The following is a 60948-nucleotide window of genomic DNA, read 5'->3' as shown; positions in this document are numbered from 1 at the left end:
TAGCAACTGATGCAGCCATAGATGTTTGGGTTTGCCTTTTGATTTAATATTGATTATATTTATATTTATTATATTTTAGTCCAAAGTTATCTGGATTTCTAGCTGTACACTATTAACTCTAAACCTGTACCCATGCACTGAATTAATGAGAACATCATCTGTAAGAGTTTTACAGATACTCAGCTGTGGAAACAGAGTCAGACTCAAGATCCCACAGGGACTGTCGACAGACAACACAGGGCTAAATTACAAATTTCAGTCATGCCCAAGGAATTTAAGACAGATTATACTGTGCTATCCCTGCTAAAACAATAAAACAAGGAACATATAATCAGTTTGTCATGAGATCAGTTTGTGTGATTAGGGAAAGGTAATTGTAGTTGAAGAGGGTGTTTGTCCACCACTTTTCATTAGGTTTAATTCAAATCAGATTTTACTCCATTTTAATTTTACATTGGATGTTTAACTCAAAGGTTGTGTGTGTTTATACTATAAACTGTAGGTGCTCCTCTGGACTATGATAGGCATCTGTAAATTCACATTTTGTGTACACTACACAACTGCATGTGTACTCAGCTGTTTGAACAGAATTCATGTTTTTCAGTGGGACAGATTGTTGTCTGTGTAGATAAACTGCTTCCATTTTGAACTCATAATATCTGTTTTATCTGAGCATTTTCAAAAACAAAAACAGAGATATAAATGAAATGAGCCCTGATAGGCCTGACAAGAGGCTGGGGACTACACTCGGTGCAGAAATTTCCAAGTATTTATTATTTACAGAAGGATGTCTGCTGTCTGGGGACTCTGGGGCTGCTGTTTATTTACAAACTGGACATGCCTAAGGAGTGTTTCACTGTGAGGACATCCTCATGCACTGCCAGGTCTTGTCACTGCTTGATGTTCCTGTTGGGAGGATCTGGGCAGACTGGAGTTGTTGGCTTTTGCCTAAACTATGTTGTTCTCTTTAATTTCCTGTTGATGGGGCTCACAGATTTGATTTCCTGCCTACGCAGGAAAGATAATCTCGCTGCCAGTCCGACTGACTTTGATGGGAGAATAATTTCACTTCAGCGAGCCACAATGACTTTATCTAAGATCTATTAAACCCAACCCCCTCCACCACCACCACCATCTTCACTGTTGGAAGACAGGCCTCACTGGATTTTCACATCTGTTGTTTGTAATTTCATAATTTAGTTTTGAGAGGGCTCAGCGGGAGAGTGAAAATGAGAAACAGAGTCAGTGTAGATAGAAGTATACGAATCACTTAAATGAGATAATGATATAAACCAATTTTTTACAACTACAACAGCTTAATAAAAGTCGTAGTGAGGTTGCAGTGCAGGAGAAGTGGCTCGGCCTGGTTGCAGGGTAGAAGAGGATTAAAGAAAAAGAGGTTGGATAATGAAGATGGAGGACGGGGATGGAGAGAGTTGTCCTTAGGGAAGAAAATATGTTTTCAAAGGAGAGGAATATTTTGGTCTGGGACCAATCTGAAGCATCTGTCACTCCTTTCCTGTGTAACATCCTCTGATAATGCTTTAGACTGAGCAACAAGGACCCCTCATAGGATCTCACTTCTTCAGACACACATTGTTTAAATTTACATGTGTCTTATTTCCATGTGTGTCAGCGGCTGTAAACTATCATTTGCGTTAATAGTATTCAGCGGGCAACATCCGATCTACAACAATGTCAGCATTAGCAGGGCTAAGAAATGGAAAGTCATGACTCAACTGCTAACTGCACACAGCAGCTCACCCACAGCGACAGATATGAGAGCGCACTCCAGGCCGTGCAGTAGTAACACATCCCTGACATCTTTCTATTTGCCAGAGGATGGATGAGCTTGACCCTTGAGTACTTGACCTTGTTCACCCTGAAGCAAGAGCAACACATTCCCCGCTGGATCAACATCACTCCGCTCAGAGTTGGAAAACTTTTCCTCTGCTGAATGTTGAAAGAGGGACCACCTCTGAGGTGCTGTTTCATACAGATTAGAGTCAGACTTTTATGTTGCTGCTGAGATATTCCTTTAAAAATTAGAGTAAGAGTAAAACAACATGTGTCTGAGATAATGTGGGTGTAAGCCTTAAGACTGCAATGACTTCATGTTTTTGGTGTAGCTTGCACAACACTGTTAGGAGGAACTTATGTTGGCAAATGTCCAACACGATCTGTTATTAAGGGCCCTTTTTTCCTCACTTCACTGAGTTCATAAATATTTTCATGCTGAGGGTTATCACAACATGACCTCATGCAAAGCTAAACAAAGCATTCCTTTTCCTTCTGCACAGAATAAAAATCATCTATGCCTCCCAGTTCTCCCCATGTATTCTCATTTTCTCCCTCTTATTCACAGCTTTTATTGACATCATTACTTTCTGCTCCTTTTCTTCATTTCTTTGATTATCTTTCCATTTGACCATCCCTCCTTTTTCTCTCCTCCTGGTTAACCCGGCCCCTAATTAGAGGGGAGTAAAAATAAGAGTGGAGCTGGTAGGCTTGTGAGTTTGGCAGACCAGGAGGGCTGAGCGAACCAGGTCCGCTGCCAGACGAGAAAACCTTTTGGGCACATTTGCCAGCACATAGCCTTTAAGTAGGTCACGAAACTGAAACCCAGGCACAACTTTTTAGTGCTTAAAACGGCCCTTTGGAGGCAGAGAACTCCAGAGACCAAGCAGAAGGTCAAACATCCCCTCAATCAGGACCCCCAAATACCAGACACCTCAGGGACTGTGGTGCTGAATTTATTAACGAGCTCTTACACTGGCTCGATCACCTGTGGGCTGGAACAGGAGAAGGTGGTTTTCTTTGAGTCAGCCTGAACAGGAACTTGGTACCGCTAGCTATTTATTTTCTCATTTTCTTATTCAGCACTGTAACTGGATAGGCCCAGATGGCTGCTGCTGGCTCGATTGGCAGGCATGTATTTCAAGCTGTTTATATTTGGGTGTGTCTCCAGGGATACTCTCATAACTTACATGGCTGTTACATCAATACCTGATGAGTTTACAGATAAAACTGGACTGCCAAAGATGTAACTTGAGGTCATTTTGTCACACATTTTTGCTGTTACACGATTGTTTATTCTGTGCTTGGAAAATCTTTCATATTTTTTTTTAGACTTTACACACCACTGATGTTTCTTTTCCACCACGGATGTTTTCTACACTGCATTAAAATATCCTGGCATTAGTCCCTGTCTGGTGAGAAAGGAAATACTGTATTATGTTCAGCTACAGTTTCTTGTGTTGTGATAATATGATTTTAGTTTTGCAGTCAAATAACCTGAGCTGAACTCGTTCCTTCTCGGAATTTGTTCTTCGACCTCTGCAACATATGGGTGTGCAGTTTCTGCAAAAAGAGGTATTTGTCACATACTCATTCTCCACTTGTTTTAATGACTTCTGTGGTGTTGCCTTTCATTACTAAAGGTTTATGAGGGGAAATATGGTAGAACCCAAACTGTCAGTTAACCCGAGCTGCAGCCAGTAATTAGACTTACCATTGGAAAGCACACACGATCGTTACTGACTCAGATTTAGGAAGTAGAATGCTGGTTTGGATTAGATCCCAGAAGAAATGGTCCAATCCGGCCTTTGATTCTACAGACAATATTAACATTGTTGTGTTGCAATGGTGTGGGTTTGCAGTCTTTTATCAATTTGACACTGCCTGCATTTAGTTTTTCACTGCTTGTTTTTTTCTGTCTTCTTTTGTTTTGGTCACCTATGATGCTCCTTGTATGAAGGAATAGCTGAAGTCTTTTAAAGGAATAGTTCAACATTTTGGGAGGTTTTGTCAACAAGAGTTAGATGAGATGATCGATACCACTCCTATATCACCCAGTTAGCTTAGCATAGACGAGGGAAACAGCTAGCCTAGCTCCATCTGAAGGCAACAATGTCCACTTTCAACTGACTCTAAAGCTCACTGATAAACACTTTATATCGTCTTTGTTTAACCTGTAGAAATAACAAAAGATTAAAAATAACAGATTGTGGAGTCATTGCACCCAGCCAAGAAATAGTTGGTGGAAGTTAACATCCACAAATTGACAACAATTTACAATTTGGTTTTTGAAGGGGTTAAATGAACAGAGCAGGTTAATCAGTGAGCTCTAGAGGTGCTGGTTGGTGGATTTTGTTATCGTTAGACAAAGCTGGGCTAGCTGATTCCAGTCTAAGTTAAGCTAGCCAGCTACTTGATCGCATCACACTGAATGGACAAATATGAGAGTGGAATCAATCTTCTCATCTAACCCTCAGCAAGAAAGTGAATTATGCTTATGTCCCAAGATATCTTTTCCTTTAACAGCAAGGACATTGACAGTTACTGTTTCTTTCAGCACGCAGATGGGTTTTTTTTTTATTGGCTCCTGAACTTCTGATAAACTTCTATTCCTCTTTAAGTGACTTCCTCAATATTCATTCCCCAACTATTTATGGTCTGCATGAAATATTAGGGTTATGAGACACGCTGGACCCAGCCGAAAGTCTGAAAATACAGCCCACACATCATTCAAACCTTGTTCCATTTCTCAGGAAATGTTTGGCAGAATGACTAGTGTGGGTTACTGTTTTCCTCAAATGGAGTCTGACCTAGTTGGTGCTAGGCTGCTCTAAGCAGAGGGGAGGAGGAGGTGGAGGAAAGGAGGAAGAGGAGGGGGAGGAAAGGGGGTTGCAGGGGATGCTAAGAAGCACAGTACCTTCCTATTCGTGCTAACTGGCAAACAGGTGGTCAGGAAATGACACAAGGAAAGTGCTGCTATCACACCTAACACACACCTATTTTATTGTGCCAACTATCACATCCTCATGGACTCCATCTCTTCACACACACACACACACCCACAATCTATCATCCTGGTTTTTCTACACACCCTATGTCTATCCTGTCCAATTCAAATTAGGGTGTCATACATTAATCCATCACCTCAACTCACCCCTGAACATATCACTAGCCCCTCTATTCCAGTAGGACTGTGTCTTGGCTCATGCATGTAGCTTTTAGTAAAACAATTATTTTTGCTACTCTAGTTCATGTATCTCTGCTTGTACTGTAGTACAGTAGAGGATGCCGTTTTCATTCCTTCACCCTTTAATAGGTTCATGATGTGCCGTGACTCTCCAAGTTTGCATTGGGCCTTGATCAGAGCAAAGCAAAAATTGATTCAAAGAGTAGCTGGATGTGGATTTCACCATGGCAGTTCCCCCCTAACTCATTTTCTTGACTGGAAAAGGAAACAAAGGGGCATTCACATGGCACCGCATACTACTGACATATGTTTCTGCATCGTGTCAACTAAATCTTTTTTGTATTCAGCTGCCATGACATAATCTAGATGTACTGCCCATCATCAAAGCCAGCTTCTCCTGTCTGCTTTGATGTCCTCCATATCGTTTTTGGCGTAATGACTTGTCTGATCGGAGAGATGTTACATTTTTCCAGATTTACCAGTGGTTTACTTGAAGGCAAAAGCGTGACAATCGCTCATGAGTGATCTTAGGAGGAAAGCTGAGTCAAAAGAAATTACATTCCTCATCAGACCCTCCTACTTCTGAATAGCATCAGGGCAGAAACCAAGAAAGACAACATCAGGGCTGATAAGGCGCTTGGCTGCCTGCCCTGTACACAACAAAATAGCATGAGGCTCTGATATGCTCACATCCAAATTCCGCCATGTCAGTTTTGGAAACATTGACTAGGCCACAGCTGTCTGAGTTTACTGTGTGTGTTGGTTTGCTCCAAACTTGCTTTGCAGAGAGACAGGAAGCAAACGCAAAGGATTCATCAGGCTGTTGCTGAAAGGCAGATTTAGCACCCTTCGTCCAGTTAGTCAGCCAACCCGGGCCTGGGTCTGCTCCGTGCCCACTTTCTCCACACATCTGTAAAAGCTTAAAACTCAGTGGGCTGGATCACAGAGACAGAGCTGGGCTTTGTCAGACCTCAGATTCTCTGCCAGGACTCGACCTAAATGGATTAGAGACTCTGTCAGAGAGCACCAGGAGAGGACAGAGTTCAGTGTCCCCAACCAGCAGCCCCAGTCCCCTCAGTTCATCAGAGCACTGGTCTGCACAGCAGCAACGACAGACGACTGCTCTCCATCCCACTGAAAGGGTTTTCTTTGAGAGCACTGGAGAGTAGAGGCAATGCAGTTAGCAGAGTTATGGGCATGAGAACACTACAAAAGACTAAACAAAGGCAGAGAGGGTGGTGGAAATAGACTACACAAATACCTCTCTTCATTCGATGACTTTGGCTTTTCAGCGGTGACAGCTTACTCTGGTAGTTCTGTCTTTAAACCTTCTCCTCCTCCTCCTCTTCCCTTTCTTTTTCTGTCACCTTCCCTCTCCTTTCTCCTTGTTTTTCGTCTCCAGGCCTCTCACCCGGGTGCCATATAATGGCATGTGTTTTGATTGGTGCAGCAGGGGGAAGCAGGGTATTGTCTGGACAGGATCTAGGCTGAGATCAGCAGATAGATTGGATGGTGGTTTAGGGCAGTACTCAAGCTACCAACGTCATCTTTGTTTTAGTTGGACATTGCAAACACTTTTCTAATCCTAGAAAAGAGCCAGACATGCAGGAAATAGGGACTTATGAAAACAAGCAACCAGTCTGACATTATTATTATGTCAAACTCATTCATTAGAAATATGTTACTATTGATTGTGCATCTAGATGTTATCAGACATCTTGTTTTCATTTTAAGTTTACTAAAATGAAATATAATGAGCAAAAAGGATTGATACCTGAGAAATATAATATCAGATCTGAATATGTGTGATTTGTTTTCATTGCCTCTTATGTGCTCAATCATTTTCCATGATATTTCCACATCTGTGCAAATATTTTATTGCTCTGAACAGTCATGGATTTGAACTTCACCTTTACCTCCCTAGTATCTGTTCTCTGAGCATACTGAATTGTAGATTTCATGGTTGGTTATGGCCCACCCCAGCATTATAATTGTCAGGAGTGCAAAGGCCTGGCTGCCTCTCACTGTGCAAAGGGGGGCTGACACTGAAAGGATGCAGACAACTGATTTATGTTTTCTGGCAAAAAAGCAGACAATTAATTCCTGGCGACAGGCTCAAATTACAACATGCTTGGGTTGTTGTGGCAGGAGTGCATGACCTGAAATAGCTGGTCTGTCAGTGCCATGAATCTGCTATGATATAGAGGGGTAGGAAGCCAATATGAAATAGGGCGTGAATGGTAATACATCCCATATGGTGTTCCACACTTTGATCAGTCCGGAAAGAAGTGTAAATGTTTCTGATTTCTGTCCAAATTTATTAAATAAACTGTAAGAACAAAAATATTAAGAACAAACCCAAATTAATTTCAGACTGATGCATGCACATGTATTCATACACTGAGTATATGAAGCCCACACATTGTGAGTTCAAGTCTCCCATTAAAATCCCATTCAAGTTTGAAGAAGTATTTGAATTTTTCAAACAGTATTTTTCAGTTATTATTCATTGTAAGAAATAATGTTCATGTTGATGTTTTGTAGGAACAATGTTTACCATGTTCACCATCATAGTTTAGCATGTTAGCATGCTGACATTTGCCAGTTTGAACAAAATACAAAGTAATACAGACTAATGGGAATGTCATTAGTACTGTAATATTTATAGTAATAATATAGTAATATTCAGTCATAAGCTTAAGTATTGGACAAACTGATTTTTTTCACCTGTTGATGGCACTAGCTGAAAAGTCAGGGGATCACCAAAGGCAGTGGGATCATTTGGGAACCATGACTATCTGGATACATTTTAATGTCAGTCCATTCAATAGTTGTTGAAATAGCCTGGATGAAAGTGGTGGAACAACCAGCCAACAAACAGACACTGTCAGCCCCAGAGCCATGATAGGGGTGAACCCACTCATACTGTGCAGGGAGGCACAGAGCTGAGCTGATGTTGTGTCATCTTTATCTCTTCCAGTCCATCAGAATTCATCTCTTGTTTTACACACTGTACTATTGTCAGAGTGACAAGCTGACCATAGGGATAGTTACACAGGAATGGGAATATGTGCCCAGTTTGTGAAATAACTTCCTCTCCTTCAGGGGTGGACTCCACATCAACATGATGTTCTGTGGGATTCAAGGCCTCTGAGGCTTTCCACAGTGTGTCATTTCCTCTCTGGAAGCTGCGGATTAGTCATATCACTTCCTATTGTCCTTGCCAAGCAGTGACCCACTTGGCCGAAGCTTGCCTTTGTCCATGGCTGCTTTCATGGCCTTATGGTTGTGCCATGGTCAGCACTACTGTCCACTACTGTCAAAAACATTATTTTTATTTTTTCTCCTTTTCTTTTTACATTCGCATTTAACTGCTGGAAAATTAAATTGTGAAATTCGATTGCAATGCAACTGTCATCCATTTTAACATAATTCCCAGGCTCTGAATGGCATTTGGCGGAGAACTTTATTGTGTGGCCAAAGACAGATAGCACTTATCCAACAGCCCATAGCCATGTATGGTGTTGGTTAAACCATTAAAACATTTGGTTGTTCATTTGATGATAAGTTAAGCTTTGAGTGATAAAATCCTGGTGTGTTTCTCTGAAATTGGAATGTGTTAATAAGAAAACACATGTTTTGACACTTTATTCCAAGCACCCAAAACTCTCACTGTGAGAAAGATAATGTCCTCTTTCCTGAACTCTCAGTTTGGCCTCTGGTTGGATGAAAAAAAAAAAAGAGAAAAGAAAAAAGAAAAGGGGTAGAAGAGAAAAAAAACAAAAACTTTTCCATCCAGCTCCAAAGCAGCCCCTGGATCTGCATGTGGAAGTTTTAATAGGAGTCAGATGTGCTCCTAATCAAAGGAATATGGCGGGAAATGTTAGTGAGCCCGAGTAAGGAGAAACAAGACTACAGGAACTGTGATAAGACTCAAACGACAGTAACAAATTACACTTTTCGACTTCAGAGCCAACTAACAAATTCACTGTAGGACTAGAGTTGATTTTACCTCCACTGGGAACATGGTCACAGGGTGGTGTTAAATGCCATTTATGAGGTGGTGTACATTGTGGGAGTAAAGACAAAATAGCTTGTAAACAGGGACATGCTGTAGATCTTTTTTTAGTGGTTGCAATATTAATGTTCTTACATATAAGCAACGCAAATAAATTGTGCTGATGTAACTTGGAATTTAAAGTGGCTGTGATGAGTGTTTTTATGCTAACAATAGATCAAATGAATAGTTTCCCACAGCTTTACGTAGTGTTTTAGTGTCTTTGAGCTAATTATTTGTTTTTCACCCCATAACTTTACTGTTAAGGTTCACTCTCATGCTCTCATTGTTTTCAATGAAAGAGCTGTAAAACTCATTATATCCTACCTGTACAGCACCAAACAGCAGACAGACAAAGGTAGTTTTTCCCCTCCAGAGTTGGTGGAGACCAAAAACAGAGCTAAACGGAGAGTAAATATTGGACTTACATTCACCACGTGGCCAGAAATGCAACTTCATAGAATACTAAGGAGCAACTATTCACTAACAAGTTTACCATATTAATATAAAAGGAACATCTCAGTGCTGTGTTAGCATTTTGTTTATGCTGCCTCATGTGGCCAAAAAATGTTATTGCAAGTTTAAGTGACTTTAAAAAACATTCCTCTACCAATAAAAGAAGAAAATCCACCAAAATAATTAAGCACATGACAATTTTTTGCTGTACTCTAACAAATATTGCTGGCAACTGGCAGTTTTAAGTTTCTTTGGGTTTTGGCTGATATTAATCGACCAGTTCCATCTGCATTTTGTTAGACATAGATTTTGTTTACTGTTGTCTGCCACCTCCAAGTGTGTGCTGTAATTTCAATATAATGATTTTCCCTCCACAAAAGAAATAGTTACTGCTGCTCAGCATATTGTTGCACTGCTGTTGCACACACACTTAACACTCTAATACCACAAAGTAGCTTGCTCTGCCCTGTGACAATGGCATACCGCCTATCTAATCACCCACTGCAGCCGACCTCGCTCTGTCTTTTTCCCACTATCTCTCTGGTTTTCAATCATCCTACTTATTATGCAGTTTGTCTGGAGTGCCTGAGCATGCCCAGAGCACACTGACCACCAGCCAGTCGACTGCATGAAAATGGAAGTGATGAGATCTTGTGCTGATACACGTTCACAGAGGAGGAACAAACTCGGCTATTCGTCTTTGTCAAACCACAAGCTCCTTTCCTCTGGCTGTAGACTAAACACAGTTAGGTGCGCATTGTATTCATGCATGCTTGTGAGTGCGTACAAACAAATTACTACCACACACAGAGACATGAAAAACACAATATGAGACTTACACATGTGAACAAACAGACACGCAGACCGACAGACATGCACAAATTATGCAGCATCCACAAGAAAGCACAGTACAGCTAATTTGTCACCCCTCTGACAGTCTGTGGGGTCACTCTCTTCTGTGGTGACCTTTACTGTTTCTGAGGCTTTGTTTGCATCTCTCTGGCTCTCACAGACAGACAAACCGCAGAGCTCTGACTTAACTCCCATTAACATAAAATAACCCTAGGTCATGCACAAAGAACTCATGGGAAAGTAGCGCTGAGTCTTCAACCTCTAACTGCTCAGACCTTGGCTCGATCATAAAAGGACATTTTCATTGCACTCCCATTTTCTGAACCAAACTGGCTTGCTTCATAGAGAATATCTGTGGTCATAACAGTACTAATAAAGTGGGTGGAGGAGGAAAAACCAGGAAAGAAGTCAAAATAGACAGAGAAGTAAGAGAAAGAAACTGTCACAAAAATAGGAGAACATGTAGGAAGCCTGTTGAAGCATGTTTTGTCTATTTACAACACAGTCACTGCTGCTGTCTGGAATGCTGGCATTTGACTGGAAGAGCAATAATCAAGGGCGCTGCAGGCTTCCACACAAGAGAGGTTATGGGGATTCAACAGTTTGCACCAACTATAATTCTCCCTCAGTCGTGCTAGTGGGGCAAAAGCATGAAAACAAGCTTGTGAGAGATGGTTAAAAAAGGATCCTCTGGTGTCTGTTTTCATTTAGCATGCTGCATTTCTAAACACGAAACTGCCACAGTGGTAACATCCAGGTGGGTGGCTGGTAACAGTAGTGGATGAAGGGTTTTCTCGAGGCGTAGATAGGTTTTCCATTACAAATTGTATCAGGTGAAAAAACATGTTTTTCTTAATTGGTCATTGTAAAGAGTAAGGAGCCTCTTTCTTCTTAAAAAACATATGCTGAGCAGATGGGATTAAACCCATGTAGCATTCACAGGCCGTTATAGATAAACAAGTTGGATGGCCCAAGGTGTAACCTCCTCTTTACAATAACAAATGAACTCACTTTGAATTGGAAAGGACACTTCCTCTGCACGCTGTGTGAATAATTTGGGTATTGATTCCACATTGCCCTGCTTCGCTAAGTGCCTGTCAGGGGTCAGGTGCAGGAGCGGACATGATGGAGGACCTGGTATTTATGGGAAGAGACAATGATGTCAGAGCAGCAGTGTCTTTGCCAGACATCCGGCTGAGGCCATGTCTGCTGTCTGTAAGGTGCAGCAGGCTGAATACACCCGGGGATGATTTAACAGTTCTGGTAAAGGTGTGTGTGTGCATGCATGGACAAGCAAGTACATGTGTATTCACACACGCACAACACATATAGTGTAGAGTGAAGCTCCAGTCGTCTGAATCACCTGGCCAGAGCTAGGTAACAAAACAGCTCACAAGAGCCTAGTGAAAGGAGGTGTACCAACTTCAAAGAGTTAAAGTTCCTCCACATTGTGTTTTCATAGACTGAATCACCCACCTGCGGTATTAAAGAATGTTTTTGGTCCTGTCTGGTATTTAGTTTCCCAAGTGAGCAATTTAAAGAGTTATGTGTCATTAACAGTCACAGTTGCTGGAGTAAAACCAAGGAGGAGCTTCACTGGCTTCTTTACTCTTTCTGTAGTTGAAAAAGAAAAGAAGTAAAGATCTGTCACCATGAGAGTGGTCCTATGAGGCTATAATTCTCACTACACACCAGAAAACAGAACAGTTGGAAGGATGAAATATGGAGACTTTGCTGTTCTTACATATTTCTCACCAGTGAGGCAAAAAATGACATTTTGTTAGGTATTTAGACAAAAGGGCAGGGTATTTGCTCCTGCCATAGGTTCTATCAATATTGATAACACTGGAAAGACTGGATCTTAAAACTCCACTGCAGTAATGATGGACAATGTTAAATGCCAATCCAGCACATGCAACAACCGTTGAAACAGAACTATACTGAGTGCTTTAGAATAATACAGACTGACAATGTACTGTATAAAAACAGTCATGAGCACAATATTGAAACAGAATTGTCTTTTGACCAAGAAATTTCTTTGTCAAAAAGTCTTTGACAAGTAAACCTTTTTTGAGAATATACTTGTGCAGAGTGAAATAAATAACCAACTGTATCTTTAAGAAACAATCACCATGCCATCAGTGCTTACATGACCACTGAGCTGTGACTGGCACTAACAGAAGTTCAGAGAGGACACTGAACACCACAGAAGCTAATTCCTTTCAGCATGAGACGACAGTAATATCGCCTCCCAAAACACTAAGGCATACAAAGCTGATTAGCCACCTAATAAATCAGATTAGCCAGATAGAGATTCTGTGATGTAATAATAGACTGTGAGCCAACAGTTACAAAGACAGATAATCACTGACATTTCAATATGTCCCCCCTCTGCTGGGTATGTAAAACTCTGTCCTGCTTTGTGAGAAAAAGCAGGCTCAGTGTAACTGGTAGCAAGCAGTAGTTTTAGAGTTAACTTCAGTAAATTCATTACAACAGTACTTAGTCATGATTGGCTCCCATCACTGACTAATGACTAAAATCTGTTCAGCCAGACCAGTTCTCAGAGTTGAGGCTGGAAACCACCATGAACAACACTATTCTCATCCTGAACTATTGAAATCAAAGAAATGAAAGAGGTTAATATGTGACCACACATCCTCTCTACATCCAAACACACACACAGCACTCTGCAAACCCCAAACTGATGGCCAATGCTTTGACAATGTGGCTGCCCACCACTTCCACAATATGCTCCAGTATTCCTTTATTTTGCCGGCGCCCCATAAAACCTGGGGATCTCACTCTGTTTTTGAAACTGATGTTCTCACAGATTCACTTTGCATGTGACCTCTCATGAATGTGTCAGAACTTTCCCTTACATACAAGTGTGATCAAGTTGCCTGTTACTTTTACAGAGGAAATTCTTTCCTAGGACTTTCTGGGGTTTGACTTGGGGATTTTTGAATCTCTTTTACTGGTACAGACCATTATTGGATAAATCATTGTGGTGAAACGGACCAATTGCTGAGAGCCATAAAAAGGAGTTACCAAGCTCCAACCGCTTGTGGGTAAGAGCCATGACACTTCATCCTCTCCATCATAAATACTTCTCTACATGTGCAACTTTTCATGCATGAAAAGTATGATGTTCACACCCATTACACATGAGCTGGTTTCCTGCATCTTCTTGTGTCAATGTGAGTGCATTCACCTCTTCCTGTGGGGCAGAGCTAAAGAGAGGAAACTCATCCCAACATTTTTTTTATATGTCATTGTTCATAAAGGAAGTGGGAAGCTAGTGAGAGTGAGATGTGAGATGTTACTGCTCATTATCAGGTCCTGGGTATGTCTTTTCCAGGATGCCGGGAGAAGCCGTCTACGTTTCTGTTAATCCCATCTGTCAGGCGGCCGGTGGACAGCTCAGGGGGGTCCTCTTCAGAAACCACCTGTCTCCTGTGGTCTCCTAAGCCTCAGCCAAAGAGGATAAATAACCATCTTTCAACCTCTGGTGGAGCTGCTTTACCATGACCCATCCATCGGCCTCTGCGGGCTCTTTTAGCACTCTCTCCTCAGCGGAAAAGTCGTGTCCTTGCCAGTATCTTCACTCTGCTCAGGGTAATGGGATCCACTGCAGGCCAGTGAGAGACCATTAAACCCATGGAGTGACAGTGATGAGCAGAGCATACTGTGGAGACTCTGCTTAAATGTGAGCAGCAGGAACACCCATTAGGGCCTGACTCACTGGTTTGGCTAACCTTCAGGCACTACCTGGCAAGTAAAGCGACACTGAGCTTCAGTTGTTGCTCTTTGATCACATTTCTTCTCTGAATAAGCCCTGTGAACAGATTTTGCATCATGAATGAAATCATTCTCCACTACGGCTCACTATTAACAACATCATTTGACATGAGTGTTTTTGCAGCTGCGTTATTCGTACATTAACACAGCAAATCTTGTTACAGTAAGTCACTCCCAGGTGAGAGATTGGAACCTTCTCCAGTGGCTTATTTTCGCTGAGAAATGTAGAGTGAGGCTAAAAAAAAAAAAAAAAGACAAAGCCAACAAAGCCTCTAGTGTCCTGAGAATAAATATGAGCCCACAGAATGGAAAAATTATTCAACATATTCTCTTCATTCAGAGAGTCGAAAAAGTGAGAAGAGAATGCAGAGCCCAGATGGCAGGAGGTATGAAAGTATGAATTTAATTGCTTCCAGACACGATGTAAGCAGAGAGAGGAGGGGGGCACACGTTACTGTAACAGCACAAATACACATTGAGAGACTTCTGATGAGGATGAATATTTGTACAAGTCACTACAGTATGTTTGGACTGAAATTAATTAAATACTTTCTTGCATGGTGCAACCCATTTTAATTTAGTGATATGTATGTTCCACTTGGAAAATACTTAGGTTATAATTAGGCTAAGTATGAACTTCCAAAGAGCTGGAGCTGCAAATAAGAACATGAAAAAACAGTGAATGTCTGTCACTTGCTCTTTCTCTTCTTTCTTTCTCTCACATGGTCACACACTCACTCACACACACACACACACACTCTGTGGCCTCTGATTTCCTGACATTTCACTACATTACACATTCACAATGACTGCAGCAGTTATTTTGGGCTCACGCACTAATGTAATTTGCAGGAGGGAAGATGAATAAATATTTTGTCAGGACCTTGCATTGTGTGACACAGATTAAGTCCTCAGCTTTGCGTGGCAGTGAACCACATGAGTGTTTGGCATTTTGTTTTTGTTTTGTTTTTTTGTCTCTCCTGGTAAATTTTGATTACATTGTGCAGCGCGTTGATCCAAACAAAGAGCGCGCCTCTTGTTTGAAGAATAATTCCCGCCTTGTTCCTATCCCATCTGCAGAGAGGCCCAGCTACAAAGCTGAGAGGCATTTAGATGGAAATGGGCTGAAACAAACAGAACCAGACGGGAATGTCACATCATTTGATCCATAAGCTTGTGCATGCTGCTATGAAATGCTCAGTTCTAATTATTTTGGTGCTCAAATGTAATTGGCTGGGAAGATACAGCAAGGAAAAAGAAAGCAGCAGAGTAACGGGTTACAGTGTGTGAGTGTGTGTGTGTGTGTGTGTGTATGTATGTGTCTCCCACCCATTTCCCCTGATTCTTTAACACTTAACGTGACAACAGAGTAAATCAGGAGGTAAAAGTTTTGCATGACATTCCATTGAATCAAGTAATATCCTGTACAGATTACAACCTGGACTACACGTGAACGACCTGTGCCTCTTGTTATGTTGTCTTCTCAGTAGATACTCAGATACATGGAATCAAAAGGCCTGTTTGTTCTTCCACTAATAAACTCAGACTAAATCAAACTGACCAAACTTCTTTTTGCAACATCCGGTGTTTGTTTGTTTTGGCTGCTGCAGCCATGTGAACACTGATGAGTGTGATTTTAAAACTGGATAAGTCCAGAAATTTATTACATTAAAACATTTACAAATCAAAACCAGACGAGCTGGCAGCTCGTCTGGACACAGTGATTGTATCCAGGGCGAGCCCCCGAGATTCATTTGCAATTATTTCTGATTCCCTCATGTCTGAGAGGCATTGTTGCCAAGAACATATTAACAGAGGCAACGGTGCTATAGCTGATTGTGTTTCTTTTCTTTTTTTTTTTGTTATGTGTAAATAGCAGCGTTGGCTCTGTGTGCATTTCGACATTACCCAGACAGACTGACTGAGCCAGCTGATTGTGGTTTGGGCTCAGCCTCAGTCTGTGTATTAATGCACTGGGGCTCCCACCGTATGCTTACAGTGGTATGGGTCCAAGTCTGGCACACGCGTACACTCCATAAATGAATGCACACATACACATATGGACGCGCACAAACAACAAAAAAGGACTCTGGGGTCCACTACCAAGTCAGATGCCCTGCCCAGTCTGTGGAAACAATTTAGACCACAAAACTATGTCGTAGTAGGATTTGCGCCACGGAGTATATTTAGCGTATATACTGGGTTTAGAAACCGTGTGTGAGTTCTAGCAGGCGCCAGGCTGACATTCAAAACTGCTTGTATTTAAAATGTGCAATTAGTTGTCTATTAGGCAATGCCATGGACTGATACAGTAAAGGAATTAGGCTCTTGGACTGTGTCTTTCAAATGTGGCCTTACAGTAGTACACATCATCAAACCACAAGCAGACACACCCTGATTCTACCAGGCTTTATTCATCACTGCTTCAGACCACAACACCCTCTGAGGTAGTTTATGTGAAATACAGATGTCGGGATGACTGAAAATAAACAGAGGCAGCACTGAAACACGAGTGTGCCTTAACTAAATTAGTCCTACATACATTGCCAGAAGATCTGTAATCAACACAATTGTTATGGAGCTGTACTCTAAAGCATACCATGAGATGTGAGCTTTCCTGAGCTGCACCTCATAATCACTGAGGGACATCTACCCATCAGAACGTACACAAGCATGGTGAATAATCTCGCCTTCGCTCTCTCTGTCTCTTTCTGTGTTTATACTGAGGCTGTGCCTTTGAACAGCCCCATGGCTGTATCCCATTACATCCAGAGGGATATACTGAGAGATGGTATGGTGAGCAAGAAAGCAGAGACGGGCCTGTGTATGATTCTAATCAATTCAGGCCTCTGCCGTAGCAAACACTCTTTAATAACTTCTGGAGATGGCTCCGACTTGAGAGGGAATGCAAACCAGATCACTTAGGAAATTCCACGACGCTCTCTTTGCAGAAAAAGCCCCTTCTTCTGCAGGAATGTGCACTAACATTTCCCCTCAGCTCCCTGGTCTCCCACACACACACAGCTGCCCTTCAGAGAGTCACGCCAAAAGTAGCAGAGCCAAGCAGGCCGCTGGAGAGGCAGAGAGGGAGAAGAAAGAAAGATAGACACAGCGGCTAATGGCTGCTCTCCCAGCTGCATGGGGTCTTACACATATAAACATGTCAGGAGAGACTGGATCAGCAGAGAGAGCACACAGGAATAGTGATGGAGAGTGGGAGAATGAAGGGGGAAAATAGGAATAAGTAGCCTAAAGTGAGACTATAAAGAAAGGAAACACGGAGATGGGGGAAAGGAAAATCAATCTGATCTGACAGACGTGAGAGGAAAGAGAGGAAAATGATGGAGGAATACAGCGAGGGAGAGAGAGAGCAGGAGGAAAGGGGTGTTGGAGGAGGAGGAGGAGGAGGAGGAAAGGCAGGGCCGAGACTTTACTTAAAGCAGCCTCAAGGTGATGGATTGTCTGAGCAGCTTGGCAGGACCATCCATCAGGTGAGGAAAGGTGGTGAAAATTAAAGTCACACCAAAATCCCAACCAGCAACACCTTGAGGATTAAAAAAGATGCAGAAATGATTTCTTTATATGCTTTTCAGCATGTTCGTTGTCCAAATTGATTTTCCAAGTAGTGGTTTGCATTTTGCTAAACTTTGTGTGACCTGCTGGAATAAAGAGTGGTGAACCACAAGCAGAATAATTGCACCGTTATGTAAAGTGAACTTATCCTATGGCTGAAGGGTGATCAGGATGTTACTCCTAAAGGCTGGCAGTCATTCAAGATACAGATTCTCAACTTAATGACTCAGCCAATCCAGTGCTCGTAGCCAGTCTTCATCTCACTGAGGGACTCCAGGTTTCAGGACAAAACATTGAAAAGTTCAGTGAAATGTTTCCAAGCAAGACTGTAGATCTGTAAATCTAAAGATATAATAATGTCTAAGCCTCACACACCATACAGTGAGCCAGATGTTACATTTGAGACATTTTACAGCACTTGTGGGATCTTTTGAGTAAGTCAACATTTGAAGATATGGAGTTATATTAGTGAATTTTAGGATTAACATCCCTGAAGAGAGGCCAAAAAATTGTGTAAGGTACATCAAATACTTTATGAATGTCCATGAGTTACTGTCTCAAGCAATCCACACAGATGGTAAAAAGCTCTACAGGTTGTACATGTCTGATGTTTCTTTTCTCAATTTTTGGGAGGAAATGATTTTCTGTGTATATCTGCGTTTTATTATTCAAAAACAGTCAGGGACAGCATCAACACATATCTGTGGGGTTAGCAGGAACTTAGTCTTACATTTTTCTCGCATAGTTTTCATTCTTTGTTTGGATTTCTCTGCCTGGTGTGTATGGCGGGAAAAGTAGTCAAGAAGGGAAGAAAAAGGGGAGGTGGGGGGGAGAACAGCGTGGGGCCCACTGGTCCCCCAACATCCCTGTGTTGAATATGAAAATATATTATAGCATAATGTGTTCAGTATGCAAGCTTGAAGGAAACCATATGAAAAGATCCCAGACAAAGAGCCTTCTGTGTTCCAACTGACCCCCCTCCCACCCCCATCCTTCGTCTGCCTAAATTGAGAGAGAGAGAGAGAGAGAGAGAGAGAGCAAGAGGAGAGGTAAAAAGGGGGAGGTGTGTGTGCAGAGTTGTAGGGAACTGAAAAGGGGCAGTACGCGCTCCTGCTGCCTCACACAGCCAGACCCACCAGCGTACAGGTGAGCAGCATGACTAAACCAGCACACACCAAACAGGAAGGAGCACCAAATCCTGGAATTTTATCTGTCGCTGTGCAACTGTGATCGCTGCAGACTTTGTCATCTGCAGCAAATTATGTTTATCTTTACGGGGTAAGACACTATCTTTGTTTGGAGAAAGAGAGGGTGAGAGAGAGAGAGGGAGAGAGAGAGCAGGGGGAATGTAGTGAACTGAAACAGAGGAGGAGGGAAACTTTGAAAGTCTTTGTCTGAGTAGATGACAAACATCTGTGGCTGCTGGGTTTTTTTTTTTTCCTCCCCTTGGTGCAGGCTGCAGGCTTGCAGAGGGTTTTTGGCTGGCTACATTAGCACTGTGGTCACTGATATCCGAGCCTATTGTCCTGACCGTGTGGAGCCTGCTGCGTAGCCAGGTTATAGACTTGAACTGCACTGTGTAACATTAGAGGGTGTATCCAATTAAAAACCTGGCTGGAGACCGTATTGACTTACTTATATAAGTAATTGCTTCCTGTTAACACAACAGGTGAGGCCCATTAACTGCTTTACAGGGGGGCAGTGGTAGGTTTTGTTCAGCTATATGTCACCATATACATTTTAGCAAATGACATCCCTTAAGTTTAGCTGTAACTGAAGATGCTTTGAAACTGCAGAAAACTGTTTTGTCAAATGTCTTAATGTGAAAAGAACATTCTGCAAATAATTCCTGCAGTATTGATATTTCTTGCACACGCTCTAAGTTCTTAAAATGTGCTTGTACTCCCTTCCTTTCATGTCTAACAGTTTTCAGATTATGACTCTGATTGTTTTGGAAGGTTCATCCCTCTTGGCACCCGATCATACACACCTTCCTCAAGTATTTATCTTTGCCTCTTGAAGTTCTCCACCTGTGCCTGTGAGAGTAGAGATGAGCTGCACCAGAAGCAGACACTTCATTACAAGGTTTTCCCCCTGCATGATTTATGAATGCACTCGCAGGATTCCTAAAAGAGCAAAGAGAAACAGAGAGAGAAAGAGACGTTTTTGACTTTTGTTGGCGTCTGTGCCTCGCAATGCTTTAGATGTCAGTCATCAGCCAGCACAAGCTGGGGCATGTTGACTATCACAGCCTCCTGAGGAATTATGAGGCAGGAATGCCAGTTTTGGAGCACTACCCAAAATTATTTCGTAGTTCTGCAAGGGCCCTTGAATGGCTCTTTGTCTGAGCAAAATAGAGAGAGAGAGAGAGAGAGAGAGAGAGAAGAGAAAAGGGCCCTGCTAAAGCCTTTACCATTTACTGATGAATGATTTTTGCACACCAAACTGTAGAGGAGCCAGGCAAAGACATGATATAGCAGACACATTGCAGCTCTGCCCCTAAGGGATTCGATCATAAAGGCTTGCCATTCAACATCCTGACCAGATGCCTCATTATAAGCTTGGTAACTGATACTCTTTAAAGTCTTGCAGTGGGTGGAATGCACGCTCACCTGACATCCACACATCTCACCTACCTCACTACATATGCGCCCAGAGCAACTGATGATGTACAGATGCCATATCTGAGGTGGAAATGTACGCAGTTTATGAGTTATTAGGTGACTGACATCCTTTCTACAAGTTGGCCATTGATGCAGACATGTAATAAATGTACAAGACAACGGCCATGAGGGACAAATGAATGATTACAGTCTGCACGGCTGCCAAAGCAATTTCTTTCGTGTGTCATCACTATGCAAGATATGCTGCAGAGGACTGTGGGATAGATTTGCTGTCCGTGTATGAATCTGTCATATGTTGACAATGTACAGGAACTCTGTGATTACACACTAAAGTGGCATACGGGCCAGACTGTAAATGATATCCTTGGCTCTAATCACGGAGGTCAATGGGTGGCACAGGAAAAGTGTGCGGGGGTGGGAGCTGAGCAGGACAGGTGGGCACTGTAAAATACCTTTTGAACTTCAAAGTAATTGAAGGGTGGGGGAATGACATCAGATCTTAGGTATGATGAAAAGATTGGGGTAGTATCACAAGTTAGTTTGGACGAAACCCAGCGCCCAAGCTGGAAATTAAGTAACTAGGACGAACAAAAAGAAAACAATAACAGATTGTGGCAGATGAGGATTTCAACCGTCCATATGTTGGTGTTTTGCTTTCTAAGCCAGAGTGATCTCAGCATCTCTGCTGATGTCAGTTTTTAGTTTCCTACATCCGTTCTTTGTCCGGCCTTTAATAAATATCTTCAGTCCGGATCAAAGACATTAATCTGGTGTACAGCGGTGTACCAGAGCACACCCCTGACAGGTGTTCACCTCTGTTCTCGTTGATTACAGTAAACACGAAATCTTGGAACAACAAAGACAACTGTGAATAAAGAAAAATACCGCAAAACCGTCGAGGTGCCTGGTGAAAAGTAATCTAAAAAGACAATGTCAGGTTTCCAGATGAGATCCAGATTGATCCTAACATGGATTACACATCTGGGGGTATCAAAGGGCTGTTGTCAGTGTGTCTAAACAATACCGGCCTTCATCTCTTCTCACTTGACACGATCACGCCAGTAAGCTAAACTGTGGAGGATTTTTGTTTCTTTTCTGCAGGGAGGTGGGGCAGTGTTTTGTTTGGGCTGATTGTGTTCAGGGGCCAATGAGCAGTCCTCCTACAGACTGCCATGACTCAGCTGTCATGTCGGAGAGAGCGCCGCTGCAAAAACACAGCACCTTCACAAAACATGAATGCGAGCACAGTTGCTATGCCTCTGAGGAATCTCTAAAAAGATGTTCAATAATAATGATTATGTTGCGTAGCTCTCCGCACAGGCCCCCCACCCCTGAGTGTTACAGTGGTGACTCACGAGCAAAAACAAATGCAACCCTGATCAGCTTCAAGGAGAGACAAGTCTGATCAAGGACAAGGACGTGCAAACACTGGTTTATCATTACAAACTTTGCCAGTGGGTCTTATTAGCTTTGAAGGGGGAATATGACACTGCTGATCTAATGAAATGCTTTATCGGATAAGAGGGAGGAATGCGTCAGATGTCACTGTAGGACATTCGTATCCGCGTTTGTCTCCTCACTTCATGCTGCATAGAAATATCTAATCCACACTCACGTTCTCAGTGCACTGTATCACATCACGGACACAGACACAGAGATAAAGCTCATTTTTGGCAGGTTGAATACAGATTTTTGACATTCAAGCCTTAATGAATTGTGACCTTCCTTCCTTCTTTGGCGACACCATGAGTTTTTATCAGGTTCAGACTTTTATAAAGGCATCTCTTCATTTCCTTCTCCACCCTCTTAGTCTGACTAAAGTTCAAAGTGAGGAGGCTGAGCTTCATCTATAAAGAATTCCACTCTCATTATCTCAAAAGTGGACTTGAGTTGAGTTTTGAACCTTTTGGAAGTAAACCAGTGTCCATTACAAGTATTAGTATGGGCCAAGCCCAGTATATTAAACTGTTCTTCAGACCACTTTCTCAAGAAACAGTCACCCATTCCTCTGTAAATGCTGCAGACTCTCTGTCGACACCGAGGTCTCGTTTTTTGGACTGCTTTCTTGAAATCATCACAATAATACTTTAAGTCCTGTACAAAGCAATGTGGGCTGAAACTCATGACATTACACAAAGGGTGATGATGGAAAATCGAGTAAGATTCTTGTACCAACTGTTTGCCAAAGCTGCGGTTTTCCAAAGTTGTGGGTAGATGTAACTTCCAGCTTTTGTCTGTGTAAATGTCACATTTAAATAACATACCTGAAGAATATTGATGGTTCTTACATCTGCATAACTGAATTAAACCTGCTTATTTCTCTCTTTTTTCCTTTTTTTTTTTGTAGGTGACCCTGGACAGGAAGTGGGCATGCAGAACAACAAATGAACCAAAAAATGCGGTTTTGTAAATAAACAAGAGAAAGAGATTGATCATCCTGAATTCAGAGGTTGTATCTGGCTTTAATGTCTAAGAAATAACACAGGACACTTGAATAAAGGAACTTGAACTCAATGCTTTGAAGCTTTGAATACACACCAGTCTTGGGAATGACCTTTCCAGAGTGAAATGTTATTCCTTACATGCACATAACAGCAGGAAGCCGACATATACACAGTTCCCCTTCACGTCACCGTAGAGTTATGATCTCCAAGATAAAGGGCAGATCCTTTTCTCCAATAGAAAAATAATCTGCGGGCTGGAGATTGGGATGCAGACGAAAAGCATGTTTTGGTGACCAAAATAGCAGAGGAGGAAGAGTAAAGTCTGGGAAAGACAAAAAAGGAGTAACAGGGAGATGCAAGCAGAGAAGACTGGATGGTTTCTCACCCCTCTTTGCCAGAGTTTTAGCAGAGCACAACAAACTTGTGCAATTTTTTGTGGCAGTTGTCCATGGGAACTCATCCAAGGCACACTGGAGTTGACCCTCCTGGGAGGTCCTGTTAGATAGAGAATAATACTTCATGAAGACCAAAGTAAGAGCGCACTTCTACCATCAAATTTCAGCTGACTACACAACAATATTTGGAAGGATTATTGCTGCTTTATTGCAGCTTGGAAACCATGACAGGAAGCAGCAGCTTGGAAAGCTGAGCTATTCCTTTCCTTGTCCTTTTTTTGTGTGTTTTCTTGTATTTCCAAACTTATTCACTGCCTGTCAGTAAGGAGTAAAACTTCCATCCTCCGATTGGACTGGCGGTCACATCTTATCAGGAGGGAAGATTGAGCTGACTGGAACGAAACAGACACATTTCCCTCCTGCTGGGGGCTTTTGTTTCTGCTGCAGCAGAAGCATTTAACCGTGGGTGTAGCGATGGAGATGGAGAAGGGACATACGTCTATCAGGAGAGGGGTGAGCTGGAGTCCAGGAGGATTGAGAAAACCTCTCCAGGCAACGCAAGACATGGACACTCCTGGGACAGGGTGCAATGCATCATGGGAGAAGACAGGAAACAACAAAGAACAGATGAGCCGGAAAACAAGTAAGTGTTTGTTTATCTGGCATTTTCTGTCATTCTTTGGGGAATCCAAGCAGCAACATGAAAGTTTTTTGTTGCTGTTACTTCCTAATGCAGAAATGTAGCTGTAATTACATTTACAAAGGCTTGTTTGTAGTGTAGCCTTGATGCTACTGTATGATTTAAACTGTATTAGAAACCCTACAACTGAGGGGAACAGAGAGCAAATAGAGAAAACAGGCAACCCTGCCTCATCAGTGCAACTTGACACAGTGAAATGCTCTATGAAACATCTGTTTCCATGCCGTATAAATACAGGCTGTCCTAACAGCAATGGAAATGTAATCAAGCATCACTGCTAAAGGGCAGTCTTAATATATAACACAGCCACTGACAATAATGGGCTAACTTGTGGGAAAAGCTATTTGGAAACTTCTTCAGACCTTTCTTTTGACTTTCACAGCTGAGTTAAGACTCCATAATAGCACCAAAACATTAAGTTGTTAGATAGCAATATTTAAAAAAACATCAAAACAATGGTCATCTGGAGAGATAATTACTTCTACTGCTGTGACAAGTTTGTCAGATGCAGTATTCAAAGAGAGTAAAAGGACAATGTGCTGTGGGGAAGCAAAACAGAAAGGTCATGGCCGTCCAATAACTGTTATGTAGTCAAGGCCCTGATAAACATCTGTAACCTCTGTACTTCCAACACTGTTCCCATCACTCATTACTCACTAATTAGTTTCCTCAAATGGAGCACAAATCACCAAAAACAACACAAAGGCACTGATAAAAGTCGACTACACCTCTGCAGAGACCTTTCTTAATGCACAAAAGTAACAATACGAGCAGCAGAGCTTGGTTTCAACCTCTGGGCTTGTCTTGTATTTCCCCCATGGGATCCACCAGGAGTTCAGGTCACATTCAGTCTGGTAAGATCCCAGGACCTCTGCTAATCCTTGTCTTTCCATACCGCTTCACACATCACCCACGGGGGCTGGCGCTGTCATCCCACTCACCCCACAGCCATCGCCCGGAGAAAGATAACATCCGACAGGGTAATCTGACCTTTGATACACAAATGCGGGGTTGGCCCCCTGACTTAAATCCTCCCGCTGTGGGGGAGTTTCCCCGTCTGCTCTCGCCCACGCAGGGATGAAGGGATGGCAGAAGGATGAGGTAGAAAAAGTTAGAGGTAGAGGGGGGTGGACAATGTGATGTGGGAGGCTCTTGCATCATTGTTGACTGGGCTGAGTTTTGCCTCTTTTGGTGAACAGGAAATTCCTATCCTGCCCTTGCAGGTTGGAGCTCAGGGCCCAGAGGGTTCAAAGAGGGCAGACATTTGGTTGGGGAAAGTGTGCAGTAAACACACATGGTGCTATCCAGACAGACAGGGAGGGGAGCAGAGGTCAGGCGCTGGAGCTCTGGTGTCCTCGAGGTCTAATCCATACACACATAAGCTGGAATATCTCTGAGTTACCTTTCCACTTCAAAGACTCCAACAAGGGTCAGAGACTTCCCTGCCATCACAAGACATTAGACAAAGATAAGCCGCTCGATACTTGCCATTGATTGGATACCTCTCCAGAACTGTCAAAACAAAGTGTTGTCTGCTGCAACATCCAGCACTGAGCTCTCTTCTCAGAAGCATGTCTCAGTTTTTTTAAATAATAATTGGAAACCCTGTGGAGGTGGTGGTAGCACAGATTTGAAAAAAAGTGAAACAGAGCTGGAGGCTGAATGACAGACAGCACAGCCTCCAGCTACATACATCCCTCCCTCCCTCCCTTCTTCCCTCCCTGCCTGCCTCCCTGCCTGTCTGCCTGTCTGTGTGCTGGACTAGCAGAGAAAAAGAAATCCGATCCCGTGTCTCGCTACAGAAAGGGGGGTGTGAAGCTATCAGACGCAGTTAAATTGAAAACTCCTCTGGAAGTACAACAAAACAGCGGAGCTCTGAGTTTTTGACATGAAAAAGGTAAGAGATTAGACACAAGTAGACCCAGTGAGATAAATTAAACTTTCACTTTTACTCATGAATGATTAAGTTATTTTACAGCCTGGAATGAAAGCTCAAGAGCAAGTTGTGCTTGCCTGTTTTATGAAAAAAATCTGACTTGTTAGTAGCAGCATGTTATTTCTGTAAAAGAAGACATCGACTACTGTCTGTAAAGTTTGAGGGTTTTTTTTCCCCTCATAACTGACTGTGTAGTTGTAGTTGTAACTGACTACAGTGTAGGTGTTTTTTAAACCCTGCTATGATCTGTAATTTGTAATCTGGACTATACTAACTTAAAAATCACATGAATTATTATTATTTTTCAATCAGATGTATTTCCATATATTGGTTGTTGATTAACATCTCCATGCAATGGATACCAGCTGCTGTCATTAATCAGATTATAACCAAAGTTTCATAAAAATGTAATCAAAATTAACTCCCCAGTTATTGGGGGAAAAAAAATAAAAATTCACATTTCATAAAGAGTATCACTTGTACTTTGGTCATGGTATCAATCACTGATGGGATTTACACCTGCATGTTACTTGATAACCAGTCTGGCTCCCACTAGAGGTAGAAGTTTATAGTGAGGGCATTTCATTTCAAGCTTCACTGCCCTTATATATTTAGGTAGCATGAATTATAAACAGTAAATGGCAAATAAAAGTCGTTATTGGGACCTTTGCAGGTATTACTGCCCACACTGACAACCTTGATAAAAGGGCTCTGGGTATACAGTGAGTACCTGAGTGGTTCGGTTCATTTCTCTGCTGCAGTCTATAAAAGAAAGATTTATGTTCATGCCAATAGCACTGGGAGGAGTATGTGTGATAATGATTTTATCCTTGTTATATTGTTGTCACAAATATGTAATGTGGTTGATATATATCCCTCTTAAAGTGTCACACTGTCATTCCTCTGTCAGTGTCAGGTTGATTGATTTAATATAGCTGATACTGACACTGATGTTTCCCTTTGCAGACATAACCAGTCATCATCAAAGGGTTTAATTTTGTGCTTGTGAATGCAATGCAAATGTTTATAATCCAAATGGGCCCTATAGTCTATCTTTGTTTACTATAACAGTGGGATAAAAATTAGATAATAAACATATGCTCTTGAACTTTAGATGGGTTTATGTAAAATGAACTCAATGGCACCCTACAAAGAGTTAATTTAATTACTGTGAGGGCAGACTTAAAGTCTGTCAAATCAATGACAGATGCATATTATTCCTCTTACTGGGGGAATGATCATGTTAGCTTTATACTCTGTGCCAGGAAAAAGTGCATGAAGAGTGAGTTATATAGGATGGCTTTGAAAGTGATTGATTTACGCATAATTATTGTGATTGGCACATGATTACATCAAATAATGTAGCTGTCTGGATCCATCACTTTATCAAATGAAGAAAGAGCCATGGCTGTGCCAGCTGTCTGAGAAACCTCCTGGAGGGATTGTTTAATATCTTCCACCAGTCAAAGTTACATGAATTAGATGAATAATCTACCAGATGTGTCACCGCAATGAGTTTTTCTCTTTTGAAATGTCCATCAGAGTCTATGAGACTTCAGGTTTTTATTCTGTTTAAAAAAAAAAAAAAAAGAAGAGGCAAAGATGCAGCTTTGATTTTCCTCTCATGAACTTTGAAGCATGATGCAGTCACTATTTTTAAGTTGGGAACACTTGATTGTATAGTATGTTTATAGACAGCAGTCTATGTCATTTTTGGAAGCTGTAGATTGTAAAAAATGGCCTATTAAGGGTTTGAGCTGCAGTATTGCACAAATTAACTACAGAGAGAAACCAAAGGCATGTTGGAAGCTCAGGCGGGGAGTTTTCTCAGCGGTGGAGGAATGCTCTGGGAGGGACTACTGCAGATGGCAGAGGAAATAGCTCCACTGCCTGGAATGGAGCTCTTAAGCTCAAAAAACAAACCGTCAAATTTTAACATAGACCCATTTTAGCTCTAAATTTCAAAGCAGTCAGCAAAACTGCAGAATCAGAATAATTTCTTGTGGTATTAGAACAGACAGTGACCTAGATCTTTTTTATTAACTTTCCTCAATGAGTTTTATGTCTTTCCTATTAAAAATAGTTTATTTGGAATGTTTCCCCGCCTACGTCTGTTAGTTCTTTGTCCACGGCTCCGGTCTGCTGAATCAAGTGTCTTCAAACCGTTATTTTTCTCGCTGGAGCTGGTTGGAATCAAAAGTACTGCAAAGAACAATCAAAACCATATGGTGCAGAAACAATTATGTGGGTTTTAAAGAGAATATTCAATCCCAGACTTGTTAAAAATTTGTCCTTGCCAGTTCTCTCTATTTGTACATAAAAGCGGTGCGGTGAGCTTTAATTAGATGTTGAGGGAGTGGTATTTATCTGAACAGGGGATGTAAGTCTCCCGAAGTTTTGGTCCTTTTGATCATTAATCACACTGTTCTCTGTTATGCAACAAAAAAAATTAAATCTCTCATTGATCAGGCTGTCCACTTTCTCTCCCTGTCTCCTTCACTCCAGACCTGACCCGGAGTGCCAGTTTATCAGAGAAGGAGCTCAAAGAGGCTCGAGTCAGGAGTCAGATCATCGCTGCTCAGCTCACCATCCCTTCCAACTCCAGCTCCAGAGGCGTGCAGCTCTTCAACCGCCGCAAGCAGAGAGTCAGCGCCTTCACGCTTGAAAGCTGCGGAGAGGGGTCAGAGGAGGACAGAGCGGAGAATGTGAAAACCAGCCCCTTGTCTAACAAACTGACATGGGCAGAGAGGAGCAGTGAGGAGAAAGACAGAGATCTCAACTTAAAGAATATCTCTACCAAACCACTTTTCTCACCACCTGTAAGGGTACCTACAGTGGGTGATATCATGGAGGAACCAGGGAAAGATTTCCACAAAGAACAGGACATGGAGGACAGTGTTATTCAAGAGAGACACTTCCTCCCTGTCAAGGAAGAGCAGGAGGAGGAGGAGGAGGAGGAGGCAAGAGATAAAATCCATGAGGACAGAGTCAAGGATGAGATTCCCCCTGGAAGTAATAATACTGATCCAGTCATGATGGGACATGTTGACGGGGAAACAGAGATAAATGGGGGCCACACAGGACCAGCTCCTCGTGGAAAGCTTCCTAATGGCTGCCACAGTACCTCTGGACCTGAGAGGGTGTCTGTGTCAACTTCCAAGCAGACAAGCACCATCATCAACAGAACTGCCAGGCCCTTTTTCTCCCCGCCGACAGTGCAGTCTCCAGAGGCCGCCAGCCCCGTCATGGACATCCCCCCTCCTCCTTCTTACACCACTCCTGCTCTCCCCACTTTCACTGCTCCCCAACCTGCAGTGTTCTCACCTCCGCCTCCGTCATATCCCACGCCTCCACTACCGGCCTTCACAAACCAACCCCCACAGGCCTACTACTCCAGTCCACCTCCGATGTCTCCCGTGATGTCGCCTTCCTCTCCTCCACCATCCCAGTTCCCTGTTTCTTCTGTATCTCGCTACCCGCCCATGCCTCATTATGGCCCTCCCACGGCCCCAAAACCCTCCGCCTTTGTTCCTCAGCCCTCTGGAGAGAGGAGGCCGATAACACAGATCAAAACAGGAATACTTGAGGAGGGGGCTGCCAGGAGGGCAAGTAGGAAGTCGATGTTCACATTCAAAGAGAAGCCAGTGGTAGCTCCTAACCCTGAGCTGCTCTCTCTGGTGCAAGGGGCGGATGAAAGGAAGAAACATGGACTTAGATCTGTGCCTGAGCCAACATCCGAGGAAGAGTTACTGGCTCTGGGCGCAGAGGCCTCCAACTTCCTTGCCAAGGAAGAGGACAGGGCAGAGGAGGCTAGAGCTCCAGAGTGGGCCTCCTGCCTCAAGAGCTCCAGGACCCGACCGAGGGCAGAGCACAGGCCAGAACAGAACCTTACCAATGTTTCAGGGAAAGGGGCTGAGCTGTTTGCCAAGCGTCAATCCAGGATGGAGAAATATGTTGTGGAGAATCAGAATCCAGGACAAGTGAGGTCTCCTTCTCCCACGATGTCTCTGCCACCGTCGTGGGTTTACCCATCCAACATGCCCGGCAGGGTCAAGGCCATCGCTAAAAACTCTGACATGAGCGCTCAGCTTTCACAAAACCTAAAAGCCCAACAAGCAGTCAAGCAAAAGCCGAGGCAAAAAGCTCCACCGCCGCCTCCAGCTCCAGAGCCACCTCTTTTAGAGAACGGATGCTCCAAGATAGAGATGGACCTGTCAAGGCACCGGCCCTACCAGCTCAACTCATCCCTCTTCACCTTTAATCCAGTCAAGGACCCCATTAGTACGCTACCAAGAGGAGCACCACAGGCCAAGAACATGATCTCTACCCTGCCTTTCTCCAGACAGACTTCTGCACCCAGCAACCCACCCTCTCACTTCAGTACCCAGTGCATGTCTCCTCAGCTGCCTCTCAGCCCCACAGGGAGGTGCAGAATATCTGTCAAATCCAGCGTCTGGGCAGCCAAGGATCAGTTCTCCCATGCCTGCCTTTTCTCCAGAGCGAGTGTCCTCTCCCCGGTCAGGAGCCCAGGCACCAAGGCCCACATTTTCTGCCAAGAGGGCAGGGATTGCACCACAGGTGTGGAGACCCTCTCTGTATCATTTTTAGAACATTTGTTCACATCACAGGAGATCTTTTGCAGAAACTACACACATGGTTGCAAAACTAAAACTAATCTTACATGGCTTAAACTTTACTGCACTTTTTTCTTAAACTTGTGCATCTTTCTTGTGCCTCTTCTTTCTTTGTACGCTCTCCTGCATTGTAGATATATAACAGAGTGGAATATTTTTATGTGTGAAATGTTTGATTCCTCAAATATATCATAAAATAATACATACAACAAAATGCATATGCTACAGTTATTGTCACTGGGCTCAGGCACTGTTAATTGTCAAGTAATCACGCAGAATAATCTATATCTTCTAAGATTGTGCAAGTGAATGTATCATAATTGTGCAATGAACCTCAACTTGTTTATCTTTCACATGAAGAAACACCCAAAAAGTAAAAATTATCATTAGCTAAAATAAAATGTGCCTTGATATAATCAGATAAACGGCTATACCCACAGCCACTAAGCATGTCAACACTCCAAAACTTTTCATTTTCAGTGCAGTTTAAAATCTGATGAGAGAAAAACTAACACTTTTTCCACTTTGTCTCCCAATTCTGTGGGCACCAGGGTGATGCTGCTTCACAAAGCACTTTAACAGATGGTCTAGCATCTGCTTTATGATCTATGATTTGCAATTTAATGCTGCTCAGTGACATGAGAGTTACAGCAAGAGAGCTCCTTTTATGTCTTTATGTCGTCAGGGTAACACACTCTGCTTTCCAGCATTTTACTTGGATTCTTTGATGTTTCAAATCTGCAGGCTGCATACTAATTTGCATCATGGACCTACATACAGTATATATATTGTTTTTGTGACTTCAAGCAGTAATTCCAGAGGTATTTTTTCATAGGATGTCATCAGTCACTGTTGTTTTAGACTACACGGTTTATGCATGCTTCATTTCATAAATCTTGATTCACTGTTCTCTTCTGCTGTTATCCTGTCTGTTATGATTGATTTCTTTTTGTGTTAAAGTGACTCTTTCCTTCTCTGATTAAAGCTTTATGCTAACACTCTGCCATGACCTCTTTCTCCTTTTTCTCATTTCCTGACTTCACTGACATCTTTCAACCATTAATTTCACTGCTGTGTGTTTGTTATTTCACTTTCCTCCCTTCCACTTCACTGCAGAATACACTATTAAATAAAATGCCTCCTTTAAGTACACTGATCATTTGCAAAAGGAGGCAGGACCAATTTGAAACACAGTATGTTACATTTAAAGTACAAAAATAATTATTTCGGCTTGCCATTGGAGGTGGCTAGATGCCTTACACTTTCATAAGAATCTGGGTTATGTGTGTTTGTGTTAAGACCTGACCCTTGGTCTTGTTTCATCTTCAGGGGCTCAGACATTCAGACAAATGGTATCACCCTTAACCTGGGCCTTGTTTCTTTTAAAGATGCCCTAAACTTTTGAAACATGATGACAAACATTCATCTTAAAACCTCTCAGGATACTGATCCCAGCAGTTCAGTCTATAATTCTACAGACTTTCTTCATATTATTATCCCTAGTAGAGATAGTTTGTTCTTAATTAGTATGTGCATAACATTGGAATGCCACCCTTGCTTCAGTTGAGTAACCTCATACGCCTGTAAAGGTTAACTACCTCGGGAAGACCAGATGACAGTAACCTGAGAGAGACACTAAAGACTGGGCCTATGTATACTGGTGGCCAGGCTTATTGAAGGAACACGTACAGAAGGAAGGAACACGCTCAGATGACCTGACACTGGGGCTCATACTGCACACATAAATCCTATTTTATCAGAGCAAATTCACTCGGAAGCTATAATTAAAACTGGTCTCATAGAACAGGTTTGTCAAGTTTCACAGCAAAACATTTTTTTTTTTTTGTGAGGTTGTGCACGGCATAAACATTAACACCTTGTCATGGTGAAATCAAAACCTTATAAATAATAGGGACATTTAATTATGCCAAAGTTGTACAAACATTACAGTCTCTTATTTTGCGTATTTTGCATGTTTGTATGTTATAATTGTATATGTATGTTCTCAAGAGTCTAAAAAATATTATATGTCATTGCCAACAGACACCAAAGGACTCCACCCCAGTTGAAACTGGTGAGACTCCCACGCCAACTAGGACGCCCAGTTTCACCAGACGTTTCAGCAGCCCAGAGGGTCGCACCACAGGAACTTGGACTCCCAGCCTCCAAACTAATCGCTCCTCCGCCACCACCTCCAGCTCCAACCGCTCAGTCACTTCCCCTGTCTCCTCTCCCAGGGGTAGAAGATGCCAATCCCCTATGGCCAGTCAGAATATCCAATTTTCCAATGTTACCTCCACTACAACATCCAGACCCTCCCAACCATCTACAACCACCTCTCCACGCTCACCTCCTTGGGGTTCAAGATGTCAGTCCCCATTGGTAAGCCAGAATACTTCCACTGCCGTCTCCATTTCTACATCCAGACCCAACCAAATACCCACAGCCACAACTCCAGTCTCTCCTCCTTGGGGTTCAAGATGTCAGTCCCCATTGGTAAGCCAGAATGCTTCCACATCAAGACCCTCCCAAAGCACCACAGCCACATCCCCACACCCTTCTCCTTGGGGTTCAAGATGCCAGTCCCCAATGGTGAGCCAAAATACCCAGTCTTCCAATATTTCTTCTGTTCCTACATTCAGACCCTCCCAAACTTCTTCAACTACTGCTCCTCCTTGGGGATCGAGATGCCAATCCCCAATAGTAAGCCAGAATATTTCCACTGTCTCCATTTCTACATCCAGACCCTCTCAAACACCTTCAGCCACATCTCCTGTCTCCCCTCCTTGGGGTTCACGTTCCCAGTCTCCTGCACTCTCTCAGACCAGTTTATCATTCCCCGCCACTAAACCTTTGTACACATCCTCTGCCACCTCTCCCATTTCCCCAACCAAAGACAGTCGCTGCATGTCCCCAATTGTTAATAACTTAGACTCTAAGGCCAACCATCGCCTCTTGGCAAAGAACATCATCAATGCAGCCAAACGTAAAAACAGCCCCTCTCCTGGTGCACTGAGTGGTCACAGCCTCCCCATCTCACCTCTGGGAAATTCCCACCATGGCTATGACTGTCACAAACCACCCATCAGCCCCTTCCAGTCACGTGCACTGGGGGCCCAGTCCCCTATCTTCACCAGCCCTCCTCCCACTCCAACACAGAGGATCTGCTCCCCTGTGAGACTTTACAACACTCGCTCCCTCACCGACTCTGATGCCTCTGTTGAGTCTGAGGACTCGGGCCTCCGATCACCTGGCCTACACTCCTACAACACCTGTCCTCGCGGCTGGGGAGGCAGCCTGAGAGTGAAAAGAAGCACTGTCTCCACTGATCTGTGAGGGTGTCAGTAAAGCATAATTTCCATTTTCATAGACTTTTGTGCCATTGGAACAACCAGTAAAAGATATTCCGATGAAGTTTCATCAAACTAATGTTAGACAAGTTGCTTTTCTGCAACTTTGATTGCAGATCCTGGACAATGGTAAATGTATCAAGGTAGTATTAGTATTTCATATGATTCACAGTCATAGTATGAACTGACAAGAACAAGCTTTTTACATAACAAAGTTGCTGTGGCTTGTACGCTTCTTAAATACCAAAAAGTGCAAAGATTCAAGATAACCAAAGATATTTGAATTCACTCTAAATGAATGTTATACTTTTTGCATCTTCACAACAAATATACCTTTACAGTCACTATTGCAGTTTAATAGTGTTACAGTAAAGGAGTATCGGTTTTGAATGTTATTAATGAATTATATATTGCTGGTCTTACACAAGGAAAACTGGGAAGAGACTTCTAGGCAGAGAAGGGACACACAAAATGAAAATTATGTACATACATATTTTGTTGGACTATGCAGTACTTTGGTTGAGGCATTCTCCTTGGTCTGTATTAATAAAGGATCAAATTTAACCATACAGTGAATTCATAATTAATATTAATTTAGACAATACTAGGGTAAATTAGTTTCCATAATTTTTCCATGACAAAAACATAGTGGTAGGTAGGACACAAGGTAATCACATTATCATACCATGGTCAAAGTATTCATCACAGTTTATTATCCATCTTAATCAACGGGAAATAAATAATATGCATAATCATCACAGTGCAATAATCAATTTAACACATGTATATATGTTGCTTTACGTACTGCATTTGCTAAAATGAATGTAAGGTTTACAGACAGACTGACAAAGAATGACAGAAAAAAGCCAGTGCTGAGTAGGAAGAGTTATGTGGGGTCAGATGGGGCATAGATGCACTTGTTCAATCAAACACTGTTTCCATGTTTCAGGAAGAAAAATGATTTTAAAGGGCTTTTTTTTGCTAATGTCTAAACATTGATGATGAGCAGTTTAATGAACAAATGTAATCTGAACATATAGTACAAAATTAATGGCATATTGATTGTAATAATCATTTTGGAGAGTATGTATGCCTGATTTTGTTCCTTGTTCTGGTCACAAACAGTCATTCTTTTTCATATTGCTAATGTCCTTCAGGAGGAACAGATTAACCTATTTTGTGCCTGTCTTGGGTGTACAAAGAACCTGTTTTGGTGATGTTTAGAAGCAAAAGCGTATGTTACAACAGTGGAGAAGGTACAACAACATGTTATTGTTATACTTTCATGGGGAAAAAAGGTTAGAGGAATGTTGTATGTTGTGAAATACTAATTTGAGCGTTTGCAAGAAAAGGATCAAAGGAAAGATATGTATTTTAAATACATATGAAACTCTAATGTACATTATCTTTAACTTCCGAGGTTTCTTTTTATACTTGATTGCACTTCTATTCATTCCATCTCAGCAGCTACATTTGCATTGTTTAAAACTTGATTTGCTCAAACCAGTGTCATTCACAATAAAACAAGCAAACAAATAAATATCCTACTGTAAAAACCAGAACATTCCTGCACAATGCGACATGCTGTTATGATGGTGGCAATTAGCTGTAAACCTGACTGCTGCTCTCAAATCACAGCTAGCTTTCAAGTTTCAAGTGAGTCATAACTAAAAGCCATTTTACACCGTTCCCATCTTTTCCATTCCTGTACCAGCACACACAACAGATCATCCCTTCGTCCCCTGACATGCAGGCTAAAAGCATCAGCACATTTCTAAATATTCAGTGTGTCTTTGGAGTGACAGGAACACCTGCTGCATGGTGACCTGGCTCCTTCAGCAGGATTAAGCCTATATCACTGTCATGGATTGGTTTCAACCTGGTTCACCTCTGGACAGACCAAACACTGCTGACATCCAAACACAGAGAAGAATCATTACATTTTTGAGTTCTGTGAGTTTATTTTGGCTCTTGGTTGCATTCCTGCATTTTATTATTACAGCACATGTTGTATTTCAAAACTGTATGATTTCTGCAAAATAAAAAGTGATGACACTCCAATTGAAATCATCTATAGTTTGTCAATTGTTTCATTATTTTACTTCATAATACCATGAACTGAAAATAGTAATATAACTGAAATTAAAATCTTGAGTTGTAATTTCCCCTTTCTTTAATATACCAAAATGAAACATTGGATGCACAACAATTCATATGCAAGAGGATCCACACATTTATACTGTTAAATTAGTCTTTTTATTATTTAAGGAATTTGTTGTGTGTTTATTGTGCACTCGGAGTATCAAAGGTAAAACTTTTGAATTTAGAACTACAGTAATCCTGTACAGTGCCACCTAAAGGTGGATTCATATTTCATTTCGCCCTTACATAACCCCTTACGGCACTTCAACAGCCCCTCAACAGCCCCCCCTTTACAGCTGTCTGACAATCTAGTTAGTATAGTTTGATGCAGTTTAATAGTTGGAGTGAGCTGTCATGAAATGCCAAATTTAAGTCTTACTAACAAAAAACTAACATATGTTCACAAGCTGCCCAAAGCAATGACATATGGACAGGCTCAACCACAGCATTTGCAGACTTGTTTCTTTGGTTTAGTTGTCTAGTGTTTAGCTTTATTGTCAGTGCAACATACTACATATTTGTGGTGACAGTTATTAGACTGAAATGTTCTGAACAGCAACTCCTCAGGGTAAAAAAGAAACCAAGGCCACATTTATCACAGGTTCATAGACTGCCATCTGTAGGACCCCAGACAGAAGTTCAAATGAAGAAACGCTGTTTGAACTGGCTCTGTTCATGCAACTGTTTCTCAAAGTAAACATTTCGTATATTTCACTATTGTCTCTATTTCCTTTTTCAGTAATTTATCATACTATTAAAATGAGGTAATTTCACTTGCAAGAAAATACTCTGGGTAAAATATATAAAAATGAAAGATACAATTTCAATTTAGTATCCACTGTTTATCAATGTATGAATGGATGTCATTCCTAATAGACCCTTTTCAGTGCAGACATTTTAACATGGCATAGCAGGAGAGGCACAGGTGTAATTAATTATCATAATGAATGTTAGTTGCATTGCATTCAGTTGTTCCAGTGCCAGGGCTCTGCTATTATACAAGCTCGTATAATAGCAGAGCCATCATTAATGATGCTATTCACACCTGTGCGTTTGCTGCAATGACAATTCACAATGGTGTGTTGTGAAAAAAGCCTTTCCTCTTCCAGTGTCAGTGCTTAGTATTAATCACACTTGCAGTGATCTTCATTTGCAGTCACAGTGTGGTGAGCACTGTACAGATTGCTACTAACCTGGATGCTCACTTATCATATCCTATGATTACAACCTCTGAGATTCTAGCCAGCTCCTGTGTTGGGAAAAAAGGCAATATCCATGTGTTAGATATCACACAGATCATTCAACTAAAAAAGTGAGAGTCTTGCAAGAGAACTGCAAATAAGGTGAGTCAGCAGCCGGCACAATTGCAGACACACAAACACAAACTGAGCAGTTTCTCCTCCTCCACTACGCTTCTCGTTTTATGTTTGCAGATTTGAGTTGCTATTTATAAATTAGACCATAAGACAAAGAATAGGCCTTACTCTGATGTTCAATTGTAACTAATTTACTGTGGACGGTGAGACTACCAAAATTGTAGCCTGTGAACCATGTAATTAAAATATTTTTTTTCCTCAATTTTGCAGGAATTAAAATGTGAACCTTGGCCGTTCCTGCAGCACCTGGGCATCTATTAACCTAAATATAGCACTTATCCTCTCTGTGCTGATTTAGGGGAGTTAGATATAGCTCATACTCTGCCATAGACCCAGTAATGTGAAGGCCCTCACTAAGACACAAGATGCCGCTCTTGAGGTGAAAAGGGCGAAAGCTAGCGCAGTGGTTTCCTCGTTTGACAGCAGGGGCTTGTTTTACAGCACAAAACAACAAGGATGAAGATTTCAAGCGACGATGCAGCAACAGAGATAATGGAGGAGACGTTTAACTGAAAGCCCCTCAGCTTTATCTCGATGTCCCGGTGTGCGCTACGAAATTAAAGCCAGGCAGCTTGAATATCGACTGAACTGCAGATGAATGTCTGTGCCTTAAGTGTCCCTGGATTTGTTGTTGTTAGCTGCTAATGCTAACCAGAGAAGTTACGAGCTAGCTGGCCTAGCGAGCTAATGGTTAAAGCGAGGAAAAGATAATTAGCCACATATGTTTGGTAAACTTAATGCCGTCCGGCGAGTAAGCTCGGCGTTGTTTAGCTGATGGAGCCAGCTAACCTTGGCTTCAGTAGTTCAAGAACTGCAGCTTTGGCTAAGCTTTTTAAGTACCAGCCGTAGTAGTTAGTTACCTAGCTTATCCCGTTAGCCTCCACTATCACTGGAAGAATGAGTAGAAAACACCATCATATAAAAGGAGCTGAAGTCAGCTGCTGTGTGAAGTACTTCTTATTTGGATTCAACATTATATTCTGGGTAAGTAAACACAGTTTTTGTACGGTTTGCCTGTGGGTATCAAAAGAAGAATAACGCTAATGTGGCTAATTTAAAGTATCATTAAATATTCTGGTAGAGTTAGCTTAACGTTAGCACCGTTTCAATTTAAACGATCCCTGAGGTCTCACTGTTATTCTTTCTTTTTTAACTTAGTTAATTTGAAAAGTACTAAAATAGTTTTCGTCCTGCCATGTGTTGTTGTGTTGTTGTTGGTGGTGGTGGTTGTTTGTTTGGGTTATTGTTTACGTGTGAAAACTTGCATAACAGATTAGCTTGATTGACCCAGAGGGAGTCCCTGATGGATTTTTGGCACAGGGTAATAGTTAGGTGTGCTGCCAGTCTTGATATAAAACATTAACAACCTAAACACTGTTGCCATTACTATATATATTTAATTTCTTGTAGCAGATCACTGCCTTCTTTTCTTTGTTAAGTCTTTTTCTATATTGACCAGTGGGTAGCTTAAACTTTTCCCTCTGAAACTCATGAAATGAACAGCTGGCTAATGGTGAAGAGTAAATCGCAAATGTATCTAGTATCCCTAGATACCTTACTGGCTGATAAAAGTTTCCAGAGGAGTAAAGGAATCTCTGATAGTTGATTATGTAGCAGAGCAGTTGGTGGGGATGACGAAGTAAAAGCAACCAGAGACAATAGCTGGGTTGATGGTGGTTCCTCACCCTGCTTTGACCTGGCAGTAAGCAGTGGCACTATTGTGTTTAAGTTTGAGAAATGGCATGAGTCTCGTTTGTATTGTTAGGCCAGTGGCAAGTGAGCCCTCAGGTCCTTTACAACACTCCCCTCTATCTTTATCCCACCACCCCCCAGTCTGAAAAGTTCCTCTGTTCAGTCTCCCTCACCCCTCCCTCCTCACCCGTCTGCGTTGCCTCTTTGCGACTGGTGTAGTATAATGTCTGTGGGTGAAGGAATGGCGTGTCTGTGTGCCTCTGAGTGTCTTCCCACACACTGTTTGAAGGAAAAAAGCCACACAGGCCTGAATACCACTCAGCCCTCCTCTTTCCAAGGAGCCCTTTTACTCCCTCCACGACTATAGTGTTCGGTCCCTGTGGGACAGCATTGTTTCTCGTCACTCACACGCCCACAAACGCACAAAGAGGGATGGTGGGAACAAAGACTGGGGGGGGAGCACCGGGTGTCATTCTGCTTTTTCTCTCCTCATATGCTTGTTCATGTCAGACTCCTTGGGCACATGGGATTCACATGCAGCTGGGTATCTTCCTATTCCTCCTCCTTTAAATCACCACCTCCTCATTCCTCCCCTTCATACCGTAGGAGCATTACACCATACCTGTGTCATGCAAGGTAATATGAACTGCCAAACATGCCACAAGCCAGAGTTGTTTGTTTGTTTTTTTTTTAAAGAAAAAATGTCCAGATACATTTTACAATTTCCCTCTCAAATGAAAAGCACTCTGTAATTCAGTTGGAGTGAGCAATCAACCAGGAAATATTGAGTCATAGAGCTCTAGTGTTGTGTCTGGCTCATATTGTGTTCTTTCAGACTGTTTGACACTTAGACCAAGCTAACAATCCTATGTCTAAGCTCTCTGTGAAACTGTGGAACAAGTTCCAGCTCGCTGGCTGTTTCCGTTAATAATCACTAGAAGATGTTCTCCTCTTGTCTGTGTGCTGCGAAACTGGATTTGACAGACAAGCCAGTGCATCTCCGAAATAGAGAGAGATGGGGTTTATTCTCCACAAATCAACCCATTTGTCTTTCCCATAGTGATCTTGTCAGGCTTGAAAATGCTGCCTAAATTGAGACAGAATGCTTGTAAGACCCTAAATATTGTGAACAAAATAGAGCAATAAAACCTGGAGCTTTTCTTCTGTGTGTATTCTTCCAGCACCCAAGCTCTCCGTCGACAGCCAGGCTTTCTCACTCCAAGAACAACACACCTTCTCTCGTCCTTAGAATAGACACATTCCTCACATCCACTTAATTAATCACATTTTCTGCCTGAGCTGCTGAAATGTTTGGAGGCTCTGCATGCTGTAATTAAGAGCTTGTTAAGCTGTAACCAAGTTGCTGAATTGGTTGGATGCAGCTTGTGTATTATTAGCCAGCTACAGCTCTAAGTGTCTGTTCACATTTGGCACTGAAATATGCGTTGGGTGATCACATCGCAGGTGGACAGTGTGAATGCAGCCATTAGTTGACACATTGAGATCCTTTTATTTAGCAGTAGTCAGGCTTTCATGGATTTGTTTACTGTTTGTATGCAGTATGCATCTCTGATGCATTTAAGGAAATCATTGTAGATTTTTGCTTTTGTGTGTACTACTAGAGCTGAAATAATTAGCTGATTAGTCAAAAAGTCAATCAACCAAGTAGTCATTTCATTTGTTTATTCAAATGCAATTACTGGTTCCAAACCTTTGCTGGTTCCAGCTTCTCAAATGTGAGCATTCAGTGCTTTTCTTAGTCAAATGGGATATAACTCTGAATACCTTTTTGTTTTTTTTGAAGTAAAACAAATAGTCTTCATGTGTCACCCTAGGCTCTGGGAAGTCACAATAGGCATTGCCACAGTTTTCAGGCAGTATCTCCACAAAATAAAAATAGTTGGTAGGATAATAATTGTTAGTTTTATTGCCAGTGTATAGCATGATAAAACCACCTGAACACAGTTGATGTACACTCACTGAGTAGGTTATTATGAACACCATAATAATACTGCACAGTTTCTCCCGTTGCTCTCAGTCTCAGTTCTTTGTGGCACAGACTCCACAAGATGTTGGATACTTTCCTTTGAAATTCTTGTCCATGTTGACATGATCGCATCAGATAATTTCTAAAGATTTGTTCGCTGTGTATTTACGCTGCCAATCTCCTGTTCCACCACATTCCAAAAGTGTTCTGTTGGATTCAGATCTGGTGACTGTAGTGACTGAAGTACACTAAACTCATTGTCATGTTCATGAAACCAATTTGAGATGACTTTTGCTTTGTGACATGGGGCATTGTCATGCTTGAAGTAGCCATTTGAAGATGGCTACATTGTAGCCATTAAGGGGATTCACAACAGCCGCAGCAGCAGCAGCAGCAGCAGCAATAATCAGACAGGCTGTGGCATTCAACCCATGATGGGTTGAAGGGACCCAAACTGTGCCCAAAACATTCCCCATGTCATTACACCACCACCACCTGCCTGGACGGTTGACACAGGCAGGTGGTGGATTCATGTTGTTGACATCAAATTCTCAGCAGAAATTCAGATTCATCAGACAAAATTATGTTTTTCTGGTCTTCAGCTGTCCAGTTTTTTTTAAACCTATCCCACTGCAGCCTCAGATTTCTGTTCTTGGTTAAATGTATCCATGGCAAGTCAACAAATACCATCTATTTTCTGTTTTCGAGTCTCATGTCTGAGGATGAATGTGTATGTTTTTCTGTTCAGTAGTATTTGCCATCTCCTACAGATAAAATCAAATGTGAACAGGGAGGCAGAGTCCACTCGTCCACTCACAAGGGGATTTTTCTTTTCTGATTTGTTCTGATTTCTGTTCTGATACCCTATGTCAACTGCAGTCTGTCTCAGTTGGGTCTACTCTGCACAATATCTGGATATATCCGGATACAAGATAGTGGCATTGGACAGGATCTTACGCTCTTTCGATTATAGCCTCAGACTCAGCTGTGTAGTCCAGTCCAGTCAGATACATTTTGGACCTGAATCCAACGTTGAACTCTCATATTGCTGCTGTAATTACTCAGCCTCATAGATACATTGATTTTGCAGTATCAAGTGTGGAGAAGTGTTAATGCAAAATGCGTGAAAGTGTAATCTTGCTTTGGAGTCAGACGAGCTTAACATTTTGTTCACCCTGTTGGCAGTGCTGCTGTTATCGTTTCATCAAGAATGACTGCTTGCACGTAGTTGGACACATTAGATATTCAGCTTTTTAGAGAGTCACTGAAAGGCCAGTCACACTTGAGTAAGTCTATACCCTGTGCATTTGTGTGTGTGTCCAGGCAGTGTGAAGCTTGGTTTGTCTGCTAGTTAGTTGGGGTTAATGGGATCAGATGGCTTACGGAGGCATCTTCTCAAGTGTTGATAATCTCTCTGTCCACTTGGAGAAGAACCCCTTTACTCTGGGACACACACATCTTTCAGCAGTACTTAACAGAGAAATAACCTGAACAGCCTGATTTGAATAACAATGCAGATACAAGGACATCTGGTTCCAGACTTTCTTTGTTTGCTTAGTGATAAAACATAGAAGTAAAGTGATAAAGGCACAGGGATTAGATAGGTGGATAAAAATACACACAAGAAAAGGAAACATATTACTTACTAGAGCAGGTGAGATTTAAAGAAACAAATCCTGAGAGGCTTTTAAAACATTGTGTCTCCACACAAACAGAAGCAATGAAGTGTAAACTAAGCAAGAACAAACAAGGACTCAGTGCTGAACCATCCTTGGTTTCATTGCTAAATTGTTGATGATTTCACTTGTGAGTACATGGACATGAATGGAGAATGTGCATTTTTTGGTTCAATTTTCTCTTTGTTTTTATCTACTGCTCAGCAATACAAGCACTGATTATCTAGACAAGGCTTTTTTTTTATCTCAGGATGGCAGTGACAGAGTTTAGCACAGGTTGTGCATTTCATTGCCACCAGCTAACCTGAACTGGACTCTGGCTGTGGGAAAAGTTAGATGAAAGCAACGCAAACACCACACAACGGCAGGTTCAGTTCAGTTTCAGTGTACTCATTCAGTCAAATTCACTGGAATCCAAACCTTATTGTCCCGTGAAGGAAGCTGGCTTTGGAGATAGGGCTTTAAAGACACACACACATTATATGGTTTATCAGAACATGGTTTCTAAATATACAGCTTAGTGGTACTGTGAGTTAATGGTCAAATCTTTTTTCTTGATAGTGAGATCAAAAAGGAAAGAAATTTAGTTTAACTTGAATTTTGCTTAAATTTTCTGAAGTTTCAGTTTACAATTTAGGTTTTTGTTCAACATTTTTCCCTCTCTGAAAAGGCTCAGTTATTGTGTATTATATAGATAAAATTAATAAAATACTCGGTGGCTGAAAAAGAGATGGTAAGCCAAAACGACTGGCTACCAGGCATGGATTCCTCCATAGCTGTCTCACTTAATGCTGCTTTCAAGGTCGCCCTAAGCGGTGGCAGGGGGAAATCTAACTTGACGTGCATTGAAGTACATTTGACCGGAAATAATAACAAAATTGTCCATATAACAAAAGTACTTTTCTGCTGTCTGGATGGTGTTTTATTTTAGAAGCACCCGGGTGAAGAGGTCTTTTTTCCCTTTCTGCTTTATTGGATAGTTCATGGTAGAGAAGAAGAAGGAGAGATGGGAACAGGGCAGCGGAGTGTCTGTACTGAGGCATCAGGATGGTTTGTAATTGATGATTTGAGCAATCAGACATAAGTGTATTTATTTTAAGTGCCTATAATTTACATGAATCACTGCATGATAAACAGTAAGACCCATGACATCAGTCAGTATGGACTTTATAGTACTAAATGTTGCATGTCTGCAGCTCTGGTATCATCAGAAATGTCTCCTTTCCCCAAAACACTGTGTATGGATACTTCAAAGCACTTGAAGGCAGCACTAAATTCTGGTAATGTTCCTTCTCAAATTCAAGCTCTTTTAATCATCTCACTCAAATACAAGCTTTGTGTGTGTGCCAGATATTATCCTTTGAAGCTTCATCGACTCTTTGTGATTTCCTATAGAGGACAGAGTAATGGGAGTGTGACAAGAAGAACATCAGCCATGTGGGCAGACAGTGTCTACCTTCAGAAAATACAAAGTAATATATCTGTAAATGTAACTTTCTTAATTTCTTTTCCTTGTCGGGCTGCATTAAGATTAGTCTTACATCCTCAGTGGGACCGCTACAGACGGGGCATCAAATCCTCTCTGATAGAGGCAGCAGATTGTTCTTATTCTAGCATTTTATTTCTGATTTTTGGAGTGCCAATAATTCCTCAGTTCAATGCCTATGTTGAGTGATTTCTAGACAATATGTGTTCAAAATTCAAATTGTTTGAGGAAAGCATCCTGGTGGTAACCTCTGGGAATTTTCAACTCTAAGGGCTACCACCTCAAAATGCAACATTCATTTTGGTGTCTGTGAGGCTGCATCATCTCATTTGGATAGAAGGCAGAGGTTCTGTTTTGCCTTCAGGTTATTCCAAGGACACTCCTTCATGGCTGTGTCCTTAGAAAGTTTCAGGCCCTGAATTGGGAAGCAGCAAGTCACAAATTGCAGCCAAGAAGTCACACCCAGTTATATAACACATACAGGTGCTGCGCCGTCCCACAAGGACTGGAAAAACTTCATTCAGTGACATCCAGACATAATTTATTTTTCATCTGAAAGTAAAGTTAGAGTCCCGTGCTTGCTGCTTGACAAAGACAACTGAACATTTACAAAATACAACTTGAGTTCATTGTGTATTAGATACAGACTAGTATTAATATTGTATCACCTTAGTTCTGGTGCTGTGATTTTTTTTTTTACAGTCTGGTGAGCGTTGTCAAAACACACAAACAGCACTCTACCACAAAGGTGAACATGCATAATTGTTCCCCCCTTCCCTCCATTTAAAATTCAATTGAAAAATGATTGTTTTTTAGGCTATAGTCTGTGCAGCTGTTGAACTGTTTTGCATTATACAAACAGGTGTGTCTGCTGTTCTACCTACACTCATTGGTTTGAATAGGGTGGACAAAATAATAATATGAACACCTGTCAGCATAACACAGTGCAGTTAAAAAGCACTACATCATCCAAAATGAACATACAGATAAACATTAAAACGTAAAGGAAAGTAGGATTTCTTACATGACTGTGGTATCAGATGGCATTAGTTTTTGCAGGGTGTTCCTAATAAACTGAGAGCTAAGTGTATATTCCTGCAGTAGCCAAACCCGATAGAGCTGCTTAAATGGTTTTGTATTTTCCATTGCAAATTAAATTATCACAATTAATTATCAAAAAACATTGGCCACATTATACCACTCCCATTAATGGATTTGTTGTAGTTGGAGATTATCCGCTATGCAGTATGTAGAAAGCTATTCTGTAACATAATACTTAAGGAGGAGTTGTATAATTGTAGTTTCCATGCTGTAAAATGATATTGTTTTCTCTGTCACAGTTTTTTGTGCTCGCTTTAATCTGTGTGGATTATTTAGAGTCAGAAGCTAAAGGGTTTAATACTCCCACTCTGTCAGTCTAATCTCTTTTAACTGATCTCCACCTGCTGACCTCGTCTCTTCCTGCATGTCAATTTCCATCGAAGCCACCACACCCTTCACTACAACCACTTATGTAACTACCAGGCCTACTCACCAGCACCCTGTCAGAGTTACTGCTGCTGTTGTTGTTTGGCATACTGTCACATTGTTGGTGTTGTTATGTGTGCATTGACAGGTTGCCATCGTTTCATTTGCTGCCCTCGATTTAATCAGCTTCCCAACAATATGATTTAACCCATTTTCAATGGAGCTATTATATTTCAGGCTCTGTAGTGTGTCTCAGTTAAGTTGATTACTACCACAAATCTCTTAGGAATGACATTTTGTGACAGCTTAGCAGTTGATAAGACAATAACATTATATGGGTGAAACCACACTACCCAGAATATTCTTTTTCTTTTTCTTTTTTTGTAGCATGTAGCCTGATTAGTATAATGTTGAAGCTTTACTGCTGTTTTTGTATAATTTTGGATATTTACATAGGGTGGTCAAGTACTGTGGCCATCTCAGTACAGTCAGCCTGTACTTTCTGAAGTTGGCATGTTTTAAACTGCGAGCCCTACATTCATCCTTCCCTTTGGCAGGAGGCTAATACCAGAGGGATTTTCCTTAACTCTCAGGATATCACATCCTCCAGCCTCTTAAGCGGCCCAGAGCAATGACTCTAACCTGCAATAACCTGCAGATGTAGCCTAATGATTCACTCTCTCCACAGTGAGTTAAAAGAGGTTTTTTGAGAATTCACTTTTGTTTAAAGGCTCTAAAAGCCAATTTTCTCAGTTAGCTTCTTTCTACAAGTGGTAGGAGTTCTACTTGAACGCACTATTATCTGCTAGTTTTAGAAAAGTACTGGTTATTTTGAGATTTCTGTATTTGTGATTTGGCTGGGCTCCTCTCATGTTTATGGTGTAGGCAAGGCTGTGTTGGGAAAAGGTGATGTCATGGATTACTAAAGATCAATTAGAGTTTAAGTCTGAAGGCAGTTGTTGGGTTGTTTACATATATTGCCACGGAGACACCACTGTAAATCAAATGTGATCAAACCACACCCATGCATTCTTGATAGAATAAGTTCATCTTGAGTGCTATCTTTTGAGTGAGTCATTTTTTCCTATCTGTAATTTCAGTTGATGCTCATTAAGTCTCAAATATTTCATGATACTCCCAAAAACTGGGAGGACTTGAAGTGGGTCTAACTGATGAGTACTGCTGCTTTCTGTCTGACAGCAAATCCTCTTCTGTGTGCTTTTGTTTTACAGTTACTAGGAGCAGCATTCTTGGGCATAGGCTTGTGGGCATGGGCGGAGAAGGTAAGTATAAACACATGCACACACAAACACACACTGGTGAAGCGCAACTCGACTGCCTCTGTAGCATAGTTCAAATTTTTCCCCATGTTCCGGCTGGAATAAGCTGGAAGTGCAATTTACAGGAGTTTGGAGTTTGGATGGAAACACAGCTTTTGAGAGGAGTGGTGTGGAAAAATAGAAGCACCATTCCTGTAACACTTTGTACCACTTATATTCTTATTACCCGATAATGGTCCTGCTAAAGTCAGCTCAGGAAATGAGCTGTGTTGCTGCAGCTCCTGTGTGATGTGTAACTTTTTAAGATTTGTTGAGTCTGTGTGAAGCTAATGATTTTCCAATAGTTGAACAGGAGCTAGAAATGCGTACAAATGCAAACTCGTTTGACTCACAGCCTTCAGGAATGTTAATGTCTTGTGTGTGTACAACAGTCTGTCACAAAATGAACTGGGCCTCCAGATTTGTATGGAAACTGGCTCCCGTTTATTTTCCACCGTGTACAGGCTACAGATGTCAGGTGCTGCCATCAACCTCTCATGTGCAGTGCATCATGGCAACATTCAAAACTTCCGTCAATGGAGTTCACAGCCAATTTGTTCATTAATTAGCAAGAAATTGTACTAGTCAGTTCAGTAAACGCTGCACCACTGTGGAAGCATGTACTGATTAGTAACGTCTGGTCATGAACTCTGTGAAAATAGGCCTGTACCAGAGTACCTTTTGTGGAACAGAGTGAATAATTTAAAGGGATTTTGCCAGATGATGAATAGTGGGCACTGGAAAGGCATGGTGAGTTTGTGTCTCAGTGACTAAGTTGATTAGTTTCAAGCACACTGCATGTAGCCAGACTACATTATTGTTTCAGGGCCTCATGCTTAAATTCAAATGAAGGCAGTTTATTCTGCACCAGTGCCATAAAAACACAAGAATGCAGCATTGTCCCATAGCTGTGCCCTAGCTCAGTGCAGGGGCAGCTTAACTTAAGCAGTATTAGATTTCAGTTACTCAGGCTTTAGTGTTTGACATGTGCACTATACTGTATGTGACAAGCAAACAGGATGTCAGAGCTGAGAGCAGGTGCCCACATTTACAGGCAGTAACTCTGGTGGGTTCACTTTGGATGAGAAATATATGAAGAGATCGAGAGAGACCATGTATGAATCGGAACACTCGTTACATTTTAACAAGCTTTTGTACCCACAAACATCGCACCCAATATTGCGCTAACCAGTGACACCTACTCATCTTCCACTGAGCCCGCTCTTTGGCTTCAAGGTGTAATATATGCTTGAGAAATGGGCCATTAGCTCAGATAAAACATGGCTTTGTCAGTGTAAGGCGGGATGCAGACCAGAGACTGACAGGAAAACATGTTGGAAAGACTGTGGCTGCGGGGCTGCTGGGACAGGATATGCAGAGAGGAAGGACAAATGTCTCTATGTGAATGTTTGCAGAGGGCCCTGAACTGTGTGTCTCCTGATAAAGTTATTTATTTTGCTGGCTGGACAGAGATCTGCCAGAGAGTGAAATTGCATTGTAGATAAACTGATGAAAAAAAATCCTCTGGGGGGTTGTAATTTTATTTAGAAAGTAACACATTTGATAGATACCATTCTGATCATATAACAGTATTGCCTTTTTAATAGATTTTTCCGCTGCATTTCTGCATCTCTGAACAGTACAACCCCAGTTGGCCCCTTGGCTGAGTCATTGATTAAATTCTCACTTTTTCTCCTTTACATCATGCACTCTTTTCAAGGTTAACTGTGTTTTTATAGAAAGAGAAATTTTGATGAGACCCTGTAAAAGAGACAGTGCGGATTCATTTGGGAAGTATAATAGTTAGAATTTTTTACCACTCTCTTTTGTCTTTCTTCCTTCCCCTCAGGGCGTGCTGTCCAATCTGTCATCCATCACAGATCTGGGGGGCTTCGACCCCGTGTGGCTCTTCATCGTTGTAGGAGGGGTCATGTTCATCCTGGGCTTTGCCGGCTGCATTGGAGCACTCAGAGAGAACACCTTCCTACTCAAATTTGTAAGCCAGCTCCTGATTTTCAGAGCACAGACACCTTTTTAACCACTTCACACCCCTTAGATCTGCGCTTCACACCAGAGCTGAGGCTGTCAGTGCAGCAGGTGTCCCTTTGACTCATCCTAGCCAAATGTTCTGGGCGGTTGCATGGCACAAAGATGTGTTATCTCATCACTAATCCAGCTCTTTTTTCATCAGGAAGTAATCAGACACATAACCATTCCTCATAGGCCACCAAAATGTCTCCTGTGTTGACCAATGTGTTCTTCATCTGCGCCTTGTTGTCACCACCGTTTTGAGAGGTTTATTTGTGTTAAGCTGTATTGATAACAACACATGTCTGACCGAGACAAACTTGCCTTGTTGCTGGCTGTGATTCTGAGTAGCTATTAACTCCAGCCGATGTCCATTAGCAGCAGTAAGTCAGGCGTCAGAGTGAGCAGCTAATGTGGCTTTTGTGCATTTATCATTAGCCCTGTCTCCTCCTACATTTACTGTAAAGGGATGATATAACGGTACCTCTGGGACTGCGGTATTTGTTGCCATGCTCTCACTCAGCAAATCAGGACAGGCCTTACAGCCAGACCTGCACAGGGACATTACGTCAGAGCTGTTGTCCTTTTTCTTCTTGTATAAGAAATACTAGGAAAAAACATTGTTCTGATCCTTTACAATACAGGATTATCTTAGGCACACCCAGATTCCCTGATTGAAGTGACGGATTTACTGTTTTCTGTTTGTTTGTGTGTGTGTGTGTGTGTGTTCACCCCTTTGTGTGTGTCTCTTTCCAGTTTTCTGTGTTCCTGGGTTTGATCTTCTTCTTGGAGCTGACTGCAGGGATCCTTGCCTTTGTCTTTAAAGACTGGATCAAAGACCAGCTTAACTTTTTCATCAACAATAATGTCAAGGCCTACCGCGATGATATCGACTTGCAGAATCTTATTGACTTTGCCCAGGAATATGTGAGTCCACACCTACCGGCTGAAAGTTGTGTGTCACTAACAATATTAAAAAAAACAAAATGACAACTTCCTTAAACATCTTATGTTTCTTGGCTGTCACTACCTTCTTTAGAAATGTTGTTGTTTATATGTGTTTATATACTGATGTTGATTCTGCTCAGTTTTGGGCAGAGAGAAGAATGAGTCAGCTGCTGCAGCTGTGCAGTAATTCTCATGATTAATGTGATTGTATTTCCTTCAAATGATTATCCAATTATATGAATGAAACAGTTTAGATAATTGGCTCCCATGTGAAAATGCTGGGCTCTGTCATGTTGCACTATAAAGGCGATTAGATCCGCTGTTGTCTCTCCATTTGAGTCTCACTATCTGTAGTTGGTACCCGCCCAAGCTGACCTGAGCCAGACTCTAAATAGCTGTTTCAAGACCAGATCAGAGAAAATAAATCTGTCCGTTAGCCAGAATTGGCCGTTTAATCTCCTGTCTTTGCGGCTGTCTCAGTGGTCATGCTGTGGAGCTCACGGGCCCGACGACTGGAACTTGAACATCTACTTCAACTGCACTGAGCTGAACCCCAGCAGGGAGCGCTGTGGAGTCCCCTTTTCCTGTTGTGTCAAAGACCCTGCTGTGAGTGTCACTCAACAATAATAATACATGATTAATTGTGCATAATCACACACACACACACATATATATAAATATATATATATATATATATAATGATTGTAATTAATAATCTAAGACAAATGCAGCTACATTTCTTTTAGTGTGTGAGTTAATTTAGTATTCTTGTAGGATGTATTTAGATTGTACCTGAAAATGGTCAGCTTTTTCAAGCAAATGATAATGACCCCAATATCTACTTATTACTCTCCACAACAGTCAGTTATTATTTCAATGTCACGCAGACATACAACATATCAAACATATCAAACCCTGACCAGTAGATGAAATAGTAATATTAGAATCTAACACACATTCTTGTGTTCTTCCATCTTACAGGAGGATGTCATCAACACACAGTGTGGTTATGATGTTCGACTTCAAGGGGTTGGTATCTATAGACATGGCTCTACCACTTCTGATCTTCTAGAGGCCTCTATATACTTAACCTTACCTATACTTAACTCTTTTAGAGGTCTGTACTTTATATAACGTGTCATATACACAAGGTTAAGAATACAGAGACTCACACTGTTATTCTGTTTTAAGGATGTAGCTCTCTGAATATTAATACAGTGCTTTATGACAAAAAATAAATCAAAATAAATCTTGATTTTAGAAGTCCAATAAAATTATGGCAGTTAAACAGAACCCGTTTCCTTTCACTATATAGTCAGTGGCAGTCATGGAGCATGACTGGCAGCCAGTGCCAGCCTTTCTGGTTAAACTGACACAAGGCTCCTGAGTGGAATTACTCCTGAGGGCCAGTTGATTGACAAGCTGCAAACTTGTGTGATTGGAACGATCTAAGCAGTCGTTGAGGGCGGAATGGCAAGCGGGTTCATTTTGTGTTTGTGGGCTTGATTACTTGTTTCAGTCCCTCAGTAAATATGGACCAGCGTTTGAAATAAATAACTTTGAATTGAACCATTCAAATTTAGATTTTATAGCTCCTTTATTTAACACTGTTGAAGATTTTCAAGAAAAAACTCTTTTTTTGAAAATAGAAAATAACAGATTTACCTAGAAGCAGTTGGCCAACACGGCAGATACAGAGAATGTTAAGGGTTAAGTAGCTCATGGACTCCTCTGCATGCTTCTAGCCTTAATAACAGATTGTTCTTCTAACAGGGATAATTAGGCTCCAGTTATAGCCTAGAGAGCAGCCTTACTACACTCTGTAATTGGCAACTCAGTGGGTTTTGCCAGTCTGTTCCCTTTTCCTCTGTGTGTGGGTGTGGTGGTTACAACTCACTGCACTGCAGTCAGAAAGATTGCTGTTGCTAGGCACACTGCAATACAGTGAATCACCTGCCACTGAGTTGGTATGAATTAATTTTCTCCGTGTGCTCTTGTGCTAACGCCCTGGCCATTGACATTTTGCTGAAACTATCAGCGATGTGCAGTAAGTTCCTGTGTGTCTTTTTTTTTTTCGTGGAGTGCTGAGAGAGAGGAAGAGCGGGAGACATGGGGAGGACAGCAGAACAACAAAGGCAGAGGGTTGAAATAGCTTCTAAGGAAGTTCACAGCCAGAACAACATAGTGTTTCCTGCTTTTTTATTGGCTGCCAAAGGGGCTCTCTTTACCTCCCATTGGTTAAAAGATTTCAGAGAATAAAGGGTTTGCCTGGTTGACTCGTCTTGAAGAGTAACAAAGAGAGCATTGTATATAGTCTTGTTCACACCCATTCTTATCCCCCTTTTTAGTGTCTATGCAGCTCTAAATTACACCTTTTTATTTCCATCTGTGAATAGACCTCATACATCATCGCCTGAATGTCACAACGCAAACAGCCATCTGTCCAGTAACAGGAAACAGATCCTGCCTATTTGTTCAGTCCAGACAGGGTCCACAGAGAAACTGAACACACCACCTTGATGTTCTCCATGATATCCGGACACTGACACGTTGTAATTTTAAGAGTGACTCAGCTATCATTCACTCCTCATGCCCTCTTCAGCGATGAAGGAGTCAGTGGGCAAAATGCTATCTGTGTTTGTTTTGTCCGGCATTAGTCATAGATCAGAGTTCAGATGTTTGTTTAAATTTTGCAAAAGGTCAGTGTCTCCTCTGAGAGCTGGTGAATTTAATGTGATTGTTAAAAAAACAAAAAAAAAACCCAAACTAATTTAGTCCTATTTTAATGTTATTCAAATCTGTTCTTTGTTTTTGTAAAGGAACTGGATCGGCAGAAATATATCTATACTAAGGGCTGTGTGGGACAATTTGAGAAGTGGCTTCAGGACAACCTGATCATTGTAGCTGGAATCTTTGTTGGTATTGCACTTTTACAGGTAAGAGGTCCTTGTTTGTAGATTATTTTACTTGGCAACTCTAACCTGAGGAAACTTAGTGTATTTGAAATTTACCTTAAGCAAACAATGTGTATGGGTTATGATTTTATGTCATCACTTCCATCTAGTGGTGAGACCAGGCAACATCGATCAAACTCCTGCAGTACAGCAGTCTGCTCCTTTTTTTAGCTATGAGTTGTATTCTAATCTTACTTTAAGTTAGCATCACTTAGTCTAATGTCCAGTGTGTGTTCCTCTTCAGATTTTTGGTATCTGTCTCGCTCAAAACCTGGTCAGTGATGTCAAAGCTGTCAAAGCCAACTGGTGACAGGAGAGGTGAAGCGAGGGAGCCCTGCCCCTCAGGCCCACACCACGTCAACACAGCACACAAACAGTCCCATCCAGCTGAGGATGGAGAACCGTGAGCATTCAACTCTGTCCACTTTGCCACTGAGCTAAGCAGCACATACACACTCTTAACACTAGCAGACAAGCAGACACAAAGCGTTAACTTCCCTGTTTATCAGTGACACTTGAAAGGGGGTGGGGGGGGGGGGTGTCCCACTCAAACCAAACAGTCAACTCTTTGTTTACCACTCAGCTGGGATTTTAACCCAAATATACAGAGGACGGCCCTGCCTACATCAGAGTTAGATTCTGTTTTTCTGTTTCCTCTGATTTTGTTCTTTGGACAAGTGTATTTATGGGGCGCAGTTGCACAAGGACTCCTGTCAGCTGGGAGATTTGAGGCCGTGGATGAAAGTATGAGACGACAAGAAATCACTAAGGAGGAGGGAACAACAAGTATCATTTTTTTAGGTCAAGTCTTACTTTGTCACAGAGCCTCTGACCCACCCAGCGAGGGGTTGAATAGCTCCTCTAAAAAAAAAAGGGCCTGTTTTGAACATGCTCGTTTCCCACTTCCTACTGTAGAGGATGGTGGGCGGCTGGCTGGCCGGCCGGCTGGCCAACAAACACACTAATCCCTCTGCGTATCATTGTTCTCCATCATGACTTTTTATGACCACTGAAAAGACTCTGAAAAGATACCAGCTGGTCATGTCTACAACTTCAAACCATTTCAGGAAATTTAAATCCTAACTCAAAATGTTTTTTAAAAAAAGTGCCATTAATTTCCAGTGATATGTTTGTCTCCTTCCTGTTCTTTACATGGAATTCTCTGCACCCCGCCCCACAATACCTCAGGGCCTGGCCGAAAATATATGCTGTCTGCCACCGGTTTAAAGCATATCTTTTTTTTTTTCCATCCATGTCTGTTAAATTTAGGCTAACTTAATGCAGAAAAACACTGACAGTTCTTTGAAAGTTGCCCTGTTTTCCCTGCAGTAATTGTATTATCTGTTGATTCACTGAAGGATATTGAATTATATTATGTGGAATGGCCTGGTGTGGTTAGGAACGTAGGTTCATGCTAAAGAGGGAAAAGGGTTTAATGATAGAGTTTGTTGTTTATCTCTGAGCATCCCTCAGGCACATGGGATTGCTGGTTTGGGGCCTTTTTACTTGACTTATGTTACCGCATTTGTCTTACGCTTATATGTCGTCCTTTGCATTATGAAATGACTTTGTCTGTTCTTAAAGATGTCTTTTATTCATCCTTTATCTCCTGTCTTTTCATAGACACAGATTTATATCCTGGGGTAATTTTTTGACTTCAGCAGGCACCTGTTTTTACCTCTGACCCATCAGTCAACTGCAAAATATCTTCTTATTGTTGATGTTGTTAGCAGTCCTAATGGAGACCAAATGATATCAGCTGGCCACAAGCTAACTGCCAAGGTTTTATCTGGCTACAATTCAGATTTTATTAGGAATGCCAACAATAACAAAAAGCATTTCTAGATAGCCAAAATGTGAATTTATTGTCCCTTTATGTGGGAAGTGCCAGTTGAAATGAGAAATCAAACAAAAATTAAAAAAGGTCTAAGTATCGCTTTTAACTTTAATTCAATGTTGTGTCTTTTGTTCGGACTGTTTTTTTTTTTTTAAATAGAATAGTAAATACATGCTGTTATCTTTGATATTAGCAACAGTGTCTATAACATGAATGCTGCTTTAACTTTGACTAGATTATTGATATGTAGTGCAGTAACCAAGCTAATAACAAGTGTCACATGATGGCATTTGAACAAAATGCCATGTTGTTATTGTTTCCAGGCTGAGGAAATTCAGATTATTTCTTTCTCCAGTTTACACTTTGTACTCAGCTTATGATGCCCTTTGTTGTTCATTACAGAAAAAAACTCAAATTACAAATTCACAGCTTTTCATCCTGTCCATCCACACAGTGTGTAGTTATAACTGGGTTCACTTGATCATTTTATACATTATTCTCAGCATTATTACATTATTTTCTGGTTGTAGCAGTGTCACTCACATACATAGCACAGGCAGTATTTTGGTGTGATTTACTTGAGCACACACAGATCCATATACACAGATGTAGAAAAAAGCTTGTTTTGAATTGCAATGCACACACACACAAGTTGAAAGATGAGTAGCATTAATATTCTGTGAACAGTACAACAAAACTTTTCCTGCTTCACTGAGTCTGTCTCTAGAATATATATATATATATATATGTATATATATATATATATATATATATATATAGGAGTTCGCTCAGTAACAGCACCTCATGATTGCCTGCTGCGTGTACATGTCACATGTTGCTTTCACCCACTCGCTTCCTGTTACCGCACTACCTGATCTGACTGCACCTGTTTTCGGAGCCTGTCATTTTGATGTATTTTTAAACACAGGGCTCCTCTGCAAAAAGAGAAACACAAAACAAAACAGCAGCCATTTGAATTTAGGCGTCAAGAATGCACAAAGAGAATAGATCCAGTAGAGCTCGGTGCATCTGTGCTGGAATGACTGAGCCTTAATGACGTGTCTAAGATGAAATGGATGAGTTTCCATAGGAGAAGCTCATTCATTTCAGCACTTCAGGTGTAATCAGTGAGTAAGAGCCTCCAGCAATATGAGAGAACTAATTTTTTTTTCCTCTTTTCCTTCAGATCAAATGTAGAAACAGCTCCAGGATAAAACACAACATACAGCTCTAGCAAATTCTCACCCAAAGTTGCAATGTTTGCCTGATGTGACATGATTTCCTCTTTTTTTCTGGCTTCATTCTGTTATGGTAAATGTGTGTGGGCTTCTTTGATTTCACTAACTGTTGTAAATCAATCTGTCCCACTCCGGTCTAGAAGATGAGGATGAAACCAGTGGAGTTTTTTTACCACCTCACCTTCCTGGTTTGATCTTTTGAAAAGTGGGTTGAAACAGATAATGTGTGATTAATTAGTTCAACAAATCTTTGAAGTTTTTTCTTTTTTTTTTTTTAAATCACCCCTAATTGGAAGTGTTTGCTCAGGGTCTTAAACACCCCTTCCCCTCTTTAAAAAAAAAAAAAAAACCCTCTGCTTATGCATGCGAGGAGATTCTGTGTTATATATGGTAAAATAGAGGGGCTGCTGCCTTTTGAGTGATGCTGAGGATCTGGCTGAAGGCAGATGGAGGCCACGGGTGTCAGTTTTGCTGCAGCACAGAGCTGCAGCTCTTAGACAAAAAGCACTCCCGCTCTCTGTCTCTCTGTCTCTCTCTCTCTGTCTCTCTCTGTCTCTCTCTCTCTCTCTGCAGCCACCGCCATGTCTGGATGGATCTGCCAATAATCAGACAGTCACCTTGGTAATGAGGACTATAGTGCCATAATAATCTGTAGTAGCCGCATGGCAGGACTTTTATATGTAGACTCTACAAAGGTGTGTTTGTTTTAACAGCTTTGCGTAGCTCCGGTTTTGTATTCCTCTTATATGGGGGGACAATACCAATTATGCTTTGTCCTTTATCATAATGGCCTTGCATCATGAAACACCCTCTTAATTTCTCTGCTTTCTCTCTGGACAGTTAAATCATTCCCAAGGAGGAGCCTTATGCATACCATGAATGTATAAGTCTGTATCAGCATGGACCTACTGCTCCACGCTCAGTTAGAAGTTATCTTTACCCTTATGCAGTGCAATGCACAACACAAATGAAGTGTAGGAATGTGAATAAAGAGTTGTCTTTAGCAATGTTCTAGATGTTATTCTGCGTCTTACATTTTTAAAATTTATGTTTTAGTGAGCATGAGAGCAAGTGAGCATTCCATTTCTTCTGTTTCCAGCCGTGTGTGCAGACCGATGTGGACATTTTATATGCAGTCACAAAGAATTTTAATCACAAGATACAACCAGTGAAATAGTGGTCTGGTTTTTAATATCTCCTCAGTAGCTGTAAATATAGATCATTTATAAATATCATTAAAAATCATCACCTCTCTTTTAGTTTTGATAATCCTCCATTGATATAAAACTTCTTTTGCTACACTTACATTCATAAAAGATTTGACTGAACTTTTAAATTTTATCTATGTGATGCAAAGTGATAATCTGTCCTGTCATCCTTCTCCAAGCTTTTAAGTCTGTCTCGAGGCATTTTCTGTTGATATTTCTCTCAAAAGTGATCAGCACATCAGACATTCACAAATCTTACCTCATCGCGTGCAGACGCTGGTCACATCAGAGCACAAAGAAGCAGCATAATTAACTTGCTTGTGATTATATTAACAGCATAATCACAGTTGTTAGTGCTGACATTTTCATTCCAGGTCATGACATTTGATCAAAGTGTTAATCTGAGTGGAATGAAAAAGTATTTTGTTAAGTTGTTGATGGGTTCTTTTATGGATACAGTAGTGATCTAATGGTCTTTTATTCACAGAGAAACAGCTCTAAATATCTTTGTTCAGTTGGGCAACAAAACCATTTTTTCCTTAGTTTTACTTCCATTTTGTCCATCTTCAGTTGTGTTTCCAGAATACGACAAACAAAACTATACTGTTGATCCATCCTTTCAGTTTAGACCCGTCCTCCCTGATGGGCAGCCTTGTAAAGAAATGTAAATGAAAACTGTGGGACATGGTCTGTTACACTGTATATTGTGTTAAAATATGCCTTTCATATATTAAAGGATTTAAGATAACAGAGCAGTTGTTGGTTTGTTTGTTTGTTTGTTTTTTAATTAAGCAATCGTGGACAGTAAGTACATTTACTCAAGTGTTGTATTTTATAATTAGGAGGTGATAGTACTATTTCCATTTTATGTTTTTATCATTTATGTGCTTCTGCTCCACTACATTTAGATGAAAAATGTGTGCATTTTATTCAGCTACATTTGTTTGATGTGTAGTGACAGATTATTTTACAGATTAGGGTTGTACACACAGCACATATGATGAGTTAATGAAATATAAATATTCTATAAAAATAATTTGTAATGGACTAAAAATGTAAAAAAAAAAAAAATAGTTTAACTGTATCTCAGTCTCAGCTACTACATTAAAATGTTGCTCATATGTGAATGCATCAGTAGTCATAATCCAAAAATATGTCAGAATAACTATTTTACTATTTATACTTACAGTTGCTGATAACAGTTCTTTCACATTTTGTATGCAGGACTTGCAGGAGTTTGTGGTATTCAGACTTTTACTTTCCTCCCCTGCTGAACTCAAGGGGAGGGTCAAGCAGCTGTGCACAGACAGTGACTAAAATGAATTCCACAGTAATTGTCCTACTTAACAGTGGAATGCTATCTTTTTATAAGGATTTTCTGTGATTAGGAAATGTTTTAATTCATCATATGATGGATGAGCCAGCCAATAGAGGGAGACAAACAGTGACTGTGCTCAGACAGTGACACACTTCTCCTGTGACTTCATCTTTTAATCCTTTAAGACAGCAAAAATGCGATGCAAAAATGCTAAAAACAAAAATGTAAATTAAATTATGATGCACAAAGCAGGAGACACAGGAGAGTGAGCATATTCTTGCCATTGATTGCTTCTGGAGAGCAGCTAGAAGCTGTTCAAATCCATTCACACGTTAGTTTTTACAGCTCTGCGTTTAGATGTTGAGATCAAAAAGAATAACTCCACAACAAAATTAATCCATCAACCTCAGAGAGTATTGACATTTTCTTTTGTCATGCATCTCAAAGATAAAACACTCCACTCCAGTAGGATTCACAAAGTGGATCCGTTTCTTTGACAGTGAATGAACAACTGAAAGCACACAAGCCTCAGTGCTCTCATGGCCTTTATGTTACTGGTGACAGGGAACAGCAGCGAATGATCGTTTGTAAACCTTGAAAATTCCTAAATTTACTGTCTAACCTGTTTACAGAAAGCATGCAGCTTCATGGCTGCAAGGACAGCTGCTGCAACTGAGATTCCTCCTTTCTGATTTGATTTAAAGTCCCTGCTATCACAAGCATTATCTGTCCAGCAACATAAGTGGCCTTGTATTTATTTCTTTTTTTCTACGCAGGAAGAATCATATACAGTAGGCACCAACAATCAGCCTCCTTACATCTGCACGGCAGTTTGTCATACAAAACCAGACCGTTTAATATTATTTCAAAGATGCAGTTGAGTGAGATCACTGCTAGATACACGCTCCATTTCCTTCATGAATGAAGTTTAAAAATGTTATCACCAGATTACCAGATACATCTGCAAGGCCTCATCAGACTCTGCTGTCTTTATACTCTGAAATGGTGCCACCATTGCAACTTTCTTATTGTATTCTGCTTTATGTTGTAGCAGAGCACAGAACATGCTAATGCATCTGACCTCCTGACCTTTAATGTGCATACAGTAGATGTTGTTCCACATGTTACACGGGTATCTTGTCATTTGCATGTAGTCTACTTTAAAAGGAGTCTTAGCAGCCTGAATCGTGGTAGCAGCTTGTAGATTTGTAAACTGGTAAGCTTGTGGAGAAGTCAGGGACAGATTTGTGTGCAATAAAATAGTGTCTTCTTTCTTGAGGGTGTAGTGATAGATAAACACGGTTTAATTTCACCACTTGACTTGTCTTTTTTGTTTTGTGGTTGACTGAGCACACTGATGTACGAACACAGCATTTTGCTTAAAGCATTTGTCTTTACAAATAGTGATCTGTAATGTGCGATCATAAAAGGTAATGTGCAAGTTATTTAGCATTTCTTTTCTCAAGAAAATTGCATCTCATCCACACCAAATCAAACCCTGACCACGACCCACTTATCAAAGAAATAAAGGATAAATGCCTGTATTCTAATAAATAAATAAAGATGCAGTTTGTTGAATAACTAATACTGGAAATAAAGCCAAAATGAAATGCAAATGGAATGGAAAGTAGTCAAGAGGACAAAAACAAATGTATGTAATTGTGTGTAACAAACATAAATATGTGCATTATACCCACAAAGTCATTATCAATATTTTAATACATAGAAAACAAATGTGACATTCTGTACAAATACCATCACAATATATTCTAAAAGTACTACACATTACACTAAAACACACTTTAAATGCTCTTTCTGAATAAATTCAGTTTTCTTATTCCAGGTTTAGCTGTTTGACTTTTTTTTTCCTGCAGACAGTCGAAATGTGAGTGTACTGAAAGCAGGAAGTGGTATAGTGGTAGTGGTATATATCAGTCACACATTATTGCCATACGGCCTCCAAATCACATGACAGCATGTCTAGATGACACCCTTAGGCAATCATGAAGACTTGTAAATCAGTCCTTTGTTTTGTGTGAGTGGATGGCATTTGGATGGCAATGTGATAACTAAAGCTAAAATCCTGTACATCATGAATTGGCCCCCTTAGATGGAGACTGCAGGCTTGATTGTGGCGAATCATATGCAACTTTTACCTTTGAAATTAGGACACGCACAATCACTGAAACAGTATGAAGCATTTTAAATTAGCTCCAGCCAATATCATTTGATTTCATCGTTGTAGCATCAGGTCTTCAACCTGCATCCTGAGCCACCTACAGGCAAAGAAAGTAACTGCAACTGTATTTTTTCTTTCTATAAACTGCAGTGTGTGTACATGTCTGTATCACATTTTATATCTTAAACAACCAAAACTAAAATTTGTCAACTGGTCACGTATCTATTGTTTATTGTTAGAATTATGTCCTATGACTATTGCACCAGACAGTTAAGATGCTATGTAAG

General features: G+C 41.2%; 2 protein-coding genes across 2 annotated transcripts; both read left to right on the top strand.

Annotated features, from left to right (window-relative positions):
* The first annotated feature begins 23647 nt into the window (after positions 1-23647).
* Positions 23648-35878, top strand: LOC108882831 (synaptopodin). Its single transcript, XM_018675560.2, is given in 4 exon segments — positions 23648-23829; positions 28328-30246; positions 30248-30400; positions 32500-35878. Coding segments are annotated over 4 exon segments (3534 nt in total). The 5' UTR covers positions 23648-23660; the 3' UTR covers positions 33793-35878.
* A 1765-nt stretch (positions 35879-37643) lies between these two features.
* On the top strand, positions 37644-57916 carry tspan17 (tetraspanin 17). The gene is made up of 8 exons (XM_018675559.2): positions 37644-38308; positions 46865-46915; positions 48801-48947; positions 49736-49906; positions 50408-50533; positions 50909-50956; positions 52747-52863; positions 53126-57916. Exons 1-8 carry the CDS (start codon positions 38222-38224, stop codon positions 53189-53191), a joined length of 813 nt encoding a protein of 270 aa, XP_018531075.1. The 5' UTR covers positions 37644-38221; the 3' UTR covers positions 53192-57916.
* Positions 57917-60948: the final 3032 nt, after the last annotated feature.

The sequence above is a fragment of the Lates calcarifer genome, linkage group LG8 (assembly GCF_001640805.2).
Source record: "Lates calcarifer isolate ASB-BC8 linkage group LG8, TLL_Latcal_v3, whole genome shotgun sequence".
NCBI lineage: Eukaryota > Metazoa > Chordata > Actinopteri > Centropomidae > Lates > Lates calcarifer.
The sequence above is the reverse complement of the archived record's forward strand: the minus strand, read 5'-3'. Positions and strand labels throughout refer to the sequence as shown.

Bases quoted from the DNA above. Each gene is read 5' to 3' on its own strand.
- tspan17 (XM_018675559.2), top strand. From the start codon at position 38,222: ATGAGTAGAAAACACCATCATATAAAAGGAGCTGAAGTCAGCTGCTGT. The intron at 38,309-46,864 runs GTAAGTAAACAC...TTTGTTTTACAG, and splicing joins GATTCAACATTATATTCTGG to TTACTAGGAGCAGCATTCTT. The intron at 48,948-49,735 runs GTAAGCCAGCTC...GTCTCTTTCCAG, and splicing joins ACACCTTCCTACTCAAATTT to TTTTCTGTGTTCCTGGGTTT.